Source organism: Carettochelys insculpta, chromosome 8 (genome assembly GCF_033958435.1).
Source record: "Carettochelys insculpta isolate YL-2023 chromosome 8, ASM3395843v1, whole genome shotgun sequence".
Classification (NCBI taxonomy): domain Eukaryota; kingdom Metazoa; phylum Chordata; order Testudines; family Carettochelyidae; genus Carettochelys; species Carettochelys insculpta.
Window position 1 is genome coordinate 52,009,529 of NC_134144.1, and position 72,089 is coordinate 52,081,617.

General features: G+C 42.6%; 1 long non-coding RNA gene across 1 annotated transcript; it reads right to left on the reverse strand.

Annotated features, from left to right (window-relative positions):
• Positions 1 to 27,172: 27,172 nt before the first annotated feature.
• On the reverse strand, positions 27,173 to 44,682 carry LOC142017229 (uncharacterized). Its single transcript, XR_012646488.1, has 3 exons — positions 44,629 to 44,682; positions 43,702 to 43,774; positions 27,173 to 27,195 (listed from the first exon to the last, which is right to left on the reverse strand). It is a non-coding gene; the product is annotated as an uncharacterized LOC142017229 (long non-coding RNA).
• Positions 44,683 to 72,089: the final 27,407 nt, after the last annotated feature.

Consider the following 72,089-nt stretch of genomic DNA (forward strand, 5'->3'; position numbering starts at 1 on the left):
CATTTAACAGTCAAATGTTTCGTGCCTGATTCTCATTTACACTAAATCTCCTTTTATATAACTTGACAACATAAGAAAGACTTAAAATTGAAAAAAATAAATAAATAAATTACTATCTGCAGCCATCTAAAACCCCTTTATCATGTCCATTATGGCATAAAGGGGCTTGAGTATATCTGGGAGTCAAAGTCTGGAGTATTTCTCTACCTGGTCATCATTAGTCAATCACTAGGAAGTCACAAATTGATGTTTATTCATGTGGTATCTGAAGATAAAATTTTGACTCTTGCAATAATGGCTTAATCTATGGCTTAAACTATGAATCACATAGTCTGAAAACAAACTATCTCCAAACCCAAGGTTACTCTGCTTCTAAGTGTAATTGCCACACAGTCCACTTATTACAGTCTACCTGTTAAGGTGATGAACAGGAAGGGATAAAAATATTGCAATCTAGAAAGAAAAGAGAGTTTTGAATAAATATTCTTTGTGCCAGTAGCAAACCTGGCACAAGTACAAGTAAATATAACTCAACTGTACAGTTGCATCTGCTTGCATGAGATCTCAAGCAGCAAGCTACCAGTTGTGCCTCACAGGAAGTCCCTATATCTGTTCTGCATCCCATGTATGCAAAACCCCATAAGCACTGGGGTTTACCCTCAGAGAACCATTGGCAAGTTCTTTGCCTAAATGTGACCAGCTTTCTCCATGTCTATGTCTACGCTGCAGAAATCTTTTGAAAGAACCCCTTCCCACATGGAACCTCCTGAGTTACCTCATGCAAATATACCTCTGCAAATTAACAACATCGACACACAAAAAAGTGGATCAAAAGAGCAATCTGGTCTTTCAAAAGAGCCCCCTTCTTTTGCAAAAATTTTTGAAAGGACTAGCTGGTGTAGACACAACCAAATGGAAGAGCAATTTCAAAAGGAGTGCCGCATTCTTTTGATTTACTTTCAAAAGAATGCTTTTTGTGTGTAGGTGCTCCACGGCAACTTTTGAAAGAGCCCCTTTCTTTCAAAAAAAATCTTTTGAAAAACTTGCTAGCGCAGAGGCAGATCAAGTGTCTGGAAGATACTATTTATATTGTGGATCAAAAAATTATTTATAATTTGATAAATCATTTTCAAATCCAAGAAATAATTAATTATTTCATTTTACTCACAATACAATAAAATACACACTATTTTCTTTCTTTTTCTCCTCAGAAAATTGTTGAGGATTAAAAAACCTCAAAATATCACCCTCAGACAGTGGTAAAGGAAAAAATTTACTCCCTAGAAGTTAGCAACTGAAATACAGCAACATTAGTATCTTTAGTGGTTATTTTTGAATTATACACAGTAACTGTTTTTGTCACAGATTTATTGAGTGCACAAAGTATGCTGGATGTTGCTGTAAACTGAAATATTTTACTTTTGGCTATTTATTTTTTGGTGGAAAAAATCAGCATGTTCTGCAGATGTTTTTTATTATAAAAATTCATTGATCTCAAAAACAATTTTCCATCAAAACATAATTGTCTTTTAAAAACTATTTAGATGTATTTTCTCAGTCCTACTACAGTATTTTATTTTGAATGTGTTTGTTGTTTTCTTGATTTGAGCCCCATCCTTGCAAAGCTTACACATATGTTGTTAATCCTAGACTTCATTCTTTCATAATTATCTGTAGGATCAGGACTAAAGACCTATATCCTACAAACTACCCCAAACAGCTATTGTGCTGGGCCTCATGAAACCAACTTCTCACTTTGTACCACAAAATCATGAAAAGAAAAAAAAATCTTTTCAAGTAAATTGTGGGTTATAACAGCTCAGTTCTAAATGGTTATTGCAGACAGCTGGTCCAAATGGAATAGGGACACTGTGTTAGCTCATAGATGTGGTGTGTCTCAGAAGTATTATATTTTGTTGTGCAGGAAATTTAATAACAGAGGTGAATCTAAGAAGAGCTATGGTACCTCCAGAAAATATAAAAGATTCATGCATTATAAATATGTATGATAAATAAATTATACGTATGGATGTATGTGTGTCTTCACTTTTTTAATAACTAGTGGTGATGTCATCTACTGCATATGACCCTATGACCTGTGTGTAAGAGTTTGAATGACATTTTCTGACAAGACCTAAATGTATTGCTGCTTTGTACTATGCTTCAGTATCTCCCACTCGCTAAGTTAACATACCAAGCGAAGTTCTGAGCAATGTGGGAAAAATCAAAATCCAACATGATTAATAAGGCTTCAGATGTTAGTACAAATTGTAAGCAAGGCCAGTCCCCTCAAACTCTTCAGTTATTGAGCAGCCTACTGTTGTTAACACAGATGGAGATCATTCTAGTTTTCTATATTCACTTCTCTAGATGCTTATTCAGATAAATTTGAACTGTAGCCATTTGTTACATCTATCATTGTAGCATCCACCCACAATGATATGCAGCTGCGGCAGCCGCCTTTGTCTGTACTAATGACCATACGCATCCCAATATATCCGGTTTCTCTGTGGAGTCCACATACCGCCCGTTAGAATTAGGTCACAAAATCTATTTGGTACATTATATCTATAGGTTTCTCCATCTCCAATGACATTTAAAGAAATTTGGCTGCATAGTCTCCTATTTTTACTAGGGTGGGACACTTCTAATTTCAGACATGAGTAAAACTAAATTGCTAGGGAGCTTGAGAACATTCGAGCAAAAATCTGTATGACTTATATTACATTATTAACTTTTCCACTTTTGCTGCAGAAGTTGTTTCTGTCAATATTGTACTTTAATGGTGCAGGATGGGAGGAAGGAGCAGGGTCCAAGCAGATGGCTGTCAGCAAACTGATGACGGCAGTTGAGAATTAGTGTCCAAATACAGTATTTAAAACTTGCTACAGTACATAGTTTCCTGCATATGCATGCCAAAATAAATCTGGCTCGAAGAACCTTTCAGGATCTTCATTTTATTTTTATTCAAGCTTATTATATTTAGTGCAACTAAACAGATAATCTACATTACATTACCCCTAGTGCAGATGCATAGAAGACTGAATTCAACCCCTATGAACCCAAACAGAACTCAGAACCTTTAGTCACTACCGCCTTTGAGATTGTAAATGCCACTAAAAAAAAAGATAAATTGAACTGTACCCATAATTTGTAAGATTTATTCATTTTTATTCCCTGTTCTTCCTTCTGCCCAGACCTTCATGACCACTTTGTTACTTGTAGCATGCTTATTATTAGGTAATGCTTATGATCAAGCAGAGGCCATCTCTCACCGATTTTCATGGGTACTGGTAGGAAGGTTTGCAAACCTGAACCAGATACATTTTTTAGTGGATGAGGATGGAAACAGGTATTGACGATTTCATTTTTCGCATATATTCTGGTCTAAGTGTGACTAAATATGTTGGTTTAGATACCTGGCTGCAGAAAGGTCAAAACAGGGTCAGGCAGTCCCTTCTGTAGTGAATTGAAGACTTACATTCATTATCTTCCAAGACCTCATTAAAATGGCTTTAATGTGGTGACCATTTGCTGGTAGACAAACGCTTTAATCTTGTGATCAAACACACCTGTATTACATTTCCTTTTGTGGATAGTTAGAAGATACAGGTTAACAAGCTATTTTACCTCCTTAATCTGCTAAATTTGTGTGGAAACCAGAATTTCACCTATCACCTGAGTTTGAACTCAAATGGTCTACATACTTCCCTAATTTATCAAGCTCTTTTTTCAAACCTCAGTCTGGTCTAGACACTTTTAATCATCTGTTTAATTTTGCACCTTTTTTCAGTCTGATATATTATTTGCAGGTTATACTTAAGGCCCAGATTTGCCCTATTTTTCTTCCTCATCTGACCTACATTCAAATTTACACACTGTGAAATAGCTAATAAATCCCCATTAAGGTTGTAAAAGGTGAAGGTTCAACCAATGTGCAAGTCATCACGTTCTAATGTAAAATTGAATGAGCCTTAATATGAGCAGCAGTCTCAAAAGAAGGAGGCTGAAAGATTCTACAAGTTCCTAGACTTTGTATGAGAGGTGATTTAAATGTTGCTTAAGACGAGGCAACACACTTTTGTATATATGACAGTGGCAGCTATTTCCTTTACAACCACTAGGAAAAAGGATAGTGCCAAAATAAATAAATAAATAAAATAAAACACCACCTTTGTGCTTCCCTAGCATTGTAGAGCCTGCTATTGATACATATTCTACTCTCTGTGCATTCTATAGTTTATTTTAAACAAATTCTAACATTTTTTCTGAAAAAAATCAAAAATAAATATTAATGTAAAATCCTTTCATAATTTCTTTTGCACATATCTCCTGTTCAGTTCTGCATTTCTAAAACTGAGGGTTTTTTTGTTTTGCTATAGAAGGCTAGGAAAAGAGGGTTGTCAGTTCGACATGAGAGGTTTTTTTTTCCACTAGCAATAGAAAGTATTACAATGATTTACAGAGACACGTTGAAAGTAAATTATGTTGTAAATGCCTGTCCCATGGGTTGACAAAGAATCACAGGGAAAAAATGCACAAAGTTTGAAATTCCCCAAAGCAAAGGTTGACAGAAAAATTTGGTGTTGTTTTTCTATGAGTAAAAGTAACTTTTATGTTCTGTTTTCCCATGAGAAATTATAAACTTTCAAAGGAATTTTAGTCTCTTGTACGCACACATAAGAGCAATTTATCTGGTACTGCCCCAGTGAAAACACTGTTAAGACTTTAAAGCTGTTAGAACTAGGGTTGAACTTCATCTAGACTGCTACTACTTATTTGTTCTTGCTGCTTCTTCTTGTCAAAACATTTACTCAGACTTCGAAGAGTTGCAAGTTGGCAATGTGTTAATAATATTAGAATGCATTTGTGTCGGCCATGTGGCTGCAATATTTGAGTAAATTCATCACTTAGTTAATGAATAATGAATTCACAAGAGTAGCTATGGAAACATAGAACCATATGTAGTAAATTAAATGAGCACTTGTCAATGTACAATAACAGTGAATGTCACCAAAGCAGTTGTCTCTCTTTTACAGCAGCAATGATGCACTGTTGTCTAGGTTGCTACATATGCATTTCTTATTGTGCCCAGTACAACCAGCTTTCTCTACCTAAATTTCCACAGGGGTTTTCAAAAGGTGTGTAATGAAATTAACATTTATCATTTTTTTTTAGACACAGGCAGAAAAGATTGAAGAACCTTCGAGTCCTCAGATTTTAAATTACACCACATCATTTGAAAAGTTAGATGGAATTTAAATAATAGTTTTCATACTGAGGTAAATACTCAAAATAAAAGGCTGAGACCTCAGATAACGTAAGTAGTCATCCCCCCACAGAGTCAATACAGGTAAACCAGACCACACATCTGAGGATCTTGTCCAAAGTTGCGTTTTTTTTTCCTTTCTCAGAAATAGGGCGTCCTGTATTCATAGGGTAGAAAGAAAAATACGAAATGTCCCTGCATCTTTAGTCTGGTTGAATATGATAGCCTTTATCTGAAGCAATGTCCTTTGGTTTTAAGCTTTGCTTTTTTTTTATTCTTACCAAGACGTCCTGTTTACATCATGAGAGCAATAATAAACATCACATTTATGTCACGTCACATGACACAAACGTTAAACTCCATCACCAAAACAGGCATGAAGTAAAATATTCCATCGGGCAGGATATAAAGCAAGGCCATCTCACACACACCACAGGCTATTTCAGGTCACTGAGGAGATCATGCCTGTAACTTGAAACTGAGTCTACTAGAATGTATTCTACCTTTCAGTCTTTCTGAGAAATCATAATTGATCCAACACATGATGGTGTATAACCAGATGCTTTCTGACCAGTCTGCTCCTCAATCTTGTCACATACCAGACACTTAATAAAACTTATCTTTTCCAGCAAGTCTTCTCCTAGATAACTGACTTATAGCATTAAGAAGAAGAACAAACTCTAGTTAACTAAATGCTTAAAAATTTTGTTGAATGAGAAAATGATAGAAGAATGTCCTATTTCTTTTAGGCTGAGTCTACACTACAGCAATCCTTTGAAAGAAGTTCTTCCTGAAGAGATCTTCTGAAAAAACTTATTTCAAAAGATAGCATTCATACACAAAAAAGTGGATCAAAAGATTGATCCTCTCTTTTGATAGAGGGCATCCACAGAGCCTCTGCTCTTTCAAAACAACAGGCCAGGGACAGAAAAATTCAGTGTTGTGAGGACAGATTTTTCAAAAGAAGGGCCCACAGAGCATCTACACATGCTTTTTTTCTAAAGAATCTTTTGGAAAAAGGTGCTGTTTATCATCTGGGAGAGAAAGAGGACCACTGGAAAAAGGGCCACCTTCTTATGATTTCAGATTGAAAGAGTGCATTTTGTGTGTAGATGCTCCATGTTTTTTTTTTTTGAAAAAGGCCCATCTTTTCCAAAAGAACTTGCTAGTGTAGACTCAGCCTTAAAAAGATAAAGATTCTATATTATGAGTCTGAAACAACACTCAGCCTGAAGACTGCAATCTAAGACAGCAGAGGGAGGTGGAATATTAGAGGGTTGGAGCCATCCACAGAAAATAGTAGGCCAACCTACTCTTGTAAGATATAGGCACTTCAACACAAATCTGACCTCAGTTTAAAATGATGCTTGCTCTTTGGGCTTTTTTTCATACATGATATAATCCAAACAATACCTCTTCAAGGAAAAATAAGGGTTACCATATCCTGAAGCCAATATTTAATTTTTCTGTTGATGGGTCCTGTCCTGGCAGTGATGCACATTTCCCGAAGTTCATATCTAATTTGTTAGAAACTTCTGAAAATTACCTTAATCTATATTTCCATAGCTCATTGCAATGGCAGTTGTGGAACCCATGTCAGATCCTATAAGAGTTCTTAAAAGTTTCCCTTTAAGTTTTATCCATTCAGTTACGTTACCTCATGTCACATTGCGTTACAGTAAACAGCATCAATTTGCATGTAAATGTGATGAGATACAACATGAGTTGATGTATTTCAAGTGACGTGACACAATATGACATATGTCATTAAATCTTTGCCAGTCATCAAAAAAGTGACACATCAAATTCAAGCAGAAAGTAGTATAAACTTTTAGTGGCTATTCAACCAAATTAAAAAAGTATATTTCAAATTGTAAGCCAATTGTGTGGGTGTATGAATAATTATTCACCCATTCTTTATGCATTTAACATGAAGGTTACATTTCTTCTACATAAATATTTATGGACCATTTGGGAAAAAATATGTGAATTTAGTTATGTTGCTTAAGCTGTTGTAGCTATAATAGTGTTACATATAAGCATGAGCCACAACTCCTTTTCATGTACCTCTTTCATGTAGCCTTCTTCAAGAAACATGTCAGATATTATCATATTGTAAAAAACACAGTGCACAAAAGATATTTATTTTGCCTTCTTATAAATATTATGCAATGTATCAGGCTATCTTCTGTGGTCCTAAATCTGAAGAATAGAATATTGATATTGAGTATACTGTTTCAAATTCACCAATGCAATGAGTAAATATTTCTAGCAAGAACTGCATGAGGGGAGATAAAAAACAAATATATTTTTCCTCATAAATGAGTTGTTGCATATTCTGACTAATCCAACATCGCTACAGGCCTAAACCCAAAAAGCCTTTCAAGACTGGAGATGAGACAACTGGCAGTACTAAGTATTTGGTACTAAAGCATGTACAATATTTGCAAAGTCAAAAAATGAAGCTATTTGCAAAGGGGAAAGACAGCTTCATTCTTTGAAGGGGCATGAAAGATGGTGTGGGTGCAATCTATTGTCCTGAGTACATTAGGGAACCCTGAAATGTCATAAAATCCCTCTTTGATCTGTTGTCACTACTGTTGGTTGCATGGAAAATTAACATATTTAATTAACTGCCTGACCAAAGCAGCTGTTACCTTATATAAAACCTTGAACATGAATGCCCAGCTTATCCCACTAGGTGCTTGAATCTGCCAGTGGCATAAGACTGATTATATGTTTATACCGAATGGCACAGCATGACTCCTCTTGCAATAGGCTCAAGTCAAGATCTTCCTTAAATTCTGCACAGAGCATAACGATGCTCCAGTCCAAATTACTTAATAATGTCCTAGTTCAGGCCAACCAACAAGTCATACCATGCAAAGCAAAATAAGCCCTGGCCAAAATAACTGCTTTTTCTGCTTTGCATTCCTGACATCTAAAAGTGTCCCTGCTGCCTAGACCATGGAAGAGTTTGGCATATAATTTCCTTCTGAATCCGCCAAGCACTATTTTATTTATATACAATTTCTATCATTTATGACAGATGGTTACTTGTCTTAAATATTTTAAAAAAATCTTGGCTGCAAAATTTCTAAATTAAAAGTAAATTATCCAAGTCAGAAGCAACTTTTAGCAGTTTTCTAAAGTTATTACTGCTACAATGTTCATGTAGTGCATGTGAGTTTATACGCATTCATGTTAACACATATTTCTTTTCTGACAGTTGAAAATACTTTTTTTAGTTAGAGAGAACACTTTTTCCATCTATGCAGAAACCATTGCTTTTTGCATTTTAGAACAATATGCCTTGCACAAAGCAGATAGAAAAGGTCTCTAAATGAAGTTGCCTTATGAATCAAGATGTGGGAATAGTGTTAAAATAAACATGAAATATCTTGTGAGTGTTGTAGTTTTCACTACTAAATGTATCTCCATTTTCTATAACATACTGTGATAGCCATAAATACTTGTATAGTGACTCTGTCTTAAAGACAATGTGGGCTAGATCTTCAGATAGCGTAATTTGGCAGAGCACCACTGATTTCAAAGGAACTACTCTGAATTAGATCAGCTGTGACTCTGATTTATAAGCCTTTAAAGTAATTTCACCTAAATTCTTAAGGGTCAGCCCTAGATACATTTAGAAAACAAGCTGTGATTTGATCACATGTTGGTCAGTGTACAGCTGTAATAATATCTTGTTCTTATGCTCATCGCAGGATCTCAAAGCACAGTAGCAGAGTTAGTCCCCAGTCTTGCAATCTTATGCATATCATTAATTTTACTTATGTGACTAATTTCATTAATATCAATGGGATTACATATGTACATAAAGTGAAACATACGCATTAGTATTTGCAGAATCTGGGCCCTAGAGCATAGACAGAAATCATAATGAAATCCTTAAGTATGGGGGGCTTGAATGTGTGCAATTCCAGTACAGTGACTCTCCCTGATATTATTTTTACCAGAGTCAAAGCAGTGGGTTTTTTAATGTGGGGGTTCCTTTACTTCCATGACTTCACCACATTTTAAGAATCTATTATTTTTATTTGTCATATCAGAAGAATAAGACACAAAAGCTTGCTCAGTTTAACCAATCAGATTAATTATTTTAGCTGTTTCTATGCATGCCACTTTCCTTTGAAAGTGGAATGCTAATAAACAGCCTGAAATATGCTAATGAGGCACAGATGCAAATTCCCGATGCCTCATTAGCATAAGGTCACGTGATCTGGAGTCTGGAAGACGTTCTTCCAGACTCAAAAACAACGTGTAGAAGCATGGCCCCCGGCAGGGTCCTCTGGAAGGAAGTCCTTCTTCCTGAGGCCCCTTCTTCATGAAAATTTTTGGGAAGAAGGGGCTTCCAGAAGGAGGACTTCCTTCTGGAAGGCCCTCGGGGGGGGCCGCTCGTCTACATGTTGTTTTGGAGTCCAGAAGAATGTCTTCCAGGCTCCAAATCATGTGGCCTTATGCTAATGAGGTGCCAGGAGTTTGCATCCGTACCTGATTAGTATATTTCGGGCTGTCTATTAGCATGCCACTTTTGAAGGAAAGTGGCATGTGTAGAAACAGCCTTTGTGAATAAATTATACGATATATGTAGTTGTTATTTTCTGTTTACAAATTCTTCAACAACATGCTCTGATTTTTGCAAACTTACTTGTGTTTTGTTTCCTCATGAACCGATTTTAGCATATGAAATGCAACCTGTCTGATTGTTAGCTGCTTGTTATTTGTAGTGACATCTTGGAAACCTAAGTCACATGGTAGCAATTCTGCTGCTGCATTGGATAACTAAACATTATGAAATAGAACAATAAAAATAAGAATAGCAAATAACAAATGCCAAACAATAAGTACTCATTTGCCTATGATAGAGCAAATCCGAGTTCATTCTCCAGGTCGCAAAACACCTTTGTGCAAGTAGCAGACCCATCACTGTGCAAACACTCCTTTAGTTTGTTAAAATAAAAAGCAGTCAAGTAGCACTTTAAAGACTAGCAAAATAGTTTATTAGGTGAGCTTTTGTGGGACAGACCCACTTCTTCAGGCCATAACCAGACCAGAACAGACTCGATATTTAAGACACAGAGAACCAAAAACAGTAAGCAAGGAGGACAAATCAGAAAAAGATAATCAAGGTGAGCAAATCAGAGAGTGGAGGGGTTGGGGGGAAGATCAAGAATTAGACTGAGCCAAGGATGCAGACGAGCCCCTATAGTGACTCAGAAAGTTCCCATTTCGATTTAAACCATGTGTTAATGTGCCGAATTTGAATATAAAAGTCAGCTCGTCCACTTCTCTCTCTAAAACGGTGGGATAATGTCTCTTCAGTAACACACATACCTTGAGGTCATTGACAGAATGCCCCATTCCATTAAAATGTTGACTAACTGGTTTGGTCACCTTGATTATCTTTTTCTGATTTGTCCTCCTTGCTTACTGTTTTTGGTTCTCTGTGTCTTAAATATCGAGTCTGTTCTGGTCTGGTTATGGTCTGAAGAAGTGGGTCTGTCCCACGAAAGCTCACCTAATAAACTATTTTGCTAGTCTTTAAAGTGCTACTTGACTACTTTTTGTTTTGATAGTGTATAGACTAGCACAGCTTACTCTCTGTTACTTTAGTTTGTTAGTGTGAAAAGACACCCAAGTGCTCTACAGAAGCTCCTTAATAGGGATGGGTAGAGTTTCATCTATCTATATATATCTATATATCTATCTATCTATATATATATATCTCCAGGCATATCCCCAGAACTTAATATGGATACTTATGGCAAACAGTTCACCTGACAACCTAGGCATATAAGTACAAGATATTTGTAGAATGGAACAAAAAGCCATCAGTACAAGCATTCCAGACTCATGAAACCCATGATCAAGACAAACATATGTGAACAAAGTCCATAGATGCCATTTTCACAGCATTTGACCAGCTCCTGTGCTGATTATTTATTCTGTAGTAAGAGGTTGTTGTTTCTGTTGTAACATCCACTCAGGCAAAGGTCATCAAACACTCTTCAGTCTGTAAACTGAGGCTGGAGTACAGAATGCAATTGCAACTGACATAGATTTCAGCTCCTTCTGAGGTATCAGTTACTGGTAACTGATCATCTTAAGAAAACTGGACTCAGTCACTACTGGCCCAAAAAGGCAAATCTGTTATTACTGTATTTCTTTTATTAATTATTATTATTATTATTATTATTATTATTATTATTTGGTGTTATTTAGTTCAACTAAACAACTATTCTATTATTGTTACTCAGATCTTTTGCCAAATCCTGAAATCTAAGAGTGAAATCCTGGCTCCAGCAAATTCCATGGCCAAAGTGCCATAGACTTCATAGGCACATGATTTTACTCCAAATCCTATAGGTTTTATTCAGATTGACTCAAAACTCCCAGTGACTGAAGAAGAGTTTTGCCCGAGTAAGTCCCAAGTAAAAGCCAGATAAAATAGATCAGGATATAGGCCCCAGTAAATAAAGTAGATTGTTTAGAGCTAGCAAATAAAATGATGGAACATCTGAAAATAGCCAAAATATATGGCAGAATAGATAGGAGGCATAAGAACTCTGATACCTCATCTTATTATCAAAGATTTTTAAAGAAAAATAGAAAAAAGGACACAATGGTAATACGAGTGGAAATTAGAACAAGCCTCACCCGTATATATTACAAACATAAAACTGGAAACTTGTGTGGTCTCCTCTGATGCCAGACTCAAGATTTTTATTGCAAACACCTTTCTTCAAACATCCATTTAACATGCATCCATCTGTCAAGAGATGTTTTCCACTGCAGTGTTAATGTGCATGTGCCCCCTTGCACTTTGGTAGTTCACACCTTTAACTAGGGCTGGTGCCAGAGTGCAATAAACAGGCATCCATAGTTTCAAGTATGAAAGGCTCAAAACATGAGACACAATTCATTCCCTGAAAAACACCAAAAGGACAAAGGCAGAATCAATTTTATATTTAAAAGACATGAGTAATGATGCTCTTTAAAATTCTCACTGCTAATCAGTAGTTCAAAAATTAGGAATGGCAATAGCAAGATAGATAGATAGATAAGTAGAAACAAAACCCGAACACGAGGACACATGTTAGAAGGAGAGGATAGTTTTAGAAGCACACTGCAATATTTTAGCTTGCTTTGTTGACAACAAAAGACCCCAAAAGTATAGGAAATGTATGCCTCTAAGACTGACCATAAAATTTCACCTCTCTTTAGGAAAAAAATACCAGCAAAAATATAAAAATTGGACAAAATATAATATGAAAGTTACTGGTTTAATGAAATATTAAAACTGAATCAGGAATACTGTTCTGTCATTAAAATAAACAATAACATTTCTTCCTAGTTATGGTTGACTTCAATTCTTTAAAAATTAATTATTATCTCTTTAAATATTTGATTAAATTAGATTTGGGTGGCTTATCGCTATCCTCAAAACACACATTGTTGTGTGTAAATGTGCATCCTTTCATTTCTAACATGTGAAGGCATGTTATATAGTTGTATGATTATCTGAGAGCTAAATCCAGTGACGCTGCCCTGGCAGTTTGCAAAATGTGTATCACTGAATCTCTGACAGTTTGAATGAAAATGCAATATTATGTTAATAGATTCCTAATAAAGTGAGAAATGTGAAACAGGGAAATTACATTATATGGTACATGGGACTTTTTCCCCATCTCTTATCATATTGCCATATCTCATACTGTAGAAAGACCACTTTATTTTTCATAATTGTTAATTAGAACTTTGGGATAATAGCCTCAAAATCACTAGAAATTACTAGTCATTCTGCTCTCAGTACATGGGGATATATGTGTAGCACCCATAAAAAGCATGAGGGGAATAAAACCTGTGGTGTGTCCTATGAGAGGTACAACAATTATGTCTCAAGCATTGTGATAAAAGTGAATTATCATATCCAATAGGCTCAATAGGAAACGTTGCTGGGTAACTACTATGTGAGACACAAATTCTACACTTTGGCTATGTCTACACAAGAAGGTTTTTCCAGAATAACCAGCCTTTTGTTGGAAAAACCTGCGGAGCACCTACACACAAAATATGTAAACAGACTGTTGATAAAACCCAGCTCATCCACCAGCAACACTGTATCGCTCTACTTTCAGGTATAACACCTTTCTCAACAGTTTTCTGTCGACAAAAGACCTGTATAGATGCTCCAGGGGACCTTTCGTCCATAGAGAGGCCTTCCGGGTTGCTGAGCCCTCTTTGCTGAGTTTCCAGTTGGCCCTTTTGCCAGGAGAGTGGCCAGGCAGTCTGCCCACTCTCTGTTGACAGAACAGTTTGCTCTTTTCATATACTTTTGTGTGAGGATGCAATCTGTCAATGGACATTTTTTTGGAAGATCTCTTCCAACAGTAACTTATGTCAACAGATCCCTATAGTGTAGATGTAGCTTTGAGTAAAAGAGGATCCTAGCTCCCCCACCCCAGCCCCTGTATCGCAGACCCCCCAACACACATGTAAATTGTTCCCATGGTTAAGGAGAGACACAGCCAGCTGTAAAGTGCTAAGTAAACAATTTATTGATGTGCTTAACCCTGTGTCCCCTGTGCATGTGTGGCAGTGGTCCTGGGGAGTGTGAGTGCAGGGGGATGGTGCTGGGGTGTGTGTGTGTGTGTGTGTGCGTGCAGGATGGGGGGGTTACTGTGGCCCCCCGGCGAAGGCCTGGTGCAGGGCCTCCCATACCCACACCCCGTCCTGCTGGGCCTGGTGGCACAGGGAAGAAGGTGGCCACTCGTACTCATGCCCTGCCTTGGCAGCCCACCACTGCACAAAAGGCTCTTGCTTGGCTTCCACCAACTTGTTGAGGGTGCAGCAGACCTCGACCACCACTGGGACATGGTTGAGGCCCCCCTCCAGCCTGGTGAGGAGGCACCTGAAGTACCCTTTCAAGTGGCCAAATGCCCACTCCACTGTATTGTGGGCCCGTTCAAGCTGCTCACTAAAAACGTCCTGGGTAGGCTGTGTGTGTTTCATACACAGACTCATGAACCAGGCCTGTGAGGGGGGGTAGGCCATGTCTGCCACGATGTACGCCAGCATCATGTTGTCCCCTATGGGGAACTCCTGCTGGTGGATGAAGGTCCTCTTAGACATTCAGCAGCCCAGTTATGAGATCTGGAACTCCCTGCCATCATGGGCATGGCTGGACCAGCTCACACAGATGCTCTGTAACCATCCTCTTGTGTCCATACATGCCTGAACGACCAAGGAGTGGTAGCCCTTCTGGTTCATGTAGAACCCGCTACCATGCTCTGGGGCCCAGATGGCAATGTGCCTTGCCATCGAGTACCCCAAAGTAGGCCAGGAATCCCAGCTCATCAAAGCCCTGGATGACGTCATCCAGGTCCCCGACACAGATCAGATGCAGCAGGAGGACCTTGATGGCCCAAACGACCTGTAGGGAGTGTGGGGTGAACATACTCATGAGTGTTGGGTGGGAAGCAGTCTGCCTGCCCTTCCTTGTCCCTGCCGCACTGTCCCCACCCCAATCCCCTACAGGGCCTGCCCCCCCAGGGCACAGTCCCCCTGACCCCTGCATGCCCACCCCTCGCTGTCCCCTCCCGCATCCCCGGAGAGGTCTAGCCCCACAGTTCCCAATGGTTGTTTGTGCCAGGGACGCCCCTACCCCTACCCCCTGTGCCCCACTTGTGATGGGGGGTGTGACATGAGAATGGCTCAACTCATTAAGGGTGGCCCCAACCTTGGCCCTGCCCACCCCAAACCGGTGGCTGACCGATTGGTGACTGTCCAGGGGAGCAAGTTTCAACAGGATAATTGCCACCCTTTTCTGAAGCAAGAACAGTGGCCTCATCTGGGTGTCATGCTGGAGGGATGGGACAAGCCAGTGACACAGCTCCAGGAACATCCCCTTGGTCATCCTGAAGTTCTGTAGCCACCAGTCACTGCCCCAGTTCTCCAGCACCAGATGGTCCACCAGGTGCTGCTTTTAGGGAAGCTCCACAAGCGGCGGATGACCCAGGGGAACAGGTGGGGACATCACACCCTCAAAAAGACCTCCAGGAGGGTGGCCAATGGGGTGGCTCCCCAGAGCCACTGGAGCACCAAGGCCAGCACCATGGCCAGAGCGCTGGCCACAGCCTCAATGAGAGGACAGATGCTAGGGGCCTATGGGTGAGCCCAGGGTGCATCCTCCACTAACCCTCCCACTACCTGCTTGGGGACGGCTAGCCAGCCCTCAGCATGTGCAGGCTGAGGCTCCGGGGTGGCGGGGGGGGACACCCTTTAAATGGGTGGCTGGCAACGGCCCCACAAGGACTTGGCTGCCATGTGACCGTGCCTGCAGCATTTTCTGGCCCTGTACTTTCAAAAAGGCACCCTGGGACATATGGACACTCTCTTTTGAAAGTGCAGTGGAGCCTTTTGAGGCAATGGGTGGACCTTCACTCACCGCTTGCCAGCGTGGATGCTCATCATCAAAAGTCTGTCTTTTGATGTATACTTTCAAAAGCCATCCTTTTGATGGGTCATTGTAATATGGATGCAATCATTGTGCATATGGTTGAAATTGCAACTGACTTTGTGGATAGTAACACTAGATGACATTTTTTTAATTTGTTCCCATCTGAGCAATTAAAATGTTTTTTATCCCTTCCATGCAAAATTTCATGGAGGCAAACATAAGAAGCTCTCAGGTAATAAAATTGTTGTATTTCCAAATTAACTATGCTTCCTTTCTGAATTCAGGTGCTGAAGATCTTGTTTTCTAGAAAGATGAAAAATATTTGAAAGGAATAGAAAAATTACTTGAAGTTCAAGATTTTGGTTTCATTATAAAATTGAAAATCTTTACTAAGTTAAACATGCTTTTTTGACCAGCCTCATTTACAGGCACAACTAGGCCATGGCTTTGGACAAAGAAAGGGGATTTTTTTAAATGAAAAATAGGCAAATATTTGAATATTCTCTAGTTTTAGATAAAATATTACCATTTTCTAGAAACTGTGACTAGCCCAACATTAAGAAAAATACTAAATGAAGCAAAAGATTCTCACAGTGTGAATTTCAAATAATTGGACACCCTTCCGTTCACCAACCTGCTAGTGCTACCAAAGTAAATTCACTGATTTCTCACAGGAAAATACAATATAACTGTATTTACATTCAGTTCTAGGTGTATACTTTAATTATACCTTATACTGAAAATTTCCCGTTTGAGGATCAGCTCACTGCATCATACAGCTTCAAAAGTGGTTTTTCAGCCTGAGACCCCTAACATTTCAGGAAACAGTTGGCTTCTAGCACAAACTCCTTACATACATCCCACTTGCACAAGCTTCTCAAACCAAAATAGAACTAAAGTGGACTGAAGAGGCTGACTGAGGCATTCAGGCATCCTTCGCATTTGAAGTAGAGACACCCAAATAATAAATGTGAAATCTGGAGGAGAAATATCAACTTATCTCATGGAGAATGTGAAAGAAAGTGAGTGTCTGGAAATACCAGCCTTCAGACTAAATTATCTTCCTGCTTCAGTGCCATCACTGGGTACTTCAGATGAACAGCTATATACAAGACTACAGCACTCAGTACAGGAAGTTGAGGACAGGCAACAGTATAGGAATAATGTTTTCATGATTGTATGTATACTAATAAGAGGTTGATTTTCATATTTTGATTTTGCCATTCAGTGAAGTTTGATTACTAAGGTACTCTGTAAGGCCAGCTTGGGGACACCAAAAAGTAGCGTTTGAGAGTCATTGAGGAAAGTTGTCTCCGTGACAGAAAACCTGTCCAAAATTGGAAGTAAACTGTTCTTGCTGAGAAAAAAAGGCTTTGGCTGGGAAGTCTGTTTCCCTGCCAGGTGGTATTGCTTACGTTGGCTAATCTAGCATGGCTAGTTGATCCTTGGCCATGGGTAGTCTTACTTGCTCTACAGTGGAGAAAGTGGCCTAGAGTACTAGTACTGAATAAGAATTCAGGAGTGGCTATTAAAGAGGAGCAAATTAGAGCTCCTTAGTTAGATACAGTAGTCTCAGCTTCAAACTAGAAAACATGACTCTCAAGTCAATTGCCAGAGTTTTACTGGGGAGAAGCAGAGGTGGTAAAATCTCGAAAACCTAACGCTATTAGGCAAAACAAATTAAGGGAGGGAAGACGATGTTCATCTTCCTCCAGGCACTCTATCCCAACAGCTACTTCTGTCCCCTCCTGGATCGAGAAGACCCAGCTTAAAAGGGGTAAGAAGAAAATTGTCTTTTTTCATGGCCTCTATTCACAGCATTCAGTCAGTTACTAATACTATCTAAGCAGGCATTCTCTGGAGCTAGAGTACAGAGCAAATGGCTATGTTTACACTACAATGATCTGTCGACAGAAATTAGTGTTGGAAGATATGTTCTGACAAAACTTCAGGTGACAGATTGTGGCCACACATGAAAGCAAATTGTTCTTTCGATTCTGTCTGTCAACAGAGAGTGGCCGGACTGCCCAGCTGCTCTCTCAACAGAACGGCCAACTGGAAACACAGAAGACAGGGCTGCCATGTGACCTGCAAGTCCTGTCTGTAGACTAAGGGCCCTCCAGAGCATCCACTCAGCTTTTTTGTTGACAGATTCCATTGAGAAAAGCATTCTACTTCATGGAGGAGAGGCAGAAGGCTGTCAACAAATGTGCCGAGTTCTGTCAACAGAATGCATTTTTAGTGCAGATGCTCTCTGGGTTTTGTCAACAAAATGCCAGTTTTGTTGACAAAACCCTCTAGTGTAGATGTAGCCAATGAGAAAAACAAAAGACATTGCCTCACCCCATATGCCTATCCCCAGAAGTACAAAAAATGCTTCATCAGCATGCCTCCCCCAACAGCATCAAATCCAGCATCTTTGCCATGACACTAGAGGCTTAAGGGACTTGAACACAAGAAGTGAATCACAAGAAGAAACCATGCCTGAGAAGGACAGTACAGAACAGCTAGCTAAAACTGTTAACCAAATCATTTATTTTTTAAATAATTGCAGAAATCATTAAATCAATTTAACTGATATGTTGACAAGTTTGATTACATCTGTAAGATGAATGAATAATAGGGACATGTATAAAATAACTTATTAAATACCATAAAATTTGTCTAATAAATTATTCTAGTGATTTAAAATCTTCAAGTTTGTCGTCTCCCTACCAATGACACTCAGAGTCCAAGTTTGCAGTATCATATCTGACAGCAAGGATGAGGGCTTAAAGAGACATTTACATAGAAAACAAATGTGACTGGAAGTTTCAGCAAAAGCCAAAAGCTGTAGACCTTGACTCAGTGCTAAAAGTAGCAGTATAGACATGGGAGGTTGGACTGGAATGCAAACCCTGAGTCCCATCTACTCCTTGAGTTTTAGAGCCTGGGCCTCATCATGAGACCAAACATCTACATGGCTGTATACACTGCTGTATTGTAAGCCCAAGTCTGTAGGCCCAGGCTCTGAGATTAGCTGCCATTGTGTTTGGAGAAAATGCGGACCACTATTTGTTAATGAGTGTGAGCTGACATGGGCTGTGTCTACACGTGCCCCAAACTTCGAAATGACCATGCAAATGGCCATTTCGAAGTTTACTAATGAAGCGCTGAATATGCATTTCAGCGCTTCATTAGTAAACTTCGAAATGGCCATTTGCATGGCCATTTCGAAGTTTGGGGCATGTGTAGACGTAGCCACGATGAATTTTAAGCACTGCTGAAATAAAGGGTCAAATTTTGAGCTATCTAATATTACTTGACTCATATGCCTCATTACTCTTTCATCTTACAGAGCTGATTGAATAACATCATCATAACACGTGTATATTTTTTTCTTATTCATTGAAGTCATGGGGGTAATGCTGTATCATTCTGTACAATATTCTGCACATCATGATCATGCGTCCTTAACTATCGTTAGTGAAGGAGGACTCAACATTCTGTTCCAGAAACAAAAACCTCTGCTCTTTAGTATAAATGAGAATCCTTGTTATCCATATCGGAAGGGTTTCTGTATTCCTACAGGCCATACACAAAGAGGTGAAATGATTGAGCATTCCAGTTAACAGAGGGCAGTGGCAGATAGGTAAAGTATCCAGAACATTATCAGTGATACCGAATGGGTGAACTGGGTCTGGAGGGAGAAAGAAAACTTTTTTAAGACATCAGATGCAATGAGTGTCAAGTGGTAAGAATTGTGCAGACCGAGACATAAGCAATAAGCCAGGCCATCATGACTGAAGGCATGTAAAAAGGGGGGAAAAAAACAGTATGATCTTATATTTGCAAAACACTTTACCTCATGACAGGGATTGTACACAGTATAGTACATGTTGACTCTCTCTAATCTGGTACTCTCTCTTCCAGCAACATCTGTAGTCTGGCATTATTTTAGTTATCCAGATATCCATTTACCACGTGTCCCATGACCCCATAAAGTTTGTTTACAGGCACTGGTCCTTGTTCTCCATGTTCTGTGCTGTTATTTAGCTGTAATTTACCCTTACATGTCTTATAAGAGCAGTGCCTTACATGCAGTGGAAGTGTTGGTAGTGCTGCTAGACAATATTGACTTCCTATTGTTCAGCAAATTTTCTCAGGTCCCAAGGGTGCCAGACTAGAGAGCTTCAACCTTTATAGCACCTAGTGATCTAGTCTGTATGAATGATTCTAGTGGTAGAAGGATAAGAAAGGAAGGGAGTGGGACAAGACAAAAAAGGGATTGAAGAGCTTACTCAAATGGCATAAAATCTTAGTTTGTCCCTAAGTAACAAGGTAAATAGGATGGTTAAGTGGCCAAAATCCTCCCTTTGGGCCAAGGAGCTTTGATGTTGCAAATTCTCTGATCTGATCAAAAATGGACTTGCTGCATTTGATATATTTTCTCACAAAATGTTAAATGAGTTTGCACTGTGCTAAGGCTCAATAGTCTCATAGCATTAGTGACCAACAAACATAGTATCTGTGTCTACACATGCACAAAACATCAAAACAAGCAGCTCTTTTTCAAAAGAGCGGGAGGAGTGTCCAAACATGCAATGCCGCCTTTTGAAAGGAAAGTGAAAGAACAGGGCACAGATGTCGAAATCTGAACCCCAATCCCAGATCAGGAAGATTGGCCCCTTTCAAAATACTAAATTGAAAGAGTACACTTGTAGACACTCCACAGTTCGCTTTTTTAAAATACGGGTCCACCATGGCACCGGTCAGCTGGAGTGCGTGGCCGCTCCAGGCAACAGCAGCAGGGCTCTATGGTCCCTGCCCCCGGCTGTCTGAAAGCTGCACACATGGAGGAAACCCATGGCAGGAAGCTGAGAGCATGCTAGGAGCAGCCTCTACATGTACTCCAGCCCCACGCTCCAGGTCCCCAGCATGGCCAGTAGCCAACCCCCCTGCAAGCCCCATGGCCTCCCTTCAAGCCCCCACAGGGTTCCCACGGTGAGAAAAAAAAAGGGGGCCCCCTCCTGGATGGAGCAGGAGCTGTGGGACCTCCTCAGCCTGTGGAAGGAGGAGGAGGTCCTACATGAGATGGGGCTCTAGAAGTGCAATGCCGCTGCCTTCGGCCGCCTGACTCAGGGCATCCAGACCAGAAGCCACGCGGAGTGTACCGCAGAGCAGGTACTCTCCAATGTAAAGGAGTTGCAGCAGGACTACACCAGGGCCGTGGACCGGCCAGCAGCTCCAGGGCAGCTCCAGCCACATACCCCTTCTTCCGGGAGCTCCAGGTAATCCTGGGGCCCCAGGACAGCTCCCCCGCCCCTGTCGGCTAAGGAGCTGCAGCCGGAGGAGGAGGAGCAGCCCAGACCAGGGACCCATGAGGGCAAGGAGACCACGGAGTGGCCGAGTAAGGAAGGGGACCTCACCATCATCCTCCCTTAACTCTTCTCCAGCTGGGCAACAGGGAGCCAGACATCCCTGGACGTTGCTGAGGGACCCTCTGGTATGTACATGGAAGGGCGCACACCTACTCCACCCTACTCCACAGAGTGGGAGCAATGCAACGGCTAGTCACCCACACACAGGACCCGTGGTCCTGGGCTGCACACAGGCCGCCCCTGACATGGGATGCGGCACCCTGCGGTGGCCCACTGGTGATGCCCAGCACCTATCTTCAGTGGAGAACACTGCAAGCCGCACAGGGACAGCAGCCAGTCAGTGCCAGACAGCACCTGGGGCCTGCACACTGCAGGCCGGGAAGGGCCACCTGCATGACAGACCCCTGGATGCACCCCCAGGCTGGAAGGCCCAGCCCTTGGGGGGCAGATCGGTGCCCCTTGGGGGGGGTCAGTGTCCTTTAGGGGGACAGGGGCCCCATGGGGTGGGATCAGGAGGGTGGCCCAGAGCCAGGTCCCCTCCGTCCAGGACACTTTACTGACATGCTGTGCCCCTCTCCATACAGCTGCACCCTCCGTGGGCCGGGAGAGCCCTGCACCTTCCCTCATCCTGCAGCCCTCGGAGGTTCCTGGACGCCACCCCATGTGGTGCACCATTGGGGCCGTGGGCGGAGGGCCCCCTCCGGGCCAAGAAGCACCTAGCCAGCCAGCACCAGGCCAAGGTGGCCAAGCAGCATCTGCGGCTCACTGAGACCAAGATGGAGTGGCGGAGAGCAGCCTGGGAGAGGCTGCTGACCACCTTGGAGGGCATTGGCCATGGCCTCCGGGACCATGCGGCCAACATTGCCTGCCTCCTGAGCCCCCCTGGCAGCTCCCCCCACTGAGCCTGCACCCTCTGTCCCCCAAAGCCCTCATCCTCTGCCCTCACCAGGCCCTCTCTCCGACATTACCTTCCAGTGCTCCCCGCACCCTCTCCTCCCTGCTGGGAACCCCACACCTGGGGAGGCAGGGGATCCAGGGGCTGATGGGGCTCACAGCCCACCACCCCTGCCCCAGAATGAGCTCCTCATGCCCCTCCAGGTTATGTTCCCAACCCTATACATAGTTAATAAGAATAGTCTAGATAAATGTTTATTTCAGTGTTCACTGCTCCATGCTATGTCCCTCAGGGGGATGGTGGATAAGTGGGTGTGGTGCTGGTGGGGGGTGGGGTAGCAGAGATGGTGGGTGGCAGATATGTGTGGGATGTGGGTGTGATGCGGGTCAGAGGTGACTGTCAGGAAAGGCCTGCCTGAGGGCCTCCCTGATGCGGTGTCCATTGTGGTGGGCCTGGTGGATGGGCGTGGTGCTTGGCTGCTCATAGCTGGTGCTGGCTGGAGTCCTCCCTCCTCCCGCCCCAGGACATAGACATCTCCCTTTCCCTCCACAACATTGTGGAGGACACAACAGGTGCCCACCACCTGGGGCACATTGAAGATCCTGACCTTCAGCTGCTTGTGGAGGCACCTCCACCGCCCCTTTAGACGCCCAAAGGCCCAGGCCATGACATTGCAGGTGTGGTTGAGGCACTGATTGACTGCCTCCCGGGTGGGGTCCAGGTGTCCCATGTATGGCCTCATGAGCCACGGCTGCAGGGGGTATGCTGCAACTGCCACCATGAAGAGCGGCATGGTGGCGTCCTCCCCCACCGGGATCTCCCACTGGGGGGATGAACATGCTGGCCCCCATGTGCTGGCAGAGGCTGGAGTTCTGCAAGACCCGGGCTTTGTGGGTGCGGGCGGCCCAGCCCACACAGATGTCAGTGAACCAGCCCCTCGCGTCCATCAGGGCTTGTAGCACCACCAAATGGTAGCCCTTCCTGTTGACATACTGGCTGGTGCTGTGTGGTGGGGCGTGGATGGGGATGTGCATGCCATCCAAAGCACCGATGCAGTTCGGAAAGACCAGGTCCTGGAAGCTGGCGATGGTGTTGTCCAGATGACCCAGGCGGATGATCCTATGGAGCAGCATCATGTTGATGGCTCTGATGACCTGTGGGGGGTGAGGGGGGCACGTGCTGTAGTGCAGGTGTGGTGGCCATCTTTCCCACCTCAGGCCCATTCTGCCCCCCTCCCATCAGCCTCCCACCCCATCCACCCCCCTGCCCCCTCCCATCTGGACCCTTGCAGCAGTGGGTTCCCCTCACCCCAGCCCCCCACCACCCCTGCGGGACAAGTGATGTGACCCAGCCCCCCTTACTTCCATAAGTACAGGCCCGACAGTGGCCTTGCCCACCCCAAACTGTTGTCCCACACAGTGGTCGGAGTCCGGGGTGGCCAGCTTCCAGATGGCAATTGCAACCTATTTCTCCAGGGTGAGGGCTGGCCACATGCAGGTGTCCTGGTGCTAGAGTGCAGGGGAAAGCCAGTGGTAGATCTCCTCAAAGGTCTGCCTTGACATGTGGAAGTTCTGCAGCCACCTTTCCTCACCCCACTCCCCCAGCACCAGGTGCTCCCACCAGTCGGTGCTGCTGGGGCAGGTCCAGAAGCATCGGGGCACCCAGGGGGTGCCTGGAAGTGCCCTGGGTGGGGGAGCCCCAAGGGCCCAGGGGGAACTGCTCAGCCACCTGGTGAAATTGGGTGCAGCTGCAGTGATGGTGCACAACACTGCCAGCAGGGTGTCCATAATGAGGGTGTCCTCCTGCAGGAGCTGTTGCTAGGCCTCCATTGTGGGCACAGGTGGGCTCTGCCAGGCTGGGAAAGGCTGGGCAGCACTCAGTTCGTGTGGAGTGGCGGGTGGAGGGAGGGGCCCCTTAAAGGAGGCAGCTGGTTGTGGCCTTGGAAGGGCTTGTCGGCCATGGGACCCCATCCGCGGCGTTTCCTGCCTCCCTTCTTTTGAAAGAGGGCTTGGAGCCGTGTGGACTCTCTCTTTCGAAAGACCTAGGCAGCACTTCTAATGACTGGATTGAAATGCCAATCCGATCATAGCGTTGGGTGCTCCCTTTCACTGGCCACTATTTCGACTGCCGAACTTTAATTTTCGCCCTTTTGAAAGGGCACTCACGTGTAGAGCCAGCTAGTATGTTTAGGAAGTAAGGTCCTTTTCACGGGACCCTCACATTTTTTCCACGTTTAGACTTGCCTTTTGTACAAATGCAGCATGAGGCACACACATGCGATTACATATGTTCCTTAATACTTAACACTCAAATCTCAGATCCAGACTCTATGGATTTTAAAAACATCTTTAGGTTCAGATCTGATGATCTGAAGCCACATCTCCAGTTCTGGTTCTGAGTGGATGAGAAACTCAAAAGGACTTAGTTCTCACCACTGTGCCAGAAGTGGTTGAAATCTTGTAAGGAAGAACATTCTTGTGATTCCTTGAAATGACAATGGGTGCCTTTAAGTTTTCATCATTTGAAATCTATTATGGATGAGTGCTCATGAAACTGCCACCCACTTTGATCAAACTCTCACTTAGGAAATGTAAACATATTGTCAGGGATAAAAGGTCAATTTTCATTTTATTAGTAACAGAAAAAAATGGGAAAAAAGAAAGACAACCAGGACACACAAACATAAAAACTGGTTCATGACTGCTAGGCCTGCAAGTCTTTCCTTCACTAGAACATGCCTCAGATCAGCTTTCTCTCAGCCTGGAGGGAGTTCTCAGTCTAGTCTACTCCTGAGGGGACAACCTTTCAATGCAACTGTAGGTAAGGTATAAAATTAGGACTAATATAACAATTTTAACTATATAAGTAAAACCTTTTCAGTAGAAATAATACCAAGGCAATCAATAAAAGGCTTCTCTTGGGGAATCCCTTCCTCCACACCCAATATAGAGACAGATGATGGAACAGGGAAAAACTCTATCTATATCTAGAGCCCAAAGAAACCCTGATATCCAAGTAAAAGATAGGCATATTTAGATTGATAAAATCTCTACCTAAAAAAACATTATTGCACTCATGTATTTGAGGAATATTTTCTCTTTCAGACACCTATATCAAATGAAACAAATTTGAATGCATAAAAACAGGTGACAATGTATTTGAGTCTGTATAGTATAATGAGCTGCATTGTCATTTGAAACGTGTCAAAATAAAATCCTACAGGGAGGAAGTGGATGTCACTGAATCCCTCATAATAGGCAACATAACCAGTAATGTGTGAAACCAGAGAAATTCAAACATGTATTGTTTGATAAGAATCACCTTTTAAGGATGGCTAGAGTATTTATCTTGGAATTTTTTAACATTTGCTATTAAGGAAGATCAAGTAGAATATCAGAAAAATCTTGGCCCTTTAATGTAATTTTATTTTCCTAGCACTCCTGCTGTTCCCTCTCTCTGGGAACAATTGGTACAAAGCTTGGGGTGCTGAGAGGAACTCTGTGGGGATCTCCACCACACAGCACATCAAGGCACCATCACACTCTTTGCTTATAAGTGTCTGAGTAGACAAGGTGTATTTTGCAATTCTGTGTGCTTTGACCCACTTTGACTTAATTACAATCATCTCTGCCTTCCCCACATGGAAGACCAAGTTCACCTTCATGGATATTGTGATGAAGCTGCCCTCCAAATCTCATGCTTTTAAGTTCATTGCTTACCTCAGGCTCACAGAAGCCTTTATTTTAGGTACTTTCTCTGGGGCACCAGCTTGCTGTTTGTTGAGCTACTCGCGTCATTGTTCTGCATCGTGAAAAGTGAGGAAACCAAATATCGTAGACTCTGTGGTCCATTCAAATGGCAGAAGATAGAACAAACCCCTTAAACAAAACTTATCCTGTTGCCATGTTGTAATGGTAATGCATGGAGCTCAGGCCCACTGTCTTCTCCAGGCTCCAGCTCACGGACCCCATGAAAGCAGCTGCCTTCAAATGTGTCCACAACCCTCCTCAGCACCTTCCTTAACTATAGGTTCTTTTCTGTGGCACCTACTTGCACTTGCTCCTCCCAGATCCTCTACAGCTGGGTTCATGGACCTGGGCTTCCCCAACTGTTTTGGGGCCCTGGATGGGAGACATGTTGCAATCCAGGCTCCAGACCACAGCGGGGGCACCCACATAAACAGGAAGGGGTACCACTCGGTGGTACTCCAGGCTCTGGTAGACGTGAGGGGCCATTTCCTGGGTGTGTGTGTGGGGTGGCCGGGCAGGGCCAATGATGCCAGGGTGTTCTGGAATTCGTGGCTGGGACGCCGGATGCAGGAGGGCACGTATGTCCCCCCATGGGAGCTCCCACTTGGGGATATTGCTATGCCCCCCTGCATCGTGGCCAACACCGTTTATCTGCTGCACCCGTGGCTCATGCGGCCCTATACCAGACACACCACACTGGCCCAGGACACCTTTAACAGTCATGTCAACCATGCCAGGGGCACAGTCAAGTGGGTGTTAGGGAGGCTGAAGGGGAGGTTTTTCAGTCTCCTCACTAGGCTGGATGTCAGCCTCCCAAACGTCCCCATGGTCATTGCCACCTCCTGTGCCCTCCACAACCTTGTGAAGGGCTGCCGGGAGCCCTTTATGCAGGGCTGGGCTGCGACCCAGGGGGCTGGCTATGAGCAGCCCCCTGCTGCCCTGTGCCGTGAGGCACAGCAGGATGGGGTCAGGGTCCAGGATGCCTTGTGCTGGGCCTTCACACAGGGCCTCACCTGCCCTGCCCTGCGCTGCCCTCCCTCCCCCAGCCACACAGGTCCGCCATGTGTCGGGCAGCTGCTGGGGGGCAGCTGCTGGAGGGGTGGCTGTGCGAGGGGTGGCTGTGGGAGGGGTAGATGCTGAAAAGCCTGGTGAGGAGGCAGGAGGTTGGGCGAGGTTGGCAGCCAAGGCCTGCAGCATGGCATCCATGCTGCTGGCCAGCCTTGCCCATAAGTCCCGCTCCATTGTCAGCCAATCCCGCAGCACCCCCATCAGTTCCCACACAGCCACCAGGTTAGCGGCTTCCTTCTCATCCCTCCACTGCCATCTCCAAGGGGCCTGGCCACGGCCATGGAAGGATGCAGGCTTGGGAGATGGAGCAGCCTCCCAGCCTTCTGCAACTGTGGCCTTCTCAGGTCTGTATGGTTGGCCAACTGGCAAGGGACCTGTGGAGACAGAAGGGGACAGGAAGACAGACTGTGAGTGCTGGCTTCTGACCTGGGGGGTGGCTGGATTCCCTGCTCCCCTGCCCCAGTTCCCTGCTGGCCCGGGTTCCCCCTTGGTAAGGATCAGCCCATGCTACCCCTGTCTCCCATCCTCAGATGTGTGGGCCGTGGGGCTATTCTTGGAGGGGCCCTGTCCCCATCCCTTGTGATGTCCCACTCACCCCGAATGTACCAGCTGTGACCTCCTGGGGCTGGGGCGAGGCCCAGCTCAATGATTCCCAGCTTGGTGTTCTGGAGGGGAAGGCAATGATGAGGGTCCTATCGCTGGAGCCCTCTTCATCGCCCTCAGTCTTGGTGGGCCGGTCTCCGCGCAGGGGGCTGGTGGTGCCAGAGAGGCCCACCTCCCCAACTCTGTTCCTGGGGGGCACTGGTGGTGTCCACCACATGGTTTGGGTTGGCCGCCTTCTTTGGCCCCAGGAGCCTGTGTAGCTCCAGATAGTGCGGGCAGTGCACGGGCCATGCCCCCAACCAGCTGGCAGCGTCATGGGCCTTGATATACGTCTGGCACAGCTCCTTCACTTTGATACAGATGCTGCTACTGTGGCAGTCAGGGTGTCCTTAGGTGACAATACCGCTGGCCACCCGGTCGAAGGCCTCGGCATTGCGCTGGCAGGTGCTGGTTTGCTGAAGGACCTCCTTCTCTCCCCACAGAGCAAGGAGGTCCCCCAGCTCCGTCTCTGTCCACGGGGGTCCCCTCCTGGTGCAGCCCTTGCCCAGGCCCTGCAAATACTTGGACCCCTCCTCTGCAGCCCCCAGAGGGGAGGGGGAAAGGGATCCTCCCATGCTGGGTAGGGGCTGCAGAGGATGGCAGGTGATTTGGGCAGGGGCAGTCCAAGGCAGAGCTTGTGCTGCCCCTGCTTGTGGCATGCTGTCAGCTTCCTGCCTGGGGTTGCCAGGGAGCTGCTTCCTTTAAGGCAGCTGGCAGGGACCATAGAGCCGCAGACTGTCTCCATCCTCTGGGCGGGGGGCGGGGTGCCCTCCTTGGCGGACTCCTTACTTTGAAGTAAGGACTGCGGAGCTTCCAAGCACATTAACTTCGAAGTTAAACTTCGATGTAAGCCACTACTCCATTCCCAGGAACGGAGTAATGACTTCAGAGTTATCATCCCTTACTTTGATGTTAACTTCGAAATAAGGGAAAGTGAGATGCTCTGCAGGCTACTTCAAAGTAGCCCCTTACTTCGAAGTTAATTTTGAAGTTAGTTTGTGGTGTAGACACACCCTTAGTGTTGTTGAGACCTCTTCTTTTGACTAGTTTCCTCAATCCACGTTTCTTCAACAGTTTTTCGTATCATAAGTTGTGATTCAAGAATCACATGTCTAATACAAGCAAATGAGTAGCGCAATTAACTTTAGTAAGACTACTGACTTGTTTAATGTTAAGCACTTGAGTAAGAACCTGTTGAATATGCAACTGATGGGTTAACCCTGCAAGATGGTGAGCAATTCCTGCAGGTGATCAAATCCTTAAGTACAAATAGATGTTGGTGTTGAGCACCTCACAGATCAAGGTCCATTTCAGAGTCACGCCTTATATTATCAGATCTTCTACTACAATGAAACAATATTGCATTGTTACACCTTCCATTATGGTACGTAATGTGTGTAACTGCACCAAAATTTAACCTCCTCAGTGGCAGGAGATAGTTTTGCAGTCAGTTATGGACCATTTTATGTAGACTAGTTCTCTCTCTAAACTCATGGGGAGCAGAAGCTTTTTCTCCCTACAATGGTTTGTAAGGGGAATATTGTATGTGTCTGAAATGTGCCTATCTAATACCCTACACAGCTAGGGCTTTCTAATGCTTGTGAAATAAATAATCGCCATATGTGGGCAGGAATATAATGTTTTTAAAATAGATGTTAATCCAGCTTTGTGCTAGATTAATTCTTAGCGAAGCTTGGAGATCAACAGCTGTTTGTCTTATTTTGGCTAGGAGTATTGCTTTTAAAAATAGATATGTATTGTTCAACATCCCAGCTTTGCCCAATATATGCCCAACTTCAAAGTCCCTTCTGTCATGAATGGGGAGCAGGACCGCACTTGGGAACTTTCCTTATTTTGGCACAGAGGAAGGAAGGTTTTGCAATTACCATCCTCATTTGGAGAATAGTGGATGAGAAATGTTTACAAAAGAGACATCTGACAGGAAATAAAGTTAGTATCAGCCAATAGCACAGAACCAGAACCAGGTAAATCCTGCACTGGCTCTTATGACTGAAACCTCACAAACAAACAAACCATGATTCAAAAATACAGGGATTGAAGTTTTAATGTCCCTTAAACCATGAAGTAAGCAAAAATGAAAAATAAAGATGGTTTAAAAGGGTTAAAAAGATAATAGACCTACTACATCCTAAAAATAACTTGCATTTTTCAAATGTTTCTTTGGCTACGTCTACACGTGTATGCTACATCGAAATAGCTTATTTCGATGTAGCGACATCGAAATAAGCTATTACGATGAATAACGTCTACATGTCCTCCAGTGCTGGTGCCGTTGACGTTCAATGTCGACGTTGGGCAGCACCACATCGAAGTAGGTGCTGCGGGGGGAGCGTCTACGTGCCAAAGTAGCACACATCGAAATAAGGGTGCCAGGAACAGCTGCAGACAGGGTCACAGGGCGGACTAGCACTTCGGGGGCAACAGCTAGCCGCTGCCTTAAAGGGCCCCTCCCAGACACACTCAGCCTGCACAGCACGCGGTTTGCAGAGCCATAGGCAAACACATCGGCAACGCAGTCATGGACCCCCAGCAGCAGCAGCAGCTGCCAGAGATCCACCCAGCCACCCCTGTAGGAGCAGTGCTCGCCCTGCTTAATGCCATGCAGGAGGCAGCTGATCGTATTCTAGCCACAGAAGAGGAGCTGCCCCCAGGGGAGGAGGAAGCAACCCCAGACCCTGCAGCCCCCCACCCCCCCCGCCGCACACGCTGCCGGCTGTGGAGCTACCCCACGAGCACCGACTGGTGGGAGTGGCTGGTGCTCGGAGAGTGGGACAACGACCGCTGGCTCCAGAACTTTCGCATGAGCTGGCAGACATTTCTGGAGCTATGCCAGAGGCTCACCCCCGCACTGAGGCACCAGGACACCACCATGCGGTGTGCACTCAGCATGGAGAAATGGGTCAGCATCGCTGTCTGGAAGCTGGCCACTCCAGACAGCTACCGATCCGTGGACCAGCAATTTGACATCGGCAAAGCCACCGTTGGGGCTGTCCTCATGGAGGTAAGAAGACCCACGGGGAGGGGGGAGGCAGCCCTGGCAGGGGAGGGGGGAGGCAGCCCTGGCAGGGGAGGGCCAGACACACCCTGCACACCCCTCATTGGTGCTCTCCCATGTCCTTTCCCTCCAGGTCGTCCGCGCCATCAACGTCCTGCTCCTCCACAGGCTCGTGCGGCTTAGGGACCCGGATGCCGCCATCGCGGGCTTTGCCACCCTGGGCTTCCCCAGTTGCTTCGGAGCTCTGGATGGGACCCATATCCCCATCCGTGCCCTGGAGCACAGTGGAGGACGCTTCTTAAACAGGAAGGGCTACTGCTCAGTGGTCCTCCAGGCCTTGGTGGACAGCCAGGGCCGCTTTCTGGACATATATGTTGGCTGGCCTGGCAGCACCCACGACGCCCAGGTATTCTGGAATTCGGGCCTGTGCCGCCAGCTGGAGGCGGGGACCTACATCCCCCAGTGGGAGATCCCTGTGGGGTACACCACCATGCCCCTCTGCGTCATCGCAGACGTGGCATACTCCCTCCAGCCCTGGCTTATGCACCCTTACACGGGCCATCTGTCAGCCAGGCAGGAGCGCTTCAAGGTGTGCCTGAATCGCGTGCACCATGTGGTTGAGCGCACATTTGGCTGCCTCAAAGGGCGCTGGAGGTGTCTTCTCACCCGCCTTGATGCGGGCCCCACCAACATCCCCCAGATTGTGGGCACGTGCAGCGCCCTCCACAACCTGGTCGAGAGCAAGTGGGAGGCATTCTTTCAGGGCTGGGCTGTGGAGGCTGGCAGGGCCAATGTGCAGCCACCCGCTGCCCCCAGTTGCCAGGTGGACCCCGAAGGGATCTGGGTCTGGGAGGCCCTGCGGGCCCATTTCGATGAGGCCGCGAGGTGAACGCTAGCAGGGCCCCCACTGCACCCTCCCTCCATCCTCCACCACACTCCCTGCCCCTACGCACACACCACAGAGCATCCAAGAGCACGTCCTGGGCCCCGCATCCCCTAATGTTCAGTGCTGGGGGTGGGCGGCCGCGACCCACACCTCCGCCTCAGCCCTGGCCAGGGCTGGCTGGGGACCGGGCGGACTCGTCGATATGGCCAGTGGGTGTCAGCAGGCCCCAGGGCCCCTCGGTGGCGGACGGCGGTGCGACGGCAGGTGGAGTAGCGGGTGGAGCGGCAGGTGGAGCAGGCAGGGCGGGCAGAGCGGTGGCCGGCGCAGCATGGGGGACCAGGTAGTCCACGATGCGCTTGAAGGTGCGCATAAAGGCCCCCCATGCCTCCTGGCGCCAGGCCAGCGCCCGCTCCTGCAGATGGAGCCACTGCTCCTCCATCCGCAGGCGCTGCTCCAAGACCTCCAGCAGCCGCCGGAGGATCGCCGTCCGTGGGTGGTGCTGGGTCCGCCATTGTCCCAGCCCTGGGGCTGGTTGGTGCTCTGCCAAGGGGCTGACCTGGAATGATGGCCCCGGTGGGCTTTCTGGGACCACTGACACTTGCCGGCGCTCTCCGCTCCCTCCGATGGTGCAGCTGCGGAAAACGGGGGGAAGAAGAGTGGAGACAGCCGTTAGTGTGGCCCCCGAGCTGTGGCCCTTGTCCCCCCACCCCTCTGCCGCTGGTTCCCCATCCCCGTCCCCGGGAGATGCTGCTGCTGATGATGGGTGTCCCACCTCCTCCCCCCGGGGGACTCTAGGTTCCGCACCCCCCATCCCCAGGGATGGGGCATGGCACTGTCATGCTGGGGGGGCAGGGGCTGATGCACTCTTCTGAGGGACATGCCACTGCTGTCCTTGAGGCCATGGTCATCTGGGCATGTGGAGGGCCCTGGTCATGTCTGTTGCCCCTGCCCCTCAACCCCGGGGGTGTGCACCGGGGGGATACATACCTGATGGTCCGCTCCCACGGTCGGGGGACACCCAGTGGGTGGACGCCCTGCTGGAGCTCCGTGACAGGATGGTGATCCGGAGCCTCCCATCGCTGGAGGAGGATCCCCCTCTCCTCCTCCTCCTCTGGTCCCCCAGGGGTGGGCTCCTGGGGGGGCCCCTGGGGTGCGGGGCTTGCCTCCAGGGTGGACTCCGCCTCCGGGGCCTGCTGGGGCTCATCGGCTGAGGTATCAAGAGTGGCCGGAGGGGAGGACATGTGCCGGGGGCGGCTCCAGATCGGCTGGCCGCATCCCGGGCCCAGGCGTAACCCTGCTGCAGCTCCTTCACCTTACTCCTGACGTGGTCAGGCGTGTGGGCAGGGTGACCCCGGGCAGCCAGGCCCTCGGCCAGCTGAGCGAATGCATCCACTTTACGCTTCTTGCTCCCCGTTACCTGGAGCACCTCCTCCTCGCTCCAGAGCCGCAGCAGGTCCTGAAGCTCAGCCTCCATCCAGGAGGGGCCCCGCTGCCGCCTCCCAGGCTGGCTGCCAGCCTGCGAGCCCTGGCTGCCCTTGGGGGGGGTGCCCTGGGATTGCTTGGTGGGGTGTCTCTTGGCTGCTGTGAGATGTGCAGGCTGGCCGCATGGCTGTGCTGCCGCCTGCACGCTCTCTCAGCTTCCTGCACAGGAAGGCAGGGGGTGGGGAGCTTTAAGGGGCCTCTGCACATGGCGACCATCGAGCTCAGGGGCTGGAGAGAGCGTCTCTCAACCCCTCAGCTGATGGCCGCCATGGTGGACCTCTCTATTTCGATGTTGCGGGAGGCGCATCGGCTACATGTGCCCTACTTTGACATTCAACATCGAAGTAGGGCGCTATTCCCATCTCCTGATGGGGATAGCGACTTCGACGTCTCTCCGCCTTATGTCAATGTCAACTTCGAAATAGCGCCCGCCACGTGTAGTCATGGCAGGCGCTATTTCAAAGTTGGCGCGGCTACTTCGAAGTAGCCAGAACGTGTAGGTGCGGCTTTTCTGAATACAGAAGTCATTAATGTGTTAGGGTTCTGAATTCTTCTTCTTTAGTCATTGGCCCAGGTATCCTGTGCAGCCAAGCAGATTACATGAACATTCTATTTTGACATAGCAAATGTATAATATGTAATATCAGAGTTCAGTAGAGTAGACAGGAAATGCTATCTGTGTTGGTAGAGAAATGAATTGGGAACATTTTAATCTTTTCCTTTGCCCTGATGTTTTTATTTTCTTAAGCAGAATATGTAAGAAAGTCAAGTGTTACCTAAAATGTGTCTCAAATTGTGTTTATTCTTTTTTTTTTATTGCCACATTTCAAAATTAATAATTTAATGTTCTAATATTAGCTGTCATCTTAGCTGTGATAAAATTAATAATTCATCACACGAATATCAAACAAATGGTACCTTTTAATGCTTGATGAGAAATATACTTCGCTGCATTGTGGGGAGTTAAATGGGCAAGTTTCTCCACTTTATTTCAAATAAAATCATATCACCTTCACTAAAATTATAGTTATCTACAAGTAGGGCTTCTACAGATCAACATAGGTGTTTATTTTCCCATTACACTTCTTCCACAGAAGCCATAATATACCAAGAACAGTGTTGTACATGAAATCATTTTCAGACCTTTTCCTACTGAACTCACACTACTGTCTTTTCCAGGGAATGGACTCACCATACCTGCAGTGCCCTGGCTAAAATCCAACTTGAGTAATTACATTCAGCCTACCTAAATTCCTCCTGTAGTTTAATTTGCAAAGGTATTCTTCATTTCCTGCCCTAAATTGTTGTGTAGTGTTGTGTATATTGTTAATCAAGTGTTGTGCTTCTCTTCACAGGCGTTGGCTGGGGTCCAGTGCTAGGTGAAGTGATTCGTGTGTATGGATTGCATCTCATTTTAAGTTTGCAAAACACTTGGAGATTCTTTGGAGGCAAAAAGCCCTGTGTGTGTGACTGGAAGGTCATTAACTAGAGTGTGAATGAATCCAATATTCAAGCATTTACAAAAATATATCAAACACATTTTGTATGTCTCGTGATACACATTCAGAATTCACTTCACTTGGGCACATATCTTCCCCAAAGGACCATTTAATATATATATATATACACACATAGAGAGAGAGAGAGAGAGAGAGGAAAATGTTCCCAAAAGAGAAAGGGTATCAAATCTATACAATAAGAACCAGATTGTCTCTGGCCTGTAGGCAGGTACGTGGACAAGCATGTTAAACAAAGAATCTTCCCATTGCTTGCCCCTTACTGTGCAGTGGCCAACTTCAATTGCACATCCAATTCTCTCCTGAATGTACTGGCTGGTTATAGCTACTATGCCTGAAGCAGCTAACCTTTCTCAAGGGCACAGGGAAGGACACACACAGGAGGTAAGAGCCATTCACCTGCAATAAATAGAACTAACTGGTTGCCGAGGGCATTGTGTGCCAATTCTCCTGGAGCTGTCCATGGGACATACAGTTCTACACTACCCTTCTCAAGTCTGTGTTACAATAGCAGGCACTGAATAAATGGTATGTATCCTAGACAGAGTGGAATCAATAGATTTGCACAGTACTCATAAAACAAAAGTGTAATATGACTGAAGTGCTCAAAAATGCACCACAAATACATATGGTAATAACTGACCATTAAAAACAAGGTACACTGTGATAGCAAGGTGACTAAGAGATAGCACAGGACCAAACAGTCCATTCTTGCATTACAGTACCACTAAAACTGGTAGCAGCAAGGATACTTCCCTTCCTCCTGCAACTACTAATAGGCATAGGTTATTTACTCATAAGTATAAATACCTATTTAATAAATAAATGAAGTCGCATTCTAGTCTCTGTTACACCAGAGTAGTAACACCACAAAAGACAGTAACTGAGATCAAAATCTGTCTTATATACATTGTTCACAGTTATATATATGTGGCTGCAGAGTTAGCGTCCCATTGAGACAAACAGTTTTTGGATTTTCCTATCACTTCAACAGGTGAGTGCTTAGCCAGCATTGACTCATTTTATTGTCAAGCTTGTTTTTATGGGTTCTCAAAGAGTAAGCAAGCTTGATCCTGTATTTCCAAATGTTATCAGATGTCTTGTGAATGTAGTCATTGTTGTCAGGAAGAGCCTGAACCATTGGACTTATAAAATGGTCTCTCCTCCTGCAGAGACCCCAAAAGTGGGCCTGGCCCCATTGCACAGACCTCTCCATTTTGGTCTATTCAGAGAAATGAACTCCCAGATTTTAATGTCTATCTTACATTCTTTGTAGCTGGCCTTCAAAGTGTCTTTATATGTAAGATAAGTAGGCAGTAATTCACATCTCTCAGAAAGATTGTTTCAGTCTGTAATCAGTATCTATATGAAAAAATTAATTTATGGCATCCTGGGGCATTTCAAAACAGGGATGATCAAGACACACCATGCTGTATGATGGGATATGGGGGTAGATTTACACCTCAGTGTGCCGTTAACATGAGTGCATTCAGACAAGCCCTATGACAGCACTGGATTGGGTTAACATTTCAATGGTTTATTCACAATTACAAGGCCTTGAAATTAAGCTTTTATTTTTAAATAGTTTTTTTTTTAAATTGTAACCTATTGCAACCTCCTTCTCTTTTAATTCATGGGGTTCAGCCAAAAACACTTATTGCTGTAATTACAGCTGTTTCTGCTTGCTCTGTGTTGATATGGAAACATGCCAGACAAGGTGGCAGTATGGAACCTTGAGTGATTGAAAAGAAGTAATTGCTATTTAAACACATGAGAGGGAGTGTAGGAAGTAGTTAACCACACTTACTACTGCTTTGAAACTAGTATGAAAGGTTTCAGTAAGCATAGACATTTCTGCGTGTACAAACATACCCCCTTAGTTAGACACTGGAGCCAATCAGTAATAAGTTCTTTGAGGGACATAAAACTTGCATCCATTTTGAATCCCAGTCAGATCCAGCCCAGCCCTCCAAGGAGAAGATAAGATTGCCAGGGGAAATCCAGAATCCTACATGGCCCGTATGTCCATACAATTTCCTGTAACTGAGACTAAGAAAAATACCAGAAAGAGTACTTGCAGAATGGAGGTCAAATATCTTCAGGAGATGTGCTACATTATTGTACCAGAGACCTTATAATGATAAGATAGCTTGACCTGATGGAATCGCTGCTGAAATTTTCAAATAAGGAGGAAGAGAACTTTCTCACCAACTTCATGCCTTAATCCTCAAGATCAGGAACTCAGAAAAAATCCCAAATATTAGAGAGGTAGTCATGTTAGTCTATATCTTCAAGAGCAGCAAGAAGTCCTGTGGCACCTTATAAGCTAACAGATATTTTGGAGCATAAGCTTTTGTGAGCAAAGATCCACTTCATCAGATGCATCTGGCAAAGTGTGTATTTGCCCATGAAAGCTTATGCTCCAAAATATCTGCTAGAAAAAATCCCAGTTGACCTTAGGAATTATATGATTTTGATTATATTCAAGAAAGGAGACAAATCAGATTGTGAAAACTGTTGAGGATGTGCCTTCTTCACCAACTCCATTAAGTATTTTCCTTAGTTGGCTTCTACCCTTGAAAAGAAAATCCTCCCAGAATCACCAACTCTTCCATGACAACATGACAATCATCAGCAACGAATATGAAACAGACTCCCCTCCTTTCTGTCTTCCTTGTTGTCACCAGAAAGTTGACGGATTAGGAGATCCATAATCATGTCCAATGAAAGAGGAAACATGCCTTTGAATATCCTGACATTAAGAACAAAACCAAGCTTCTCACATACCACACTGTCATTATATCTGCTTTCCAGTTTTATGCCGAAACCTCAGTCACATACACAGTAAGGCTCTTGAATGATGCCATCAATAGTTTTTTATAAGATCTTCTCAATTGAGTGGAATGATCAATACACCATCAGCTTTTTTGTATCAGGCCAAAACGTCCAAGACTGAAGCTATGATCATCTATCACTAATTCCTTCAGGCTGGTCACATTCATTGAATACCAGACAAATGAATCTTGAAGCAGGTCATATTCTCACACCTGAGCCAAGGCCAATGAGTGAAAGGAGGGGGTGGGGGCAAAAACAGCTAGCTATTTAGAGATATCCTCCTAGCCAACATTAAAAAATGCAATATCAGTATAAACTTATGGGAAATCCAAGCCCTTGACCAACAAAAGTGTAAAGGGATCTTGTGGCAAGGATCCCATGTTTCTGAGTTTCATCAAAGAGAACAGAATAATGGTGAAATGGCAAAAATGGAAAGATCACATCACAGTCCAATTCAACAATCCAGGTCAGCCACTTCAACCAGGAAGTGTGTGCCCAAACTGCAGAAAAATAATTTGTGGACATCAGATTGGTTATATTAACCATCCGCAGATCCACTAGAAAAGGAAACAACAATCCTCAACTGAAAGACACCACCAACCTTGGCTGCATCATTGAACCAGAGACAGCTTGTGAGCATAACAACTAGCATAACAACTACAGTAACTGTCAAGTGCTATTTTCTTTCTTATTTGAAGTCATAGATGTGCTCCATAGTGTGGATACAGAAACAACTGGTTGCAAAGTCCAACTAAGTATTTTACTTAAATTGTTGATATAATGCCTTGGGTGAGCCTATGTGAAGGCAGAGTACCTCAGATTGTCAGAAGCCCAATCCCTGTACTGATGTTGTAAGGTATTATAAACATATGTATTTGGGAGATTTAGGCACGGTGGCATACTCTTCATTTTAACGGAAAACACACATCTCTATTTAGTAGTGTTAGTCTTGGAAGGCTGCATGGTAACTTCTGTGCCGTTACAGTTTATCTTTGTAGTGTTACTTAGAAAAAGGAATTTGAAATTATTAATTGTATGTGCATAAGCATCTTATGGTAGAGACTGGTACTTGATTCGTAGAAAGAGAAAGCAAGTGAATCCTATCAGAATTGCCAGTTACATTATTTAGGAGGTTCCTACAGAAAATGTCAGCTGCAATCTCTTTCAAGGATAGGAATCATGGTCTATGTAAATAGGCCAGATAGAGGAATTCAGCAACACAAAACAGATAAGTACATTGATTTACCTGTCATCTTTGTAGTTTACAAACGGAAAAGGGGTTAACTACAGTCCATGTGCTGACATGTTACAAATACGTTATGTTAGATGGGAGCAGTATGTAAACAATTCACAATGTCACATCAACAGACCTGCACAATCAGACACAATTGGGAAAGACTGTAAATCAGACATGCAAAAGGTCACCAGTGCAACTTGAGAGTAACCACCAGTGTTACGTAAAACATGCAAAGAAAATGTATTTATGGAATGACAGTGATGCATCCAAACAAGCAATGAGGTGAGACTAGGGCCAGACAAACAGCATAACATACTTAAGCTTCAGCAAATCCTGGGTAGCGTGCTGACGGTCTACAAACAGATATGATGCTTAGGCATGTAAGTCCAGGCTCCTAAGCTGGAATTGACATGCACTGATAGTGTATCTCACATATCACTGTGTAGTAATTACTGGTAAATGTAGAACTATCACTTAAACAGCCACCACTGGAGTGCAGACTTTCTCTCAGGCTCCATCTTAAGATTTATATCAAACCCTACCTTCTTACCCCCGTACTTTCCTCACACACTTCCTTTTAGACTTTGTTTATTTTTCCCTTGATAATCCTACAGAAATCTGATTGGCTGGCTGAGACTGTGATAACTGTCACTCAACCAGCCTTAAAGGGACAGAATTTCTAATAGAAATTAAATCCAAAAGGTCAAATTCCATGGGGAAATTTTGAATTGCCTGATTTTCTGAATTAATGTCTCCTTCCATGTTGTATAAAATACATTCATTTATTGAGCTTAATTTTTGGTTTGTATCAAAACGTATTGATCTGCAAGATAAATATTGACTTGATCTCACTTTCCCTTAGTCTGTATTTATTTCCTGAGTCAATAAATCTAGAAACAGACTTGACAAGAGTCAATAAGAGTTTAAAATTCTCAAAATAGCAGCTTTGCTGTAAGGTTATAATTCTCTACTTTATGGTTACTAACTTATACACATTTCTAAAAAAGACATGCAAAGTTAATAATTTAATCTATAATACCATCAGGACACTTTGGCTTCTGTGGTCACAGATAGAACATGAGACACAAACAGATACCAAGACATTGCTACTTGAGTCCAACTGTGCCATTTTAACATTAGTCCAGCAATGCTGTAAATATTTTAGTCATGACCTAGTACATTCCAGCTTTATATCTCTTTCCCTATGGATCTTAAAAATTTGATCTGAGTGGTGGAGAAAATGTCTGTGTGATATTACTGGTTGGATATATCAGGGGTAAATTGTCTTCAGCCCTGGGAAAACTTGAAGTTTTGCTGGTTGGTAAAGAGTGTCATTATGGGGATTCATTCACTGCCTTCATGTCATTATTCACTGAAGGGGCTTATTCAGAGGTAATCAGCCTGGTTCAATCTCTTGGCATTAGTTTTTATTTTTATATCCTCTTTAAAGAAATACCCTTTTCCTGCCAGGTGCTGGACATATTTTAGCCACAGTTTATGTCAGTTTAAGCCTTATTTATCGCATGGGGATCTTGCATCAGTAACAGATATATTCTTGGTTCCAAGACTTAATTTCCCCCAGTGACATCTTTCTTGGAACCCAGAATAATATTTACTTACTTGCTGGAGTGACAATTGCAATATTATACCTCCCACACTAATTGCTTTGGCCCCTTATAAGTGGCAGATTTACATTGAGTTAAACTTCTTGCTTTTAAAACTCTCAACAAAGTGGATTTTTGATTATATTCAATGTTTTCTTTAGCTCTTTGAACTTTGTCTTGGGCTCATATAGAACCTGCCCTTTATGGGAATCCCATTGTTTCATCTGATGTTGGCAAATGATATGGACTTTGTTGTTTTGGGTCATATACTGCAACTACCCATCTATCTCACACCATCACTCCCTGCTTTTAACAAATACATCCATAACATTTGTACTTTGTTGTGCGGTGAGGAGGAGCTTAGGATGAGCCAGCTTGTTTTACTGAATTTCAAATCGTTCCCCCTTGAATCTTGTGGTTTCACAAGTTTGACTCAGATTTGAACTGAAATGTAACTGGGTTAAAGGTGTCCTTAGGAGAAGCTGGATTAAAAAAAAAAGGTTGAGCTGTGGAATATAGTGAGAATATAGCCAACAAATTAAAAAGAAAATAAAAGTGTGGTGGAGTGAAAAACAAATGCAAGTATGAAAGATTATGAAATATCAGCAGAGGAAAACTAATGTATTGTGATGTGAAGAGAAAAACAATGGGATAAATTCAGACTTTATTGAACCTCATTAAAAGCTGAGACATTCAAGGGAAAAATTTACACCAGGATTTTTACTGTGGATAGCTACATACGCACAAACAAGTCTCATGGCCTTTACAATTCATGAAATTCACAGTAAGATAAAGTCTTCACACATTCTAAGCACTGGTGTTGTAATCCCATAAAGATCTGAGTGACTTACACGATACATCATTCTGAGGTGCAGCAAAGTTACTTTCCAGCTCAAGTAACAGCAACGAAGGGTCCTGTGGCACCTTATAGACTAACAGAAAAGTTTTGAGCATGAGCTTTCGTGAGCACAGACTCACTTCATCGGATGCTGGTCTTGGAAATCTGCAGGGCCAGGTATAAATAAGCCAGAGCAAGTGTGGGGATAACAAGGTTAGCTCAGTCAGCAAGGGTGAGGCTTACTACCAGCAGTTGATCTGGAGGTGTGAGCTGTTTCCCCTCCCTTGGTGCTCACACCTCCAGATCAACTGCTGGTAGTAAGCCCCACCCTTGCTGACTGAGCTAACCTTGTTATCCCACCCTTGCTTTGGCTTATTTATACCTAGCCCTGCAGATTTCCAAGACCAGCATCCGATGAAGTGAGTATGTGCTCACTAAAGCTCATGCTCAAAACTTTTCTGTTAGTCTATAAGGTGCCACAGGACCCTTCGTTGCTGTTACAGATCCAGACTAACAAGGCTTCCCCTCTGATACTTTCCAGCTCAAGTGTGAGTGGAGTGGCAGCTTGTTGTAGAAACAGAGACAGATTTACACTTTCTGTGTGCCTAGGCCCAACAATGGCATTTCCCCATCTACACCTGACTTTCATGTTGCGCATAGGTTGAGAGAGATAATGCACCCATAGAATGCTGACACTGCTGGATACATGACTTACTGTGCCTCATTGGAAATCCAGCCCTCAGTACAAATATTATTTTGGGCTAGGCACAGTACTTCATCCTGAATGGATTAGGCCTCAAATCCCTTGCCTCTTCACCGTGTTATTCTCAAGTATGCAGGAGGCAAAGGGGTAGAAGGTGGGCAAAGAATGGGTATGAGTCAGAGAACATTAGTTTAATTGTAATCCTCAGCATCTAAATGAATCTAATAGCTAAGGCCACTCCTTCTTGACTTATAACAAAGTTCTGATTCCCATCTGCTCCATTTCTTGGCCATTACTTTTGACCTTGAATTTATGCATGAAAATGCCCAGACCTGCCCTTTGTAAGGATCAAATCCTAAATAACCCCAAAGCAAATATGTCCTCCAGGTTATGACTGGCTCAATAAAGCAAATGTTTAGCAATAGACCTGACCTACTAATGGATCATTCTTTAAATTATCATAAAGACTGGCAGAGTTTGGGTCTTAGTTCATGCCCACCTGTACATCTAATATGGTTGATGAACAGGCTATTTACTAAAGGATACTCAGGTCTTCATCCTTGGTCCTTGTTTTAACTGCTTTGTACATGTGAAGCTGAGGATGCAGAAGAACGGCATAAAACTAGCTCTGTTCTTCTCTCTTCTCCATCTATCCTTCATAGCTTTGAGAATAGTTTAAGTTATTCTGGCAGTGGGAGGGGACCTTCGCCCCAAATTAAAGCCAGGGAAGTTTTGTAGTCTAACGTCTAACGAAACACTAAAAATGGACTTTTGCAATATAAGCATAACATTGAGCTTAACTGTCCATGTGGCGTAGATCTGACATTTACAGGTGCTAAGCACCTTCTGTGAAGTACTAAGCACTTTAACTAACTGTGAAATCAGTGGAAGAAAAAGATTCATGTTTGCAAGAGATAGCAGAAAGAGAGCAACAGATTAAGTATAATTTTTCTCATGCTTCTGAAGGGAATCAAATGGTCTTGGGTACCGTACTCTCTATGACAATTACACTTTTTTCAGCAACATCATAAAATAGGGGGTGGGAAAAAACAAAAAGAAACCTGTAGATCAGCCAACTATTTGAAAAACTTAATGCCAAAGAAGTTCTGGAAAAAGTCGCATGTTTCATTTATTAGATTCTCAGTGAAAATGGTAACAGAGAAGGTTCTGACTCACAAGATCAACAATTCACAGTACTACAGCTGGAATTTTCTAGCTTCATATTCTTAAGAGTGTAGAAGCATACAGCATAGCCTAAATATACTTAAGGACACTTACAAACTAATACACATTAAAACTGTTACTTTTAACTTTTTTTTGTTTATCTTACAGAGAGAGAAAACCCATTTTTAATTAAATGGTAGAATCCAAATACCAACATTCTCTGCTCTCACAAAGAATAGATTTATTTGTGATTGCTGAAAACTAATGCTTAAAAAAGTTTAGTGTTTACTCAGCAATGAGAATAGATTTTAATCATTTTACATTTGGTTGGAATGGTCAGAGAGATTTTTGTGACTGGCATCATCAGAACTCAGAGCCATGGCAATTATGTAACAGATTAACTCAGAAGAATTTATTTTTAATGGACTATTTCCTTTTAAAATGCTAATTCATGCCCATGAGGAAAAAAACTCCAGGGAAACTCCTTACCTACTGTGACAGCTTCAGCTGGTTATGTCATTGCAGTCATGATTTGTCCCTCTGAGAGATGAAGGTGCTTGCAGTGGGCCATTTAATTCTACAGGCCTGGAATTGTGAGTATGCATGCAGAGTAAATAGATACTTTTAGAAAGGCGAAAAAGAAAAGTATTTCATTTCCTACACATTAAGTTTCTTTTCCTAACAATAAAATGATCAGAGCCTCTCTCCCTTGTGAGAGAAAAATAACTGTTTTTTATTATTTAAAAAATATAAAAAGGGACAATATGCTAAAAGTATGCAGTGAACAAATATCATCTGTACAGACTGGAAGAGAACCTTCATAAATTAACCTTATTAGTGCATTACTGTAAGTGAATGCCAAAAAAGCTCCTAATTTGCATTAAGATAGATTTTTCAGGTTGGCTGCATGATTTAATTAAAGAAAAGATTAAGAATCATTAAACAAGCTGCTCTACCTTGCAATAACAGAATTCATATCTGATTCAGGTTAACGAAAACACAGATGGTGATTCAGTAACTGTTGAGTTGCTGTAACAGAATAAAAATGATCCCATTAGTTCTCTGGAAATGTGAGGGAATTTGAAAATTAGTATGCAGATACATTGTATGGTGCTAGACAGCTTGGTCTGCTTGGATCATCACTGATTACTCTTTGTTTGGGTTGGCAACACTGAACTTAATAAATGAAAAAATGTTCCAGTATACCACAGTTGGAAACTGTTCAAGGTTGAAATAGGTGTGCAGACTTTCAGGAAGAGAGAGTTAAGTAAACAAATGTCAATCAACTCAGGGCTGGCAACATTTCTTCCATCCCCCCCCCATCCCTTCCCACACACACACCTTTAGAATGTCTGTTCTTGAGAAAGGAGTGTAAAAAATTGTAATTCTTTGTTTAATACGTATGTTCATGGGGTATTTATCATTCCAATCTTATTTTTAAATGCATAGTATTAATTTAGAAATGAAATTTTATAGCTGTTTTTTAATATCAAGAATGGAAAAGACATCTCTGGAAATTGTGTCGGGTTGGGTATTGTTATGAGCAACACATATACTGCAGAAAGAAGGTAATGAAAAATATGGATGGGATCCTTCTGAATAGTTTAGCAAGGATCATAAAGTGATCGTTGTCACCCCATATGTGAAATAGCAGTTTACATAAGTAGGGTAATAACTCAGATTATTGCAAGTCATTCTTTCAGATATAACTATACAGCTACAAAGTTTATAATACCTGGATCACATCAGTCACATGATTGCTAAATAGCTAACATTTATGTTGAATCTGAGAACACTGCACTTGGAAAGGCAAAAGGCCTTGAAATGCATATAGCAAATGACCTTGTTGAGTTAGATTTTGTGCAATAAAATAGCTACGTTACCTTTTGTTTCAAGATTTATTTTGATCCCTTGATATTACTTCAAGTGACTTCAAGGCCAAAAGATGGATCACGAGAAGTGCTTAGGGTGTTACTAGAAAAGCGAGGTTGAAACACTCAGACTTCTAGGTTAAAATGTTCTTTGCTTATCACGTGTTACGATCATTCCAGAAATGATGTAATGCACTTGAGACTGTAGTTGCAAACCACTTTTTTAAAATCATTAATTGACATCATATAGTAATGTCCAACTCACTGCTCCCAAAGTGATGATAATTAATCTTATGAAAAAATGACATTTTTTAGCTTTTAGCATTAAAAAGATCATAAACAGGTTTCCTTCAGTCTGGCTGGGTTTTAACCATCAGACAAAACTATTTTTAACAGTTCTTGTACATTAGCTTGTTTTTTTTTAAACACTTACATAAAGATCTTATTTAGTATAGATATTCTCAGCAACTTGGCAACATTTAAAAGCACACATGTTGTTATAAACAAGTGTGTCTTAGTTACAAATGAAGCCTCCATAGTTCCTCTAGGACTAGAACTTTTTATGGCTTTAAAAATGTTTGGTATATGAGGAGTGACAGAACTGCAAAAAACAACTTTTTTCCTTCACTGTGTCAGAGCTACAGTAGATTCTCAAACAAGGTAAACTAGGCAAAAAGTTATAAAATATTTTCTCAATAGTTTTGCCTGTCCAATTGGTCTCAGTTTCTTTTCTTTGTACTGTTCTCTATGTGCAGTTTTCTTGTGATTGAAACTCCATCTCCTCTCTCTCTCTTCTGGCTGTTTTAGTTAAGATTGTAAAGGACTCTAAATTGTATGCATAGTATTCCTTGCAAAAATTATGTAGTCATGGAAGATGCTAAGGGGCTCTGATGTGCGTGCAACATGCAGTACTACTTTGAAATGATTGGGTTGCTAACTAAAGAGAATAGATCAGGATATTAAATGACAACTACCAAATGATCACAGGATATTTTGATAGTTGCTGCTGTGAAACTGATGAGCAGATCTTTTTAATATACTGCATTACTTGTACTGGAAGCTAAAAAGAGCAAAAAAGGGTTATTTGGTTCAGTGTTTGATTTATATTAGCGTACATTTGTTTGGATTAGAACTGTGAGAAACCCAGAGATTTTGGTTCATGGGAAGTTTGGCGCATCACTTGTTTGGTTTTGATTTAAGTGGGTTCACATCCCTTGAGTTTCAATTTGACTTTTAAGTTTGAACAATCCAAAAAGAAAAAAAATAAAACAAATCTCTGATGAAACCACTGACATTCACATAGTTTCCACCCACAATAATAAACTTTGCCCCCTCCCCTTCCATGCATGAAGACTATCTGTGTTCAAAAGGATATGTGTTACCAATACCATTAACTGGACTTAAGTCAAGAGAGGGAGAAGGCCAAATTCTTTTGATTTAGCTTTATAATTGGAGGCCAAAACATTCAATTTTCTGCATTTAAAATTCCACTTACTGCAAAGGTGGTTGTGTGCATGGGAGAAAAAAAATGTATGGAGGTTTGAATCCTGAATTGGACTTCTACTTGGGAAAATGATGCATCCTTTGATTTGATTAATACTGGACACCAAGAATCTGTTTAAGACTAACAATGCATTTAGAGTATCAGTACTGTCAGAACATGCCATGCCCCTGATTGTAAATGTTCCCACATCCTGTGAGGTTATCTAAAATGGAGACTTTGGTAAAGACGCTTGGATGTTTGACAGGACTTCTTGTAAACTGTGTCCATGGCCAATTCAAAAACACATCCCTTGTGACCCTCTCACAGAAAATCATGCACATAATTCTGGCCCTTGTTAAAAAATACAGATAATGAAAAGCAGAAAATTCTCTGGACTATTAAATAATAACTTTTATAAATACTCTGAGTAGAGATGATCACATATTCCAGATGAAATACCTTTGCATCCTACTTATTCCAGTAGGCCACTTTGAAAAAGAAAAAAAAACAAACCAAGCATAATTAATCATTGTATATTTGTGCCTGTGAAATTTTAGTTATCCTTATGCTCCTCTCATCTAATGTTGAGTGAATGCTCCATATTCTGCTTCGGGCTTTTTTCTGGAGAGGCGAAAGGGTGTTAGATTAAAGAAAACCCTATACCAAGGAGGTCTGTTTGACACCTCCTGAGCACAGATCTCAGGACCCAGTCAGTTCCCTGCTGCAAACCCAGGCAGGAGAGCTCTATCCCAGTGTACACTAGACCCCGCCCAAGCCTCCTAGCGGGGAGTGGCTGGCAAGGAAGGGCAAGACCAAGGACACGGTACAAGTGAGTGAAACAAAGTAATTATTTTATTAAACTAACTATTAGAACAACAAGCTAACCTTACTTAAAACCCTTAATAATAACTATAATCTTACTAGATACATTGTTGAAGTGATGATTCCTGAATGCAGTTATAAGATTTTTATTGATCCAGAAGGCAAAAATTAATTCGTTATTAAGGAGGGAAAGGTATAAAGGGTTAGGGGTTTAAGATCCCTGCTGTCAACTTATACAGGTGGAGTGAGGGGTGCTAACACCCATTCCTGACCAGAGGCAGGGCGCTACACCTGCCCCAAATATAAACCCGGGGGGAGGTCAAGGTTGTCTCCTCTATTTCTGGGATGCCTTCCGTTTCCCTCTGTGGGCTTTACTTATAAGTTGCTCCTGGGAGGCCTTAGCTCTCCTTCAGGAAGCACTGTGTTGGCAGCCTGTGGGAGGTGAGGAGGCTGAGCCTTCACTCACAATTATATATAAATGGAGGAATATATAGGTAAAACAGGGTAAGGACTAATACCTTCCTAATAAAAATATTAATAAATACTTCAATATGTACTATAACAACAACACTAATAATATAAATAATTAACGATTAATAATTAAATGTACTATATTTGAATACCCTGGGCTCTCAGGACCAGCCCTGAGGGTCAGGCCCTCGGGTGCTGCTCCGACCCCGCTGGGCCGGCACACCGTAGGGGGGCAACCCCTACTCCCCCTTTGGGGGCCCCGATATCCCAGGTGTATATGTGGAGTGTCAGTCCAGGTAAGTTTACTTGTCTCGACGTTTGTGGTCCAATCCGATAGAAGTGTCACATCAGGTAAAGGAGGAAGCCAATGGTCAGAATGGCGCCGCGCAGGTAGAGGCGATGATAAGATGGTGGCCTCCGGGATTGGCAGCCGAGTGTGCAGTACCTGCCTTTCGGTGGGCCAGTTCGACACTCGGCCACCACCCCACGGAGACTGCTTGCTGCTGGCACCGCTTGGGAGAGAAGCTGCTGCTTGAGAGCATAGGCGCCGCTCGAGCGCGGTCAGCGCCGCAGGTGTAGTGGCGGTGCTGAAGTGATTTAGCTCAAAGGTAGTGATTTCAGTTAATCTTCGCCGCTCTGGGCCGGCCTGAGGGCTCAGCGGACGCTGCAGATGCAGCCATGCCTCCCTATCTGGAGTAGCAAAAGCGAGTCTGTGTCCTCCAGGTCCACAGAATGCCCCGCAGCACCTGCTTATATGCAGGGAGTCCATGTATTATTCATGATTCCAAATGAATATTCATGATTTTACCTGCAGTTTTCAATTAGGTCCTCTGGGGCTTGGAAGGTGCTAGAAGTTCTCACCTCTGCCCAATCAGAGGCCTAGAATTCAAACACTTGATCATGAATAATTCATGAGTTCAGGTTACCGGGGGAGCTAACTGACAAAAAGTGACCATTGGTAATGCTGCTAAATGGCAGCCTGTGACACTTTAGAATTTCAGGTGTCTGCACTGATTTTACACAGCCAAAGGCATGTATTCCCTGGGACGATTCTGTCCAGGGATGTTAAAAATCCTGACATTCTGGAAAAAGATTTATGTATTTTCTCTTGGGATTCATTTTCATTTTAGGTTCAATTTTGCCTCAAAAGTTGCACATGTCACTTACAAACCTCTTTATAGACATTAGCACCCAATGCCTCAAAGAGCTAAGTCATGAGTATTACCTCTATTTACAGACAGGGAAACAGAGGCAGAGAAACTAACTGCAGTCCTTGATCCCTGAAAGGATGTGTCATATTAGGTTCATGAGGCAAATGGTATAACATCTAGCACTTCTATTACACTATCCAGGTTATCGTACTACCTCCAGCAGATATGTGTCCAAACATTTCAGAAAACTATTAAGTGTGCCCAATTATCTCCATGAAAAGGCGTTTGTGGAGCTGGATGATTTCTAGTCAGTAAGCAGAAACAATACCATGGAAATTAGCCAACCAGTCAAATATATGAAATTTGATTTGACTTAAACTCTTGGACTCTGAAGGGAGCAGAGGTCATCTACAAGTCTCCTCCACTTCATTCTTCTGTCTCAGGACAAAATGTCTAGCTGTAGCTTGTGATTTGAAGACTTTTTAGTATGTCAGGTCTCACATCCATATGACAGCATACTCTTCACTTTTATTGTGAAGATCTGCAGTTTTGTCTTTGCAGAAATATATGAAAAGTGAACTATAAATAGCATATAATCGAAACAATAATGTTAGCAAATAATTTATGTTCAATCAAGAGACTGAAATAGTAATGAACAAATTAATAAAAATCAAGGTCTGTGTGTAGATGATTTATGAACAGCAATAGAGAAGATGTTTGTTAGATAAATTATCAGCTTTGAATTTGTTCATTTCTTAATGTTCTTGAGAACTTGGTCCACACTTTGTGAGACATGCAGATACAAAAGCTTTGGGTGTGTTATAAGAGCTTACTTAGACAAACTGACTTCAATAGGATTACTTTTCTGAGTGTTAGTATGAGTAAGAGTTCCAGATTCAGGACCTTTGCATATACTATGTGTTCCTGTATAATTTAAGAGACAAAAATAGTGTCTCTTTTCGTCTCTAGTATTCTACCTTATTATTGGCTGAGACTGCAGTCAGACAGTGCTGAGTTACACTGTTTCAAAAATTCCACATAGAATGTAGTACACTACTTCATAAAGACCAAATTATTTCTCACACTAGGAGGTTTGCCCTTCCTGGTAAAGGCTCAAAGAAATGTATGGAAGCACACAATTTATCAGACTGTAAATACAACACAATTTCAAATAAGGATGGTTGGAATTCAGTGGGGGAAAATTAGCAAGAGACATTTGCTTAAAGCATTCATTCTGTATCCTCATTGTGGGTGTACTGGTAAACTAATAGAATACTATTAAAACAACCTATATATTACAGGTGTATATTACACACACATACATACACAACAGGCATTTGTTCTTAGCTACTGGAATGATGAGCACTAGAAAATAAAACCCTAAAATAGATAAATCGATAAAGAACTATGACTTCTGAATCCTTCTCATGGTGTAAAACACTGCTTAGGATACTATAACATGGATGACTCCAACTCCTAAAGTTAGCCCTACATCACTGTTCTGAAATGTGAGTGTCCTTAGCAATGGGTGGACCTCAGAATTCCTTATTGATGGGTGAACTTCAAAAATTGCATTTGGTTGGGCTAAAATACAGGGCTGAGCAAGCTGGGCTATATTGGAATAAAGAACAAGATGGATCCTCACACAAAGTTACTTACTTACTTACAAAGTTATTTACTCATGGTGAGAAAGTTCACATAACTTTTTTTTTTGAGTTTTTCAGTATTTCTGCCCTTTCTTGTCATAAAAAGCGTGAAGAGCAGAAATACCAGAATACAAGTCAAAGACTACTGCTGAGATAGTCCTGATATCCTGATACGACCAGAATCAGGGATTGCCACAAACTTGGTAGGAGGTCAACTTTGTGTATTCCAGGACAACAGGGATCTGATGGAAAAGGCCTATGTGAGGAAGAGCAATGTCCTAGGCAAGTTATTCTATCCCCAAAGACAGGAAAAGCAGGGCATTGTTCATTTCTAGGTCACAGTGTGTATGTAGTGTCTTTTCTTCAAAATAGTTTGAGATCAAGAGATTGGCGATACTAGCTATGGAGGAAGAGGAATTATTTTTCACCCTTGCCCTGAAACTAAGATAAGGGGTCTTCTGACCATCCACCCCACCCTGCATGGTTAGGAAGTAGAGAATGTTGATTCAGCAAGGAATCCAGCTGTTGACAACAAATGTGGTTGTATCAGCAACAGCTGAAGTACGTGAATCAAATAATTCCACATCTAAATTCAAACAGCAACTACTCTTTTTTAGTTTGGCTGAGAAAATATGACCAGTGCTCCAGCTTTTTGGTATATTTCAGATACATTTCATTCATCCCCATGTTTATCTCAATAGCTCTGTAATCATTAACCAATAATAATATCGAATAAACCACACACAGCCACCTGAATTTTGGCCCTTTGTAAAATCTGAATGCAGATACCACAAGTACCTATGTGATAAGCACGGAAGCATCTTGTAGATTCCATGCAATCAATGTAACAAAACAGTCTTTCAATTAAAGTAGCATTCTGGTCAATCTGGCACTTTTTCTTTCTTAATTGCTCCATCCTGTCACACTGGAGTTTATTTTATTTTAATTCGTCAGGGTGTATGAACATTTCAAAATGCCCAAGACAAAATTAGGGCTGTCAAAAGATCCAGGGCTGCATCATCACGTAGCTGATGGCCAGCAGCCAGCTCTGTCAACACTTGGCTTTGTACTATCCGGGAGAGAGAATTTGATTCTTGAGCGGTGTCTAATCAGTTTAAAACAAATCTGGAAGATGTTACTAAATGACTAGATGAGATCCAGGCCACAGCAGTCTCTGCATGCAAAGAAGTGGAGGATTTAGTTTCAGAAGAAAATTGAAGATGTGGAGACAATGCTTGACAGTTTTAACATGATTACAACTTTGAATAAGGAAGGAGTGAACTACTGCTTTAGGAAATGGGTCTACTGGTACTTGGGGGAACTAACTCACTGAGACCCCTTTAGGGGGTGAAGGGAGATATCAGGTTCTTGGATCTCTAGGTTAGCAAAGAATTGTGTCACCAAACAAGTTTCCTCTGTGATACTCAATTATTGGTTTATGTATAGTGTGTTCTGTGGAAGAGAAAGCAAAGACAGTATAACTGGGTAGATAAGATGATAGTGAAAGCCACCACATAATGAACAGGTACACTATATGCAAAATAGCAACCATGCTTTGATTAAGAGACATAAGTCCCTATGTGCATATTTACAGAATGGAGTGATATCTTAGATATTAACTCTTCATTCAAGGTTCCCTATACAGGCCAAAGGGCATATTCAGTTCCTGTTTTTCTCTTGAGACTCTTAATAGAGTTTGAAGCTTATGCCACCAAACAGCCTACCTGAAAAATGGCATGTCTGAAGACCCTTGATATAGGTGATTCTTTACTTGAGTATCGTTTACTTTGTGGGTAAAGGATCTCTCCTTTCCTATGATATCTATGATAAGTAGAAAGGATCCTGGGGCTTGTAAAAGCTAGATAGAGAGTTCCTGAGAGGCTCCTGGGCTAAAAGAGATTCAATAAATCAAACATGAACATTTAAGTGTATATGAAGGGCTTGATTTCTTTTTGGTCCCTATAAACCAAATTCTGCTGGCATTTATGAAGATTTGAGAATTTTACTCCTGCAGATGTTGCATACCCTTAGGGAGATATATGCCTAATCAAGGAAGGCAAGGGATGTGGGACACATTGTCAGAGCACAGAGAGCCAAGTGCTAATTGGAAGGTGGGGACTGAGTTAGGAATATATGAATAAGTAGCAGAGGGATAATGGCCATTTTGGAAGTCCATTTCCATCGTCTTATGGAAGTCATAAGAAGATGGCTCATCTCCATCATTTACATTACTCCTGTTTCTCCTTTACTTTGTTAATATAGTTTTTGGCTACAAATCAGAGTTCACAAGCTCCTGTTCTTTAAAATAAAGGATCAGACCATTGCTAATTTTTCTTCCAGTCACTAAAGAAAAACAAGTAGCAAAAATCATCAATTACATGTCGTTGTCTCACATTTCAGAGACATTCAAAAGTATTTCTCACTAGGTTCTTTGCCCTTCTTGGAAGATCTTCCCACCTGCACATCTCCAACTTACTGTTATGATTATTCAATGTGGGCATCAATTCAAATGATGTGCAGCAAGCACAGCTTATCCTAAGGCCTGGAGCTCTGATATCTACTATAACACCTGCACTTTGTCTCAGTAAAGCATGGTGAAACATTCTTTCACCTAAGCCTGAAGTTAACTAAAGAGTGGTGAGGAAGAGTCTCCTTTCTTTCTGTAAAATGTAATTATTTACCTTTACTATATCAGAATTTTTCTCATGCCCTGTGGAACACCCAAACAATTGACCTGTTGGGAGAACAGTGGTCAGATTACCCTCAGGTACTTCACAGCTGAACAGATGGCATATTATAGTTCCTGTTTACAGTCTCTTTAATGTAGTATGTTGCAAAATATACTGAGAACCCATGAAAGAGAACAGATTTGCTTCAGTTAAGCCCCTGGAAGATTGGATGCTTTTCTCTGCACATATTCATAGATTAGATTTTAAGGGCAGAATGGATTAGTAAATGATCGAGTCTGGCCACCTGTATAAAACAAATCTTGGAATTTCACCGTGTATTCACCCAATTAGGCTTCAAATTGTGTTTATTTAGTGTAGTTTAGTGTGATAGACCATGTCCTGCAGCCAACTACAGCACCCTTGTATAGGGGAGATATGTTGACAGCTAGGTGTGTGCTTTTATGTTCCCCAAGGACTAAGGATCAGGAAGAATCAGTCTGAGCACCAAGGTAAACCAACACCTGGGGCTAATTAAGCAGCTGTAGCAATCAAAGTCTGTGGAGCCCTTGAAAAAGGCTCCCCACTTAGTGAGGAAGTGGGAGGAGATAGAGCATAACTGGGATGGTGGAGAGGAGAATTTACAAGGGAAAAAGAACTGTGGTTGTCTGAGGAAAGTACTGGGGAAAAGGTGACCTGGTCAAAGTGGCCCAGAGAGACAGTTTGTGGCACTAGGAGGACCCAGGGAGGGAAGCCCCTCCTTCTGCAGCTTCCTAGGGTCCATCAGCTGGAACCTGGGAGGTGTAGAAGGGGGCTGGGTTTCCCCCAGACCACCCCACATACCAGGGCAGCCCTAGAGGGCAGGAAGAGGCAGGCTACTCCTAAGAGGTGAGGGTGAGGAGTAAGCCTCTGCCATTGAAGACTGTATTTTGGACTAGCCAATGATGAGAATGGCCTAGTGATGCTGTGACCCAAGCCCCTGTGAGTACAGGAGGCAGAGCAAGGGACACAGTGGATCTCTGAGGCTGCTTTTAAACTGCCACTTAATGCAGGAACTCACAAGGAGAAGCCTGGGGTTTTGTTACATTATTTATTTATTCATTCATTCAAAGTTTTGAAATTCGTCCATCTTTAACTCACCTGGGGAATGATCCAACACCCACAGAAGTCAGTGAAAGATTTTCTATTAACTCTATTATCTTCTGGAACACTGAACTGAGCTGCTAGATCTGGAGTTATACCCTCTGGACTATAGCAGCAATGGCTCCAGAGTCTTCATTATCCCCAGTTTAATTTCTTGGGCAGAGACAACATAGACTGTGTTAATTTTTGGTGTGTTTGCATCTGGAGATGAGAGCAGCAGCTGATCCTTATGATTCTCTATTCAGCTCCCACTCCTGACCCAAGGGGAGATTTTGAACTATTGCAGGGTTGTGGGCTGGAGGTTGTACAGGAAGCATCAGCACTGGTATGATCAGTGATCAGGGAAGTAGAAGACAGCCAAACCAGTGCCAGCTACCTAAAACCACCTGAGACTTCTACAGGGTTCCAGACCAGGGTGAACAAGACCTTGCCTCAGTTGGGGCAAAGACACCATAAAGAAACCCATGTTCTTTTATTTAAACTGGCCAACGTTCCCAGCACTACAGCACTCATCAGAAGACTTATTCTCAGCAACCCACCTATCTAGAAACCACAGGTTCAACCTCTCTAATCCATAATTTTCTTGTGTGGCAACATCTGTATTCTGGCATGATTTTAGACAGACAGATAACCACTTATCATGGGCATGGCCAAGTTTTCTGTGATCTTGAAGTTTGTTTTCAGCCACCAGTCCTGGCTTTCAATGTTCTGTGCTGTTATTTAGCTGTAATTTATCCTAAACGTCTCCTCGGAGCCCAGTATGCATTGGAAGTGTTGATAATGTGCTAGACAATATTGACCTCCCACAGTGTGGCAAATTCATTTGGCACTGATCAGGCCCTGAGGGTGCTGGATGACAGAGGTTCAAGCTGTACTAGGGTGGGAGCTGGGGTGGGGCGTGGGGGTGTATAGTGGAAATGCAGGAAGGGGCCACATTTGTTATATTTTTGATTTTTTTGCCATTTTATTTAATCTGAATCTGTTCCTTCCCTGGAGCTTTCATTTCCTGTCCCTAGTGAAGTCCAATGTGTTATAACAATCTTTGCATGTAGAGCATTTCCGTGGTTGGGGCTTGTATTAATGTATTGGTTTTTGTGTACTGGGAAATATTGCTTGTAAATAGTGTAGGATCATTAGTTATTTTCCCAAGGGACAGCACTCTTTGTGTCCCATGTGCAGTGAGAAGTCAGTGTGAGCAGAAGAACTAACTGTCTGACCATGAAAGTAGCAGGGAGAAACTCTTCAGGTTAGCAGGTGGCAGGGCTTGAGCATCTTTCTCAGGAGAGGGGCTTCGCAAAATGGAGTCTTTCATATAACATGTCATGGGCTCTTTTAGAAGCATTCACTTTCAGATCAAATTCATTCCCTCTCCCATTGAATCCATTTTTTCTTTCTCCTTACTGCTCCCTCTCCCCCATCTTTCTTCCGTGTAAAGACAGTCAGCTTTCTGATTGATGCCACTGGATAGGACTTGGTGATGGGAAGTTGAAAAAGGCCTTGTTCCCTCTTCTTTTCTCCAGTTGTATTTGCTGATACTCTGCTTGGGCCACTGCAAAGTCTTAAAAAGGTTGTCAGCCTCTTCTTTAACATCCATTGTGTTCAAGCTTCATATGCCCTGGGAGTAGCTGTGCCTCACATCAGCAGTCTAATGCACCCAGAGGCACACTGTTGGCTTGGACAAGACCTGTTGCCTGAAACATATTACAGTGCTAGTATAGAAGCTGGCAGACCCACCAATAGGCTGCTTTGGATGTTATGAGAAATCAGGAAAAAACAGAAAAATATCCATGTGAAAGGCATGTTGAGATCCCAGTCAAATTCCCAATAGATAACTATTCACATCATAAAACCTACCACCACTTTGAGTGCTAATTGGTGTATAGTGCAGACATTACAATCTATGGCTGCTTAGTCCAAATGTATCTAGACTCTGAGGCTCTGCCAACTGCAGGGAACCATGGCAAAAGATATGGAAATTGCGTACTGCAGTTTAAGTATCTTTTGCCGACAGTTCTGTGGGGAGAGGCTTTTCTGACATTTGGCCCATCCACATTGGACCAAATGTCAGGAAAAAAAATGCTCTGAGACATCCCTTCTGCCCCCTGGAACAAGACATACAGGCATGTCAACAGAATGCTCCTGATGTGGCGGATCTCTTCTGAGAGATCTGCAGTCTGGATGCACACTCTGTTGACAAAACTTCTCTTGACAGAAGCCTGCAGTCTAGACAAAGCCTTAGAGCAATTCTGTATGGTGGTGGTAGGCTCCAAAGGCTGCATTTATTTAGCCCTGGAGCTACAGAACCAAGCAGAATGTTAAGGGCCTTTTTGTGGCCATGAGCCTTAAATACAAATTGTGAATCTTTTCTACCTGCAGGGGGTACTAAAAACTACCCTTTCACCCCTGAAAGTAGCCCTTCCATGCAATTGCTAATTTTAGAGATTTGCACCTGTCCTGTGGAAGCCATCAGCCGCCGGGGCTATCCCAATGCAGTGACTTTCATGAGTACTACATGTGTACATGCACACAAGAACCCACTTTTATGTGTATGTGAGAGGGAGAGGGAACCAGATGAAATCTTTAAGTAAAATCAGACTCAGCTAGTATTCAGGCCGAGATATGGACTAATTCTTACTTCTGAATCCATTCACCCCTCTATAATTAAGCTCTTGAGCTATTTTCTTACTGCAGTGAAGCAGGCATTACTGAAAGTCATGTGCTTTTTTCCCCCTTAAAACACCATTCCCCCTGCCACCATACTAGTAAGCCTTTCAATTTCACTCCTTATATTCTTTTTAGGTGTTCTTATTTGTTACCTTTCATAGTATTATTCCCCATCCAGAAAATTATACAAAAATGGTTATCCATGAGCCTGCTGAAAAGAACAACTGCCATGCATTTTAAAGAATCTTAATATTTATTTTAAAAAATAACAAATAAAACCCATACTTCTTTTAAAGATCTTGCACTAAACAAACTGAATTATTCATGCATAGAATTGTACAGCGTTAGAACACCTGTTTTCAATCATGCATAATGTAAAATCACTCATTACCTCACAAGAGCCTCTACATCTCCAGCAATCAAATGGCATTGAAATAGAGAAACAGGTGCTTGGCAGGTGGATCCAAACAGATGTTTTGGGCTTGCATGTCTTTTCTTGTACAGGTGTGACAATCTTGTTTTGAACGGCATAATTGCTATTTAAATAGGTAATATTTAATTCTTATGTGCTTTAATATTTATTTTTGCTTCTTCAATTCCTTTTTCCACTTTACAAACTGCAAAGGCTTGAAGCAGCCTGTGATATGTGTAAATCTTTCAGTTTAACTGCTAGGCGAAGTAATGCCAACTGAAAGTGCAGTTCTTCCTCCTTATCCTTTCATTGCACAGATTCTCATTCAACCCACTTTTTTATAAGTAGATATTTCCTCTTAGAATAGGATATCTAGTAGAGATCACTGGCTTATTTTTAGTGGTTCAGTCGAAGCCCTTGGGTGAGTCGGCTACATTTCTATTCCCAAGGCTCATTTAAAAGCCAGGTGTGTATGTAGATAACATACTCTTGCAAGGCGGATGAAACAGATCCTTGAGACAGAACAGATTTTTTGGGAGTGTTTAACAGTCACTGACATGCAATGTATTGGAATCTGCAAACCAGGTAAACACAACACCACCTATTCCATCATAGGTCATGAAGATTGCTCATGACTCTCCAATGAAGTCCATGTATATGAGCCACAGATCCTTTTAGACCAATCACTGGGTAGAGCCCCACTGATTTCCGTGGAAGTCCAGGAAGGCACTGGAGTCCAGCCAGTTAGTACCCATTGCAGAAGAGGTATGATTGTTTGATTACTTTGCCAGTATTTTAATCCAAGAAGGCTTTAGACAGAACTAAATTAGTATAAGAGAGAAAATCAGAATTAACAGAAAATGAATGATTTTCAGCAAAAAGTATCTTTGTGTAGGTTCTATCTAATGGTTGTTGAGATAACAGTGTGAGATGAGTTGGTGGTCCTAGTACAGTTGTTGATAACCATGTTAAAAAAATGAACATATCTGGCACTAGTGTTGGTACAGAAGCTAATATATGAAGAGACTTGAAGACAGAACAAGTTGAAGGGTAATTTCCCCTGTTTCTGCTCAGGGTATGTCTGTCTAGTGGATTACTTATTCGCAGACATTACTAAGGAAGATCAAGACCAAGTACAGAGGGAGGAAGAATACAGGAGTAGTTTGTGGTGGTTAGAATTCAGGATTGAACATAAGGCCTTCTGGATTCTAATCCAATGGTCTGCCATGCCACTAGTTCCTGTGCATTATTAACATGTCAGACTGATTCCAACAAAATCCTCTTTGCTACCACATATCACCATGGGATTGTCTTAGATTACGTAAGAGACTGCTTCACACTGCATGAACATACCCTTCCACAACAGCACTGGTCCACGTGAATAAACAAAGGAACTGTCAACTATAAGAGTGAGGCTACTATGTGTGAAAGTTTCTCAGCAATTTGGTTATTTCATAAAGAGCACCTGAAAAGATAGGATCACAAAGACCATGAGATCATCTAAAATGTGCTTCATCTATGTACCTTTTCTTTAATAACCCAATCAGAAACACATTTTAGAAAGGGCTTGTCTACACTACCACCCTCCTTCAAAGGTAGGATGGTAAGTAGGGTGTTGGGAATTTAATAATGAAGTGCTGCACTGCATACGTAGCACTTCATTAAGCAAATTCCCCCCCGCGGCAACTTCAAGGTTTTAAACTTCAAAGTGACGGCTCGTGACTAGCTGTGGCTCATTCCACAAAATTTTGATGAGTAAAGGGACTTCGAAGTTGCCCCAGCACTTTGAAGTACCGGCAGGTGAGCCTGGCTTGATACAAGGCAGTACATCGAAGTTTAAAACTTCGAAGTTGCCACGGGGGAGAATTTGTTTAATGAAGTGCTGCACATGCAGCACAGCACTTCTTTAGTAATCTCCCAACACCCTACTTACCATCCTTCCTTCAAAGGGTGCTGGTAGTGTAGACAAACCCAAACAGTATGTAGAATGAGATACGGGGAGTAGGAAATATTGAAGTCTTCTTGTGTGCACACTTGAATATGCATATGGCATTCATATAACTTGGAAGTGGAAGTGATATTAGAAAAAAGGATATATGGCTCATGTATAGTCTGTTTGCCCATCTACAAAATGACCATAATGATAGCTACCTTTCAGAGATGTTGTGAAGTTCAACTAATATTTGTGAAGTGCTTTGTGTTGCTTACATAAATAGCACTAAATAAGGGCAAATAATTATTAGGTCATTTCTCCCCTCTGTTAAATAGATTGCAGGAAAATAAAAGGAAATGGTTACTCAGGGCAGCAATGGTCACAAAGAAGCTGATTATCGGGGTGGATAAAAATCTCTCTAAAATAGCTGGAATACAGTAATGAGTGATTTGGCAGTGCTACTGGAGACAGCCTCTTTGCAACTGAATGATACATTGGAAATATATAAGTAATAAACCATGTACTAATGATAGTCTCCATGACACATGATTAACATGAATTCTTTATACCAAAACATAAAGCATTTGCATAAACAAACTAATTCAATTACTCTGCCTCAGTATACCTAAATAATTAATTGTACTGTCTTTCTCAGTGTGAGATTGTTTTCTTGTTTTCTTTGTACAAATGTAATAAGAATGTCATCATTTACATACAAAAATAGCACCATTCAAAATTGGAAAATGTAATGAATTAATTCTGGATTTACACCAGCGTAAGAGGTGTTCAGATGGCATGGTGATGGGCATATTAAAAGAACCTGAAAAGAATAGACCAAGACAGAAATTGATGTATTAAGCTACTATTTCTATTAAGAAATAAGATAATTACCTTATTATATTATATTACTTTCACAGCTTCATAACAAGGAGTATTTGTTGCATTCATTTATGAGTTTATTCACGTGAAGCTCTTTAAAATAGACAAAGAGAGAAAAATCCACATACATGACATTTTGCTGATTAAAAGTAAGCACAAGTCAAGGAAGATGTTATTCAGCAAAATAAGTCTCCTAATTTCACTCACACCCCTTTGCTTCACACAAGCTCCATGATCTGAATAGCTTATTTTGTGTGTTCATCAATCACAGCCCTTTTGCTGCACACCTTAGTGTGACAGTTCACTTCTGTTCATGCCTCATCTTACCAAGAACATGGGTGAAAATTTAGGATCCAAAAATTCCTTCTCCCTCAGCATATTTTCTCAGAGGTTGAAGAATTCTTGACTCTTTGGGTCTGCCTCTGTGAACCTTCCTGTACAACAGTAGTCCTTGCAAAAACAAGGCTGACTAAATGGACAGAGAAAATAGCTGTAGAACAAAATATTGAGCAAAATGTACCTCATCTGACCATTTTCTAAAGCTTCCCTAGGCTTAGGGAGAAAAGAAAATTGATTTCTAGAAATGTAATCTTTCCTCAAGTCAGCCTCAATGCACTTCCCTCCAGCTGTGTCCAAAGGAGTCTGACTCCATCCTTCACCTTAGTTGGAAATCACGTCTACAGTCATTATTATGTTGGGTGAGGTTACATCAACAGTTTGACGAAGGAGTGTTTGATCACGAGTGCCACCTCGAGGAAATGTTGAAGTTTTTCTTTCCCATGGAAGGACTATCATCCCTTCCTTGCCTCTGGGCACTTCCCTCACCTTCCTGTCTTCAGGTCTAGGATTTCAATATCCACCTTAATCTCTCTTTTCCTAGATCTTCCACAATAATGGCATAAGACACTGAAGCCTGCAAGGGGAGGGGTAGCAGGAAGGATTACCCATTTAGTGACTGACCTCTTAGCTCGGTCATGGAAGAGCAGTGCACCTCACCAGTGCTACCATCAGCCACCTTATGAGCAGTGGTGATAGAATTTTGATTGGCATGCCCATTATTCTTCACTCTAAATTTTAGAGCACATTTTCATACTGAATTTATCCCATTTCTTTTCTTAGCCAGTCAGAGGTAGCACAGAATGGCCTCTTTTAAAATCAGTTTTATCAATTTCTCCATGACATGAAACACAAACTATTTACAAACACACAGATATCATTACAATCACTACATATCATTCCCCAAATCACTACTAAAGAACAGCCTAAAAAAAGTCAGTAAATTTGGGCACTATTGGGCTATAGAGGAGCAAATTCCAGAGTTAAAGGCCTTTAATGAAAAAATGGCCTGGTAGCAGCCACCTCAACTATAAAATAATTCCAATTATGATTTGCTATGAGACTTTGGATTTGGGTAAAGCATTTAATAGCTCTGTGACTCAGTTTACTCACCTGTAAAATGAGTATAATGCTTATCTACAGGTGATACGGGGCAGCTTGTGGTAGCTCTATCAGAAAGGGAATTGACATAAGAGTCAACATCAGTAAAAGCAAGTACAGTAGCAGGGAAGGGCAGAGAGAAAAGTCTACTGTCTTTTGGGGAAGCATTAGCAAGAGGAGAGAAAGAGAAAAGTGAGCTATGAACAGCTGAAGAAAGGGCAGCTGCTTTAGCTAGCTACAGAAAGGCAAGCTGAACATAGAGGAGAGGAGGAAAGTACAGCTGCCTGACTTGCTGTATTCTGATGGCCAGAAAGAAATCATGGTTTAGCTTTGCAGAGAGCATACAGCCCATGGGTGGGGAGTCCAGTGGCAGTGTTTCCTGTAAGCTGAGCACTCGGATGGTCATCCAGGAGAGATTCAAATGCCACCCTACTGATTAGAAGAGTCCCCACAGCCAGCTACATGTGTTTCTATTGATGGTGTGCATTTGTACATGCCTTGGTGCACATAACAAAATTTATTCTGCAAATGGATGGAAAAAAGTAGAGAGAACACTGTCCCATGGACTTGGGAAATCTTGAAATCAGCTTCCTGGAGTGAGGCTGTAAATAGACTGACTCCTGAAAAGTATAGAAGAAGGCTTCAAGGTGTCCATGAAAAGGAACATCTGGCTTATGTTAGGGATTCACTTCAAATCTGGGGTTACATAAGAAAGTGTGGAACTGGCTGAGGATGTTCCAAGGGTCAGAGGCCTACAAATTAATGGATTTAGATCAAATCTATAAACTTTGACATCCTAACTCAAAATCTGGGTTACTCGAGAAAAGAATTTAGAGATATGACTGGGAAATTGACCTACTGTTATAAAGATAGTCTCCAAGATATGAGGGGAAAAAAGAAAAGGGACGGAGTGGAGTCAGGGAACTGGGATTGCTCCCAAGCCAAAATCCCACATTCAACAAGGAGGGAAAGTGCCTCCAAGAAACCTGCCTGAATGAGGAAAAGCGGTGCTGTCTGGGGTGACATTTTTCTTGGGATTGCCCATTGTGGCCCATGGCTGCAATGAAAAAGCCAGCTACAGCCCTACCTTACACAGATAACTATGTGACTGACTCACTGGAGGCAGGAATTGCACAGGCAGTCTGCCAATGCTACATAATGTCCAAGCTGGGCCATTCACACCTCAAACCATCACCCACATGTCACGCCGCACCTCCTGAGTACAAATCCTTTGGCTCACTAGTGGGAGAGGAAGGTGATAGCTAATGGGCAGACAATCATTGGATACCAAGACACTGAGCCTGCTAAGTCCACACATAAGCCTCATGTTATGAAACCCCATCAAATGCTGTCAGAGTGTGAAATCTGATTAGAAGTTCCTGGAGGAAAAGTACTCCCTCTGCCTGACACATAGGCCATGTCTACACTAGCCCCAAACTTCGAAATGGCCATGTAAATGGCCATTTTGAAGTTTACTAATCAAGCTGCTCACAGGAATAAGGGGACTTTGAAGTAGCCGGGGTCCTTTCGAAAAGGAGCCTCATTGGGACGAGCTGCGCGGCGGTGAGCCACGTCAATTTTGAAGTGCCGCGGCCACCCGCATGCTAATGAGGCACTGAATATGTATTTCAGCACCTCATTAGTAAACTTCAAAATGGCCATTTACATGGCCATTTCGAAGTTTGGGGCTAGTGTAGACATAGCCATAGATATCCGTACAGACCCAGGAAGGGCCAGGGGCTCTAGTGTAGGTGTATTGTCAGACAGCCTGTGTTCTGTGCTTCGGGGGAGTGACGCTGTGTCTTTAAAAGTAGAAGAGGTGAATCAGACCGCCTGTATTAGGTGCAAGCCTGCAAAGAACTGTATCAGCAAAAATGCAAAGGACAAAGTTGACACAAGAAGGAGATGTGGTATATCTGCGCTGTTAGGATCCAAGGGGAATCAAGTTATCTTCCCACAATATGCAAACATAGGGTGGGGTGTGGAGGAAGACCACTTTCTGTTACAGGGAGTGATGAAAACTACATAAAGGAAGTTCTCTGAAGCCCAGAAGAATTAGCTCTGGGTCTACCTCTACCAGGAAACCCAAGGCAGCACAGAGCATAATGACGACAGTGTCTCCTGCCAAAAGTAAGGACACTGAGGCATATGGGGTTCACTGCCAGATCTACAACTCTCACTGGAGGGTGGGAAATGACTAAGTAAAGCATTTGGGAGATGACAAAGGAAACTATAACCGAGGAGGAGGAGAATTTCTCCCCATACTCTCTGACTGTGAAAATGTAAAGGATCCTGAGCTGGTTGGGAGATGAAACTCTGATCACCTTGAATCAGTATGTGGGGAACAAAAGACCCTCCAGTGGGGGAGGGGAGGTAGTAGATTACCACCTCTCCTCCTACTTTAGCAAAATTGTGGTTAGAATACCAGAGTCCCTGGGCCCTGACTTCTCAAGAACTGGGGCATGGAAAGGAATTTGGCTATGGGGGAGGGTCAAGGAATCTGTTTAGCTCAACCCCTCTGCTGTTAAAGTTACATGTCTGACAGCCACATCTCAGAGGTTCAGACCTATGTTTTCTCTCTTTTAGGTCCAAAAAATTTCTGCTTGTAATACTTCAGATGAGTGGATGGGGTGGATTTCAAACCGCCGTTGAGTCAGACAACCCCTGGCGAGATAAAGGGACATCCCATACACATTCCTAATAACAGAAAAGAATGAGGAAATTGGAGGCCCAGGTTTCATGTTCAAATTTTGGGGGAACAGTGATTAAAGGGGGTCCACAAGAGCGCCATCTCAGGCTCTAATGAAAAATTATACAGGATGGCCATTAAATGATTTTTGAAGGATGTATGCAGGGTCAGATTAACTCTTCTGGTGGGCCCTGGGCTATTATATTTTATAGGCCCCCAAGCTCTAGGGTGGGGTTCAAAATGAGAGTTCCTTCTGTGGAATGGGGCTCTGGGCTGAGGCAGGCAAGTAGGTGCAGGAGAGGTTGTGGATTCTGACCAGAAGTGTGGGTTTTGAGGTGGGTCTAGGAATAAGGAGTTTGGAGTGCAGGAAGGTTGCCAGGCTGAGGCAAAGGGTCTTGGCATGCAGGAGCAGGCTCAGGACAGGAGAATAGGGTGGGGCTGCAGAGTCTAGATGGGACTTAGGGTGCAGGGGGATCTCAGGGCTGGGATGGTGCCTCTGGAATGGAACAAGGATCTCGGGATGAGCAAGGGGGCTCAGGACTGTGGCAGAGAGTTGAGGGGTGGGCACTTACCTGGGGCAACTCCCATGGGGGGTGGGGAACAGGTGATTCCATGCAGTCCACGCTTTCCCATGCTCATCTGCAGGCACTGCCCCCTCCGCCCCCACCCAACAGCTCACATTGACCAGGCAAGCACAGTGTAGGAGTGGAGCTTCACCCAGTGCTTGCAGGGACACTGCTCCAGACACTGGGGGGAGGAACAGCAATGAACAGAACCACCCCCACACCAGGCTGTAGTCCTTTAGACCCTTTCTTAATTCAGCCAAAAATGTATGATACCTTGCCAGCAGAATGTTTAGTATATTCACACTTGAAATATAAAGCAGAAAAGTTAATGGCTAGATAAAGAAATAGCTGAACCACGAGCCCCGGATTCTGGTTCAGAATCTGAAACAGTGATATACTTGTAAGAGCAGGGAAAATCTAACTGTGGGTTTTGAACAGCTGCTTTTATTAGTATATGTTGCTTCGTTTATTGTTCTTAAATATATTTTCCTTGCAGTGCTTTCACCTAAAAATAAATGTGCTTACTTTGAAAGAGGATTGGTAAATTACAGTTTGGACAATACACTGGAAAGAAAACTGAAGAGGCTGGCCTTTCAAGCAGTCTTGGTATGCCAGGAATATCATAGTGTAAAACCGAGACCTGTGCAGCCTTAAAGATGGAAAATGGGTCTTGGCTGACAAGAGGTGATGGGTGAGAAACCAGAATCCTAGGGTGAGTGCTCTTAGTAGACCATGAAGGGAAAAACAGGTACAGTTGTCCTGAACTGTGACTATCATGCTAACCTTCCACACAGAGCTGCTTGAACAGGATTACAAAGTGCTTTGAAAAATTTTATGAAAGGGATTTTCCAAGTGCAAAGTTTTCTTCTAATAACATCAACTTAAGATGTGTGCCAAGGGATTTCTTTGTTCAAAAAGGCCATAAGTGTCTTCTCACTGTCTAATGCACCCTGCAGCTTAAATTGTTCTCTCTGCTTTTACAAAGTGATAGTCATCAGCTGCAACAAATCTTCTTTTGTGGAGCAAGGGAAGAAGAGAGCCACTACCCCATAATCTTATAAACAGACTTTTCCAAGCCCCGAGTAATTGGGAGAGGGGGTTCAACTAAGGGTGTTCTGGAAGGGGTAGGGCCTTGTGCAGAAAGGGTTGGGTTTCAGGAACCCCATCCTCAGTGTCATATGGATGGGGTTTTGTTGGTGATTTAAGGGGGATGGGGCAACTGCCTTCTTTGCCCCCTTCTGCTGGTGGCTTTTACCTCACCTCCAGGCCAAGGAACCTGAAAACGTTGCTCTGCTGGAACTTCCCAGAATCTTCATTCTATGTTATTTTGAGTGATTAAAATACCTGAAGTACAATTATTTCCTACTGGGCCTATTGCAGCTGCCAATGTCCAGCTGTGGGATGATTCATTCCATGATGAGTTGCTGAGGAAGTACCGGCACACTTTGAAAGGACCAGTCCTCCTTTTGAATGCTTCTGCATTTGGCCACTTGAGGCAGCTCTTTATTATTGAGCTCCAGGGCTATGGAATCACAGAATGACTAAAATCCTGTCCATTCCCTTCATCTTCCAATACCCTGGGTACCTGAGGATATGATTATTTGGAAACTGGGTGTGGTTCCTAGCACTTGTAAGCCCCTCTTAAACACCTTCTCTTTCACAGTGGGTGAGAATGAATTCTGCGCCTTTGTGCCTGCCTATAGCCAGGAAAGGAAATTATTCTATTAACCTCAATATACCCAGGCACTACACATATTCCTAAAAGAAGGTTTTCTTCTGAAGCCAATGTGGATAAAAACTATCAGTCATCCAGAGGGGCAGATATAGTAGAGGGAAATTTAGGCAACCACTGAAACCTTTTGTGATTGATTGTTCTCTGACTTGCACTGATGTTACATCCTGCTGACCTGAGTGGTGTCTCCCTTGGTTTTCACCAGCGTCAGTGAGAAGAAAATCCAGTCCTTTGTATAGAAATAAACAAAGGCATTGACAAAAGTCAGGCATTAAATCTTTTTGCATGTTTACATACATTATGGATGGAACAAAGCGCAAAATATTTTATCCAACGTAACCATGTCACAGAAAACCACACAGTTCAAGTGTAGTTCCTTATTTTTTTTCATAGCATCTGAAATCCAAAGTCATGCACTTTTCCCTGCCCTTGATACTCCTGTCACCCCCTTGCACCTAGCATTGCCTGCTTGTCAGTGACAGTATCTTCTTGATGAGCAGGCCGGGGCCAGTCCCAGGCAGCTCCCCTTTCAGCCTGACAGCTGCATATCCCAGGTGGTCTGACATTTGAGATAGAGGCTGTGGATAAGATTGAAGGTGTTTTAGGGGAGAAGAAGGCTGTGAATAACACCAAGCCCTCATCCAGATGGAATCATTCACCAGACAACCTGAGATACTCTATTACTATCCATATGTCTTCTAGGTCTCCAAAGGCCATACTCTATTGATTTATTAGAAATCTGCTTTTCAGCTTTGGTCCTTCCCGAAACAGACTATAATCTGAAATGCTCTTTTTAAAATCAGTTCTTTGTATAAACTAGTCTACAGAAATGCTCTGGTAAACATCAGATTATAAAGTACACATTTTGGGACCGGGATCTGTCAATTCCCCTTTTAATGAAAGTTTCTCTCCTGCCATAACAAATACTAAAATATTTCATAGGGCATTCCTATTACAAATAAATCACTGAATACATGTACCAAGTGAATCATCCCTGCCAGTTATAAGTATGCTAACACTGCTGTGTATACACTACTTTTTTCTTTAGCAGATAAGTCAGGAAGAATTATTTTATTGTTTTAGTACTGCAAACAGTTGTTATTAGTGTATCTTATTTATAGTTAGTTCTTTGAGGAACTATAGTAATATAGCAAAATATCAGTTATTTCATCACACTGGTGAATTTAATGAACCTGAAGGTGTGTGTTATTTTAGCACTTGCTGTAGCTCCTGTGAAAATCCAGTGGTGCTAAAATCTGTAAACCTGTCACTGCTTAAGTAATAACCTTGTAAAAAGCATCTTCATTTAACTTATTTTAGCTTTTGCAGGATGCAGGTTTTATTTTATCAGTGTAGGGAATAGGTGTTTCTAACTAAACCACTTATTGTAAAGATAGTTAATTGTAGTTCATTAATTTATTTTCTGTGTTATTGCTTTTATTTTAACACTTAATTAAATTAAATATTCTCAGGAATCAAGATCCTATTTTCATTTTTTTTACAAACTCTTAATTTACATAAAATATCTATGATTACAACACTAAATTTTATTCTGCAGTATAGAAAATGCTCTTTTTAATCATTAATATCCTTTTATGCAAGCAAGAAATAAGCCTGTTTACAGATGGATAAGTAACATATTTTTTTCTTAAATATGGCCATTATGAAATCAGGCTTATATTTTGGTTTTAAAATATATAGAGAAAATTGAATATTGATGTGTTCTGAATTATCAATCAATCCCTGTAAATGTGCATCCATTGTTATTGAAATTCTGGTAATACAAATGGGAATGCTTTCGTACTTTACCCTGTTCAGCAAAAGAGAACTACAATTTGCAAGATCCCTTTTTTATGGCAACAGTGATGCTTCCTATGTCCTTTCAGTGTGGATTTGTTTGTGACAATTAATAAAACTCAGATGCCTACTAAACTTTTGCAGTGTAGGTAATTATCTTTCATTTACAATAATTTTTTTAGATATATTCTGCTATACTGTACATGGAATATATCTCAATAAAAAGGTCTCAAAAGACAGTGAGTAAACTTTGAAATGACCATTTGCATGGCCATTTCGAAGTTTGGGGCTAGTGTAGACACGGCGCTAGCTAAAGGGTTTTTTTTTTTATGTTTTATGATCTACCCTTCCAGTCAACTGCCATGTCAATTGACCCATATCACAGTCCTAATCTGCATGTAGTATAATTTGGAATGCCTCCATTGAAATGCATGGAGTTATACTGATTTACACCATCTGAGGCTCTGATTCTAGCTTTTTAATTGACTCCATTGTACGAATTGTCCAACTTAAGCTGAATTTTAGTTGCCAAAGAAGAATGTTGTGTGAGTGACTCTGATGTGTTCTTTTTGATGCCTAATGGGAAATTAAAAAACAAAAGTGAGTTTTCTTCAGCAAAAACCTACCCCTTTTCCAGGTATGTAGAAAAAGGCAAAAGGGAAAACTGAAATATGAGAAATGAGGTATAGGTGATAGAAATCAGGAACAAATTAGGCATACAGAGTAAATCCTGCTCAAATAAATGCACCATTGTAGAGCCTTATATCAAGAGGGAGGACCTTAAACAAGGCCAGATTGAGACAGGCTGCCAAATTTTAGCCTTGGGCACCCTCCAGGTCCTGTGGCCTTAATGCAGGGTGCAAATGTTCTTTGGAATCTAGATACCTGTGCATCATAGTCTCTGACAAAGAATGATTGGACACAAATCAGACATTAGGACTCTGAATACACATGAACCTGCCAGTGAGCATTTCAGTCTAGCAGGTCACAGCATCCTAAACTTAGAAGTGTGCATTCTAAAACAAAGATACTTTAATATCAGATTACAAATGGAGATATCTGAATTGGAATTCATTCTAAAGTTTGTTACTTATCACCTCGGACTCAGAAAAGATATCAACTACCTTATGCATTACTAGTACAGTTTCCCCACCTTTGAAATTCACAGTGATCCCAGGAAGCTCACTTAACTTAACAGACACTTGGAAAAACTATTTTTCTTCCCCTTTTGCCCCGCTACTTCTATCCTATCTAGATGACTCATCAGTTTTTATTTTGTTGTTTTCAATCTTTGTTAAATTCTCTTTGTCTCAGTTAACATTTATCAGTATTTTCCAGACCTGTCCCAAGAAAGCTCCTCACCTAATAAATTATATTGCTATTCTCTAAAGTACTGCAGGACTGCTTTTCTGCTTTTTTGTTTTGTGAAGACAGACTAACACAGCTACCTCTCTGAGACTTCTTTTGTATATGGTATGTCACCTCCTTATGCCCACCACAAACATATTTATCAATACTTTACACTTGAGGTATTCCCACAGTTTCCATTCCCTAGCCTTGCTATTACTATATTATATTACTATAACCATAAGCCCCAGTCAAGATCAGTACACTATGCTAGTCGCTGTAAAAACATATATGTCAACACATTCCCTGCAGTGAGAAGTTTAAGCTCTAATGAAAGAAAAGGCACAATTCCTGCATGCATCAAATGGTAGAACAGAAGGGAGGACTGAGGACAAAGGTAACAATAATATTAGACTACTGAACTCCAAGCACATTGCAGAACTTTTGGGGGCTGAATATGAGAGGTTTCCTGTTGAAAATTGGTACAGATGCCTGGGAGGACTCAATAAAAGGCTTTTGCAAGGAATAACAGATTCACCTGAGGTATGACAAGGCTTCTTTAGCATTTGGTCTACTGGCCTACACCCTACATCTACCTACAAGGCTGAGACATAATTTTAGGCCTGTGACAGTTTGACATTATTCCCCTCTGTGACATTATGTAAATATTGTTGTGATAGTTGTAGTGCCACAAACATGTGAGTGTATTTAAATTTACTGAGTAGCAATTTTACAGAAAGGTATTATGGTGAGCATCAGACTAGAGAGGTGTATAAGAGGATCAAAATATTGACAGGAAGAGGCAGCCGAAGCGGATGGCAATCAAGAATGAGAACAGCAAGCTGCTCATGACCAAGAAGAAGGTTGTGCAGTGATGGATGAGATATTGCACTGATCTGTACAAAGCACAGTTGGACCCAAATGTCTCAGAGGGACTGATCGAAGAACTGAAAGAGAGAGTATCAAGAGCAAGACAGATATTTCAAGGAAGGAAGTGGAAAGAACAGTGAAACAACTAAAGAACAGCAAAAGCAATGAAAATAATAAGATCACAGGAGAGATGATCAAATATGGTGGAGAAAGTATGATTCAGGAAATACACTGACTATATAATATAGCATAGAAAGAAGGCAAGGTATCTACGGAATGGACAAGATCCATGCTAGTGACAATACACAAGAAAAGAAGCACTTTGGAGTGCAAGAACTACACAACGATTGACCTAAGAAGTCATCTAGGCAAGGTGCTGATGATGAAACTGATGGAGAAACTGAGATAGCAGACAGAAGAACATCTAGCAGACTAGCAAGTGGGATTCTGGAAAGATAGAAGTACCATACAGCAAATATTGGCACAGAGAATGATAGAGGAGAAAGCTTGATGAAAGAACAAGAACATCTATAGTTGTTTCATTGATTTCAGAAGGCATTTGACAGTATAGCTCAGAAAGTGTTGGAGTCGTATGGAGTGGATAGCAGACTGATTTGGTTGTTGAAGAATATCAATGACAATGCAGAGACGGCAGCAGTGAGAATGTACGGAGAGTTCAGAAGTCAGTTTTGAACGAGTAGAGGTACAAGGAGATCTGATATCTTCAAGTATCTTCATCATGTACATAAATAGAGCAATGGACAAGATCAAGGAAGAGGTAGAAGGGATATCTGTGCAAGGATGAGAATCAGCAACTTGAGATTCACGGATGATATAGTTATCATTGAAGAAGATGAAGAAAAGCTAGCGAGAATGGTGCAGGTGCTAAATGAGAAAGAGAAGTAGTACAGACTGATTATGTACATCAATAAAACAAAAACAATGTTATTTGGAGGTAAGAAAATAGGAAGGAAGATCCGTGTAGATGGGATTGAACTGGAGAACAGAAAAATTCACATATCTGGGCAGCAACATAGCATATGATCTAGACTGTACTGTAAGAAGTAAATGAAGACTAGAATTCCAAAGGTGGAAAGATGGAAGGAAATAGTGAGGGAGGCATCGGACACTAGTGGGAGGTGATCCCATGGTTGTTGATTATGATGAATTCTGATTTAAATAGATACCCTCTTTTAGTCAATAACATCCATGTTCTTTCCCAATAAATATAATGTTAATTTAATAGAAAATAGTCTCACAGAACTTTATTTGGTCTCCAATGTCTTAGAATGTTATAGACAATCTCATTAATTATCAGAAGATTAAGATGCTGAAGTGATTGTGTTTGATTGGTCATTTAGCACAGCTTTTAAGAAATAACACATAAATAGAGTCCAATTGTATCTTTTAATAAGATGTACTTTAAATGTACACTAATGCTAGAACAATTTAATGAAATTCACATTTATTTCAAGGATTTTTTTTAAATTAAATCTATTGGTTGTTGGTATCCGTAAGCCCTTAAGAATAAACACCTGCAGTGTTTTATTATGTAAAAAGGTAGTTTAATTGCATCATATTTATCACAGACAAATCAAGCCCTATTCAGAAGACAATAATGACACAGTAATTGGATCAGTAATTGGTTCGGGATGATTCAATATTGTACTAATAATCATAAATACTACTCTCTCCTTCTTTGGTACAGGGCTGACACTGTATTACAGATTGGATATAGTGCAATAAATATTAGTGAACTGGATCT